This window comes from Cibotium barometz, chromosome 54 (genome assembly GCF_041138505.1).
Source record: "Cibotium barometz isolate CiBa-2024 chromosome 54, ASM4113850v1, whole genome shotgun sequence".
NCBI lineage: Eukaryota > Viridiplantae > Streptophyta > Polypodiopsida > Cyatheales > Cibotiaceae > Cibotium > Cibotium barometz.
In genome coordinates this window covers 22,783,041-22,855,129 of record NC_141099.1, presented here as the reverse complement: position 1 = coordinate 22,855,129, position 72,089 = coordinate 22,783,041, and the positions used below count along the sequence as shown (strand labels likewise).

Sequence of the window (72,089 nt, the reverse complement as noted above, 5' to 3'; positions counted from 1 at the left end):
TCATGTGCCACATCACCCAAGCAGTCCACATCAGCAAAAGCCTTAGTGCCAAAGCTCGCTAAAAACAACTCGCCACCAAATGCTTGCCCAAAAAAAACCTCCTTATTTTGGTGTCCATTTTCAGTGTTGTAAAATCCTATATTAGGGTAAAATCGCGCCACATTTAAAATTTAGACTCATAATTTTTAAGATTCCAAGTGGAAATAGCTCAATTATTAAAATTGATGATTTTTACACTATAAAAATGACCATCTATTAAATGGACATATATTATTATTGAAGATGGGCATGTTACATCCTTCCCCCTTAAATAAATCGAGATGTCCTCATTTTGTCATGAATTTGGGGTAATCTCTTAAGAGTGTAGCTTCATCTTCCCAAGTTGCATCCTCTTCAGGGTAGTCTTTCCATTGCACTAGATGTTCTCTAAGAGTTCGATTATGGAGTTGCCTGATCCTACTAGGCTGCAACTCAAGGACACCTTCAGTTGGGATTACAACTTGTTCATCATCAAGAATATGATCGAGACTAGGTACATAAGGCTTCAACAAACTTACATGAAATACATTGTGGACCTTAACATGGGCTGGGAGCTGTAGCATATAGGCACTTCTTCCCAAACATTTGATAACTGTATAGGGTCCACAATATCTTGGGCTAAGCTTCTTATATTTCCCAAGTGATAGAGAGCTATGCCCTCCTTGTGTTGGTGTAATGTTTTTACCAATCTTGATCAGCTTTAATATCTTTGTAGATAGCCTTGGTCTACTCTTCCATCTCCTAGAGCATTTTTTTGGAGGCTTCAACTCTTAAGGTTGGATCAGAGAAATTTAGAGAAGATAAGCATTCTTGCCCATAGAGTGCCTTAAATGGTGACATCCCTATGCTCTGATAAGATGTATCATAGGCAAATTCTACTAGAGAAAGGTATTGAATCCATCTTCTTGGCTCCCACCCGCAGTATGCTCTGAGAATGTCTTCAATTACTTGGTTGACTCTCTCAATCTAGCCATTGGTCTCTAGATGGTAAGCTGTACTAAAGTAAAGTTAAGTACCCAAGGCCTAAAATAAGGACTATCCTTTTCAGTAAACCAAGAATCTTGAAGACCTCCTTAATGAATAATCAAGCAACATTAGAATCTTTGAAGGTTTTCTTTGCTGGTATAAGATGAGCTACATTGGTGAGCAAGTCCACCACTAAAAAAATGGAATCATATTCTCCTTGTACAGTGGAGATACTTGTGAAAAAAATCATACTAATGCATTCCCACTTCATTTGAGGGATATCCAAGGGTTGAAGCTTTTCAGGCATCTTGACTATTTCAGCTTTGATCCTTTGACATAAGAGACATTGCTTCATGTTGAGATATCGAGCTCAACTAGTGCTACAACACGGCAGACATTGATAACCCACCTGAGTGATAGCTTCTGCACTTATGCCACTGGCACGGTTAGTGAGATTATGGTTGATATTCTGCCAGTGGATGACAGGCTATGTGATAGCCACTTTGGAGTACTAGAGTTATGGCATAGTTATAGCTCATATAGTCGGGTTCACACTATAGACAAACCACTTTGTATATTGTTGTAGGAGAGTACTTTCCCTTTATGTATGTACTCTTATTTTTTAGTTATATGGTTGTAGAGAATAGAAGAAGATAGAAGAAAATTCAGCCATCCATCTCTCTCTTGTGTCTTGCACTCTCCTCTGTGTGTGTGTGTTTTGCTTGCAAAATAAGGAACTAAAGCTCTCTCTCTCCCCCACATTCTCTTTATGGTGTCAGAGCTCCGGTTCTTGTGAGAGCTAAAAGGAGGCAAGTAAGAGGCAAGAACAAGCAAGCAAGGAAGCGATACACGGTAAGAGCATCACCATCTCTTTCCCTTCTTGGTTTAGGTACAACACCCCTCGGTAGCTCCAAGAGCTACACATCTTCGATTGAGGATCTATCTTTGCAGGCTTAGAAATGCCTATGTGGTACGTAGTGCTTTGTATTGTGGTTTTGTGGCCAAAATCACGTTTTAGGTGCGTATCGGTCTCTGTTCACTACAAGGTATTTTTTGATAGCAAGTTCTGGTTGAGAACTATCTTTAGTTGAAATCTAGTTATTACAGTGCAGTAGTGCATTTTGGGAGTGCAGATAATTTTTGCACATGTATTGTTGACATTGGGTCTATGTACATGTACTCTGATTAGATCTGGTGACCTACATGTTGTGCTAAAGTACCGTTGCTATAGTCACAAAAGATACTAATGTGTTACAGGTTACATACATAAATTGTCTATTGTAGATTTTTTATTGTTGCAAGAAAACATGTATGGTGACAAAATCAATCAGATTGTCAGTGAGAAGCTAGACAAGAACAAATTCCATGCCTAGAAGTTCAGAATGACCAATTTCCTTATGGGTAAAGGATTTTGGAACTATGTTGAAGAAGGAGACAATGAGAAGCCTCCTAAGTTGTCTCAAGAGAATGCCACTCGAGTAGACATAAAGGCATTCAAGGATTGGAACCAGGGTGCAAGGAAAGTCATGTAATGGCTTTCAATTTTAGTGTCACAAACACGATGATAGGACACATATAGGATGCCAACACTCCAGTAGTTGCGTGGCAGAACTTGGTACAAATGTTCTAGACTAACACAAAGGCAAGAAAATTGTAGCTAAAGCAAGAGCTACATACTGTGGAGGAAAAGAAAAGCATGTCTATCAATGAGTATTCTTTAAAGATCAAGGGCATTATTGAATCCCTTGGGTCCATCAATGTATCGGTGGAAGATGATGATTTGGTGTGAGTATCTATCTAAATGGGCTTGGCAAAGAGTACAAGCTATTCAAGACCTCCATTGCAGTTAGGGAAACTATTCCCAACTTTCGAGACTTGGTGTCTATGCTGATAATAGAGGAAAAGTCACTAGGTGAGAAGTCTTCTTCACAAAGCAAGAACACATCGAAACAGGCCTTTTACTCTACTTCAGGTAGAGGCAAAGGTAGAGGTCATGGTCGAGGCCAAGGTGGTGACCGACACAAGGAAATCAGATTTCTACACAACAACACTCCAATGATTCACAGCACAATCATACACATGTGGAAGAGGCCAGTCTAGAGAGGCAGGTGGAGCCAAAGAGGCCGAGGTGGATGGGAAAGAAATCAAAATGCAAATAGTATAGAGTACTATTTTTTTGACAAACCAGAGCACATGGTGGCAAAGGACTACTATAAAAAGCAGAACGACATTAAAACTGGAAAGCTACAGCAAAGCAACTATGCATCATCTAGTAAACAGGGAGGTGATGACAGAAGTGAGCAGTTGTTTGTTTTGTAGCGTATGCTCAGTTCCATAACAAGAGGTGTCATGATCTCAAGATACGTGGTATGTGGATTCTGGCACCTCTAACCATATGACCAGTCATGTTGAGTGGTTTAGTGACATGCAAAAAATAGAAAAACCAGGTTATGTAGAAACAGGTGATGATACTGCACATGTTGGTAAAGTGCCATTGTCTATGCAAGATGGCAAAATGAAGTACTTGGCAAATGTACTTCATGTTTCAAATATTACAAAAAGAACCTAGTTTCTATTGGGACAAATGGTTGAGTAGGGTCTGCAAGTGAGGTTTAATCCTCAAGGATGTTTTGTGGAAGACTTCAAAAATCAGTGTTGCTTGGTTGCAAATGGTAATAGAAATGGCAGGATGTTTACTTTAGATGTGAATATGCCTAAAGTAAAGGCTCAGTAAAGGCAGCCATGTTTGTGCATTGAAGAGGTGTCATTGCAAATATTGACATATGGCACAAGTGCATTTGTCATGTGAATGTATAGCGATTGAAGTCTATGCAGGTCCAAAATATTATTGCAGGTTTGTCTAAGTTTAAGATTGATGGTATGCAAAAAGTACATAAAGCATGCCATCTTGGTAAGCAGGCCAAACATGCTTTTTCACATGAAAATCATGTTAGTGCAAGGCCATTAGATGTATGGTCATACATTCAGATGTATGGGGACCAACCAAAACTGCAACAATTGTAGGTTGCGGGTATTATGCTACATTCATTGATGACCACACTAGGATATAGTGTGGGTTTACTTCATGAATGAGAAAAGTGAGGTGTTTTCTCACTTTAAGAGATTTAAAGCCTTGGTCAAGAAGGAAAAAGGCATGCAAATAAAATGCCTAAGATGAGATGGCAGGGGAGAATATTTCTCCAATGAGTTCAGCGATGTCCTGAGGAAGCAGTGAATCAAGAGACATTTTACATGCAAGTATACTCCAACAGAATGGTGTTGCAGAAGAAAAAATAGGCACATTGCAGAAGTGGCATGGGCCTTGAGGGAGGCTGAAAAGAACAAGCCACATTATTTTTGAGCAAAAGTAGTAGCAGCTGCTATATACATTATGAAAAGGACACCCATTATAGATGTTCGTGGTATGACGCATGAATAGAAGTTTACAGGCATAAGACAAGATGTGTCTCACTTGAAAGTATTGGGTGTGTTGCATATGTGCATGTTCTTGAGATGAAGTGAGAACAAAGTTGGATCCAAAGGCAGAGAAATGCATCTTTATTGTTGGTTATGCCATGGATCAGAAAGGTTATAGATGTTATAACCCTACCACTCACATCAGATGCGAGGAAACATAGATGTTGTCTTTGACGAGATGAGTAGCTGGTATGCACCAGTAGTGAAGGCAACAGAAGATGTAGATGTAAGAAGTGTTGATATGCTACAACACCACATGTAGAGAAGCAATCACAAGTTCTTAGTGTACCTCGAGAGTCCTCTAGCAGTGGATCCAACACTAGCCCATGGTCAGCAGGCAGGTTGAGGATAGATACAGGTACACATGTATCACGTAGAGGGATAGAAAAGGTAGATCAATCTTATGTGCTTGATCTCTCAGTAGGTCACTCATATGTGGATGGTGACTCTAGTGGCTCTGAGCAAAGCCTTAATGAGGAGCTTGGCATTCCATCTATGGTTACTCCTAGTGCAACGAGAATGAGGGATACTTTGAGGACACCACCTGGCAGTGATCTAGGTGTATGCAAGTCTACGAGGGTTAGGTACCCTGTTGACAGGTTGAGATATGATGGATATACAGCCCATCATTATGCTTACATGGTTAAAGCAATACAAGGATTGGCACTTGGAAATAAGAAATGGGAAGATGCCATGAATGAGGAGATGGCAGCATTGGATACAAATGCAACATGGGAGTTAGTGTCTTTGCCTAAAGAAAAGAAGGCAATTGGATGTAAGTGGATGTATAAAGTCAAGCATAATGCTGATGGTTCACTGAGCAGGTATAAGGAAAGATTGGTGGCCAAAGGCTATGCGCAGACTTATGGCATTGACTATGAAGAGACATTTTCCGATTGCAAGAATGGCAACCGTGAGAGCTATCATTATTATGGTTGCAACAAAGGGTTGGTCTTTATATCAGATGGGTGTAAATAATGCCTTCTTTCATGGTGATTTGCAAGAAGAAGTTTACATGATACAGCCACCGGGTTATGAGAGAGTGATGCATAGCCAGACTATGTGTGCAGGTAATGCAAAGCCTTGTATGGCTTGAAGCAGGCACCTAGAGCATGGTCAAACAAGATCAGGAAGTATCTTATTACCATTGGATTTAAGATATCCAATGTAGATTTTTCACTTTATGTGAAAAAGAGAGATAGAAGGATCATGCTATTAGTCATCTATGTGGATGACTTAATTATCACACTGGTGATGACATTGACATTTAGGATGTCGGGAATCTTTTGAAGCAAAAGTTTGAGATGAAGGATTTGGGTGAGCTGTGATATTTTTGGGCATAGAGGTGGTGAGATAATCTCATGGCATTTTGTTATGGCAGAGGCAATATGGCTTGGATATGTTTTCCAAGTATGGTATGACAAGCTGTAAGCCTATCTCAATGCCATTGGGGAAAAACACAAAGAGGTGTGATATTTTTGGGCATAGAGGTGGTGAGATAATCTCATGGCATTTTGTTATGGCAGAGGCAATATGGCTTGGATATGTTTTCCAAGTATGGAATGACAAGCTGTAAGCCTATCTCAATGCCATTGGGAAAAAACACAAAGCTTTCGGCAGATACAGATGAGCTTTTGGAGGACCCCACTACATATAGGCGCATAGTGGGTAACGTGATCTACATGACCATTACTAGGCCAAACTTGAGTTATGTTGTTGGACTTGTGAGTCAATTTATGGAGGCTCCTAGGAAGCCATACTTGGATGCAGCTAGACGGATTCTCAGGTACATAAAGTCCACAATTGATTTTGGACTTTTCTATGAGGCTGGTATAGAGATACAGCTACATGGGTACATAAATACTGATTGGGTTGGTAGTATTGCAGATTGGAGATCTACCAATGGATATATGTTCTCTTTTGGGAGTGCTGCTATGAGTTGGAGCAATAAGAAGCAGCCAACAGTTGCCTTATCGAGTGTACAGGAGTGCTGCTATGGCAGCTTGTGAGGTAGCTTGGTTTAAGAAGCTGCTTTGTTAGTGATATGGAGGAGCCTGTGGATAGGGCAGTTGTCATTTATCATGACAACATGAGTAGGCCAGTAACCCAGTATACCATGCTAGAACGAAGCACATTGAGGTGCACTATCACTTTGGAGAAGGTTCTAGGAGAAGATGTAGATCTAGTATATGTCAGCACAGAGGATCAGGAGGCTAACACCTTCACGAAGGCATTGGGAGAAGATAAGCTCCGCAGGTTTATGAGCTTACTTGGAGTGCAGTGTGTAGAGTTGAGCTTGAGGGGGATTGTTGAGATATCGAGCTCAACTAGTGATGCGGGCGACGGACATTGATGACCCATCTGGGTGACAGCTTCCGCACTTATGCCACTGGCATAGTTGGTAAGATTATGGTTGATATGCCACCAGTGGATGACAGGTTGTGTCACAGCCACTTTGGAGTACTAGAGTTATGGCATAGTTATAGCGCTAGCTCATATAGTAGGGTTCACACTATAGATCGACCACTTTGTATGTTATTGTAGGAGAGTACTTTCCCTTTATGTATGTACTCTTATTTTTTAAGTATATGGTTATAGAGAAAAGGAGAAGATAGAAGAAAATTCAGCCATCCATCTCTCTCTTGTGTCTTGCTTTCTCGTGTGTGTGTGTGTGTGTGTGTGTGTGTGTGTGTGTGTTTTTCTTGCAAGGAACTAAAGCTCTCTCTCTCCCCCACATTCTCTTCACTTCAGGTATCAAAGGACATAATTTTTCAAGCCTGCCCAATAATAGCTCCTCCTTAGAGCATTCAAGGTCTTTGCATAGCTCGAGTGCCCTGCTCTACAGGGCTATCATGAGCTTTATGGAGGATTAACTTCTTCAAGGAAGGGTCCTTATTACGAATACATAGCCTATGATTGAAGTAAAGGCACCCATCATGGGTGACGTAACCCTTGATGATATTTTTCTCTTTCTCTGAGTTACCCCCTTCTTTGACTAAGTTCACCATCATGAAATGAGACTTCTTTCACCTTGACCAGATTGTACTACCACATTATCCTTCCTAGGGTAGAATTTGATGTCGAAGTCATGTTCTTATAGGATTTAAACCCATCTTCTCTGCCTCATATTGAGGTTAGGCTGGGGATGAAGATCCACTTTAGACTCTTATGGTCGGTTACAAGCTGGAACTTGTGTCCCTAGAGGTAATGTCTCCATAACTTGAGGCAATGAATAACTAATAGGAGTTCCAAATCATGCGTGGCATAGTTGGCCTCATATTGCTTCAACTTGCAAGAAGTATAAGCCACCGTTGTTCCTTCTTGGTCTAAGACACCACCAAATGCTAGACTACGGGCATCAGAACCACTTCAAATTCCTTGGTGAAATTGGAAAGTTTCAGGAATGGTGCTAATGTAATGATGGCTTTGATCAAAGCTCACTTGATGGATTGGCAACCACACTATTTTGCAATCCTTCTTAAGACGATCGGTCAAGGGTGTAGCTACTACCAGGGAGTAATGAAAATCCTGTACCATCCTATGATTCCCAAAAATCCACAAACTTCACGGACTAAATTAGGGGGTAGCCATTCTAGTATATCTTTGACCTTGGTGGGATCTACTGAGATAACATCTTGGAAAATAATGAATCCAAGATACTCAATCTAGTGAGTAAAGAAAGTACATTTACTTTTCTTAGCATAGAGTTTATGTCTACGCAGCAATTGTAGAACTCTATGCACAAGCTCCTCATGCTCTTCTACCAACTTGGAGTATACTAGAATGTCATCAAAAAAGACAAGAACAAATTCATCCAAGTAGGGATAGAATATATCTTGCATTAGGCAGTTGAAAGTAATAGGAGCATTGGTTAACCCAAATGACATCAGAGTAAACTCATAGTAGCCATAATGGGTATTGAAAGCTGCCTTGGATATATATGCTTCCTTGACTCTGATCTGATAGTAGCCTGACCTTAAATCTATCTTAGAGAAAACCTTGGCCCCATGAAGCCTATCAAGAAGCTCGTTGATGCGAGGGATAGGGTACTTGTTCTTGTTAATGACTTGATTCAGCCCTCAATAATCTATGTAGAGACAAAGAGTGCCGTCCATCTTCTTTTGAAAAAGAATGGGTGCTCCCAAGGAGAGCTACTAGGGGGTACAAATCCTTGGGAGGAAAAAGGTAAAATTCTAGTTTTCTCGTTAAAATTTTTTTCCGTCATCAATCTTCTTCAAAGATGTCGAAGATGCATGGGAAGTTCTTTTTGATTGGTTGAGGGTTTCTGGGTATGACATCTTACCCCCTCTATCAAACGGGGCAGCATCATCAGATGCCAGTAAGAAAAAAAAAAACGTAACAAGTCGTCCGTCCATTCTGCAGCTTTCTGTTTTTTCCGTCGATGTGCGTTTTTTCCGTCCAACAAAAGTTACGTCACCTCCAACGTCCATCGGATCTACACCTACCGCCTTGTATGGTGGTTAAGCCAAGTGTTGGAAGATTGGCTGATACATCACAAGTGCAAGCTTCAACGGCAGCAGATGTGCACCCAGCAACAAAACGCAGTCGTCGCCATCCGTCTCTCAGCACTCTGCCGTCCGTCAGCGTTTTCTATCGCTGTCAGGTTTGGTGTCGTTTTTGTCACAATCCGTCGACGGATTGGCACGCCTTTGCTACAGCAGTGTGGTAAGCAACACATGGTACAAGCAGAGTAGCACGATGAAGCTAAGCAAAGCACTCGTCGTCAAGCAGCGCACGACACAGTCCATTTTTCAGAGAAAAAAACGCCATTTGCAAGGGTTTAAAAACCTTTGTGTTCTTTTTTATAAAGGTTTTTTTATAGAAAAAAACCTTTCTCCAAAGGTTTTATCCTCATTTCTTTCAAGCTGGAGGCAAGCGGAGGAAGAAATTATTTGGTGCCATTTTTCTTGGGAAGTGCAAGGCATGCACATCAACGCATCAGACATGAAATCCGATCCTAAATTTTTTTTATGAACTCATATGCATGGAAGTCATCTACCGTATTGTAATGGAGTTAGACACTGCCCTTGTGTTGATAAACAAGTGGTAAGACCTCTCCTAAATCAATGTTCACATTGGTGTATGTATTTATGCATCATGATGAAGTGGAAGGTGGAAGCCAGAAGTATATTGAGAAGCACATGCATAAGCTATTGAAACATGGGTGGCAGCCATGTGTTAGTCTATGTGGCAGCTTGACTAGGGAAGCTAGCATGATTAGAAGGAGACATATATGCATGAAGCGTGTCTACCACGAGAAGGGATTGGAGAAGCACGAAAATGCAACCAATGAAGCGAATGTAATGAAGAATGGTACATCTAAATCTCACTTGAAGATTGTCTTTTACAAGAAGATGGTTTCATGAAAGCGAAGGAGCAACAAGGGTGGTGCACGAAGCCACTATGGAAGAGATGATACCAAAGATGTCACTAAGGTTGAGGGGAATTTTGTAAGTTCCTCACATAGCGAGCAACTCTTCTAGTTGAGGAGTGAAGCATGCTTACTAGAATTGGGAGTGAACCACATTGCTCTATAACTCATCACTTTTGTGTAAAAGCCTAATTTATTAAGGCTACCTACCTTGTCATCTATCCTATGGTTAAGAGGGGGTCATTTTGTTCTTGTATGTCCAATACTAACCTTGCTCCACATTTGGCATTGTCCCATGGTGGCATTGAGAGGGGGTGTTGAAATATATGATGTACAAGTGATAAAGGGTGAGAGAAAGAGGTCATGTAGGTGTGAACACAACCTAAATAAAGTGGGAATGTGGGTGGAAAAGGGATCTAGAGTTGGCCCGACCCTAGCCCTTGGTGAACCCTATTTAAAGGATAGGAGGCTTCACTTTTTGTAACACAAGTAATACAACACTTGAAGGTGAAGGTTAAGCCAACTTTGGAGTGGCTGAAATAGAAGGTAATATAGAAGCTTTCTATACATCTTGTGTTCTTCCTCTCTCTCATATATGTTTATCTATCTTGCCATCAACTATTACTTCCGTTGTACATAATCCCCATAATTTTGACAACATAATAGTTAAATCCAACCATATAAGATATGAGAAACCACATTATCTTTTTAAGAAGAAACAATTCTACAAGAGATTTGATATTTTTAAAACAAGGAAAAAAAACATCCTTTATCTTTCTTAATTAATGCTAATATCAAGGATTAATCCAAAAACCTCTTTTTAAATGATTTTTAAGCTAACCTAGCTATTTCTTCCATGAGGGAAGAGTTGGGGCCGTGTTTGGAGCATTCTCTCTTGCATCGTTATCGTGCACACTTCTCAAGGTAGCATTTTGGTGTCTTTGAGGGGGAGTCATACTACCCACCCTCTCGTAGCTCACATGATCACGAACTCAACGCTCCAGACGGATTGCAATTTGGAGCCCGTTTGCTTACTTTATGAGCAAAAGACTCTTCCGTGAAACCACCTCTTAGAGCAAAAGTGTGCTTGCTTAAGTCTCTTTATATGCGGGGTAAATAGTAGAGTGTCCTTAAGCTGAGAGCAAGGGCTAGCTGGAAATTGAAGCAAAGGGCTGGGGGGAGGAGAAGGGTTCTCCCCTTAATTCTATTCACACAAGGAGGGAGAGCAGTGTAGGACACCCCCTCCACAAGACTAGAGGGCTGGCTGTGAGAGCTTGGCTGGAGAGGGCTGCTCGTCGAGAGAGATTGGTTGGAGAGGGCTACTAAACAGATCTTGGACGCGGAGAGCCCTCGAGGAGAACCTACATGCAGAGAGGAAGCTACCGGGCATGGGGGGATTGGGGGGTTTATATAAGGGCTGGTATGGATACGGGTAGAGAGAGAGCAAAGAGGGGTGCAAAGGACGGTGTATGGTGAAAGTACGCTGCACGGGCCAAAGGTGAGGTACATATATACCTTCCAAGGTAGTGGTCGCATGGCTATCCACATGGCAGCCAGTGGAGAAAATATGCTAGGGCGACCGGCCTTTGGTCCGTATATGCGACCATTTATATGGGCACCCTAGTATGTGTATGGTCCAAGGAGGCATCTTTTTGGGACAGGAATCCCTTTTTGGTGTGTCAGCCTCGATATGCATGCCCGTGGCGACGGGCTGTTGAAATTTTTTTCAATGAAATTGTCCGAATTGTTTCCTTGGTTGCAAGGGTGCAGTCTGCTTGTTAATAGAACACCCAAACCTGCATTTATTAGGTTAGAAGTTTACTGTACTCTAACTTACGTAGAGGCTTATTCTGATGTTTGTTTTGAGTGTTGTAAAATCCTATAATAGGGTAAAATGGCAGCAACTTTCAAATTTGGACTCATAATTTTAAGATTCTAAGTGGAAATAGCTCAGTTGTTAAAATTGATGATTTTTACACTATAAAAAGGATCATAATTTTATCTATTAAATGGACATATATTATTATTGAAGATGGGCATGTTACAGGCAGCCACACCCACCACAAGGGTGACCAGAGGAAAAGGAGGAAAGATGGGTATCAATGTGCTAAGCATGGCATTAACAACAATGGCAAATTCTGACATCAGGAAAAACTCTCAAAGAAAATGGATGCCATGAAAAAGGCACACGTCGAGGAACTACAGTCCAAAGACAAGATGGTTCAGGACTTCGAAAGCTGAGCCAAAAGAGAGAAGAAGGCTAGGGAGGATGTACAACACAAGCTACAGGAGGAGTTAGGCCAGAAGAGCCTTAGCGTGTGGAAAGAGACGGATCTCAAATGCATGCAACAATTGATAAACTCTACACAATGTGTGGGCACCATGAGGCCTTCCCACTGGGAAGATATAGCCAAATTCATGAATAAGTTGGAAGCGCCTAAAGTGGCAGGACAAGGCCAAAGCCCTTCCCCAGTGTAGAACTCAAGGCCACATCTAGAGCCATGCGGGGAAGTAGCAGGATACTATGACTCGCAGATCCAAGTGAGGAGATGACTCATTCAAAGAGCGATGCTAGTGCCCCTTGACAATGGAGTCAATTGGCAGACAAAGCAAAGGGGACTTCAAGATCATATCAGTTCGAAACCTATGGGTGGAGGTGGAGCCAAGGCTGCAGAAGAGATCCAAGAGAGCCGGAGGAGACTGTAAGATTCCTCCCCAGCCTCTCAGGATGTCAAGTATCTTCCCCTGTAGTCAAATCCCTCTTCAGAAATATAAAAAATCTTGTTTCTACCTGTTTTGGCCTAGAGAGAGAAAATGTTCTAGAGAGAGGTTATTCAGATTTTGGATATTTTTGGATGGAAAAATATCTCTTCTTATTTAAATAAGTTCCCCCAAAACAGAAGTTCAAAAAGATTTTAGAAGGTGCATTCGAAATAAATTATAATCTGTTCAAAAGGCCTTATCCTTGGGGTCTAGATTTTCTAAAAATTTTAAATTAAGGTTTTGAGGGGCCAATCAGATTCATCCAAATGTGTGGAGGAGATAAATGGAAGAAATAAATGAAATCCCCCCAAAAATGAGTAAATACTCACATAAGATGAAGAGTTGACTAAGAACAAGGATATTAGTTAAAAAAGAAGAGATATTTAGTGGAATGATGAATTTTTGACACCTCAAGATGGGGATTCCCCCTCATGAAGGAGGCGCCTACTTCACATGTGTGGTGGAGTTTAAAATTATCAAAAATTGAGATATTTCATCTCTCCTCTCTCCAAATTCAAGTCTAGTTCCAAAAAGTAAGCTAAACTGACCTAAAAATGGTCAAAAATTGACCAAACTGATCTGAAAAATTCTATAATCAGTTTGCTTGGTTAGAGGCTCACTTTTTCCTATGAATAGAAGCCTCCCCCTTTGTTGAAGCTTAATAGTGTTTTTTTGCACTATTAGTACCCTGCTTCTCCCAAGAGCCAAAAACTGTGAATTTATTCATAGTTCATTAGTTTTTGACCTTCCCTCTTCTAAAGATTGGTGGCCACTCTTGTTTCAAACAAGAGTAGATCCCTCAAACCATCAAGCCAAAGGAAAGCTCTCAAATTCTCTTTGTAAGTTGAAGATTCTTCTCTTTTCTATTTCATTTTATGGTTTTTATGAATTTTTGTCTTCTCTAAAATGAATATGATGTTATGCCTCATTGTTGTGAAAAAAGGCATTCCCCCCTCTTCTTTAGTAAATCCAACCATTCTTTATCCTAGATGAATGATTAATGGATAAAATCAAGTTTTTCATAATGTTTCTCTTAAATAAGTAGAAAATGTTTACATTAGAATGATTTAAATACTCTTGGTGAATTTCTAATTAATTTTAGAGAGTTAAAAATTGAAAAATGGTCAACCATACAAAGGAGGTTATGGCGAAATTTTCTAAAATTGTGTAAAAATAAGTTTTACTTTTTTTTAATTCAAAAAGAGTAATTCCCATCGTATATGTATTCTTAAAGTGATATTTTTCATCCTAGGTATAGAAAAATGCATACTAAAAATATTTTATTAAAAAAGTGTTACTTTCTTTAGAATTAAATTCTATGCATATAATAGAAGGAAGCATATTGAAATTGTTATTTTGATTATAAAAGTGTTATTTTCATCATAAATGATTTTTATGCATAAATGGATGTATAAAATAAATTCTTTTATATTAAAAGAGTGATTTTCATCTCATAAATGATTTGTATGATATGGGATGTGAATGGATGAGATGTGAATCGGGATGTGAATGAATGAGATGTGATATAAATTGGGATAGATGTGAATGGATGATATGTGATGTGATGTGATGTGAATCGGGATAGATGTAGATGAATGAGATGTGATGTGAATGGATGAGATGTGATGTGAATGCGAGTGGATGAGATGTGATGAGTATAAATGTGGAAAGATGTGATGAGATGGAAAATGATATGATTGGATGAGAATGGATGTGATGAGATGGAAAATGATGTGAATGGATGAGATGTGATGTGAATGCGAGTGGATGAGATGTGATCAGTATAAATGTGGAAAGATGTGATGAGATGGAAAATGATGTGATTGGATGAGAATGGATGTGATGAGATGGAAAATGATGTGAATGGATGAGATGTGATGTGAATGCGAGTGGATGAGATGTGATCAGTATAAATGTGGAAAGATGTGATGAGATGGAAAATGATGTGATTGGATGAGAATGGATGTGATGAGATGGAAAATGATGCGATTGGATGGAAAATGATGTGATTGGATGGAAATGGATGAGATTGGATGAGAATGGAAATGATGAGATTGGATGAGAATGGATGTGATGAGATGGAAAATGATGTGATTGGATGGAAATGGATGAGATTGGATGAGAATGGATGTGATGAGATGGAAAATGATGTGATGAGATTGGATGAGATTGGATGAGAATGGATGTGATGAGATGGAAATGGATGTGATTGGATGAGAATGGATGTGATGAGATGGAAAATGATGTGATGAGATGGAAAATGATGTGATTGGATGAGAATGGATGGACGATGGGAATACATATGATTGGACTTGGATTAAGAAATGTGGATTGATGTGGAACAATGTGGAGAGACAAGAGTTCGTTATAGAAACTGTATTTATGACCTGTTTTTAAATGACTGTTTTATGTCAAGAATGTTGGGGAAGCATTTTGACCGTCTTGTGAATGAGGTCGTGGAGACCTAATTGATAAAGTTGCAACAGTGAGTCAACGGAGGACGTCTCGTGTAGCAAGGTCGGCCAAGGTCTTGACCAGCCTTGGTTCGATTTAAATGGTGAGCTTCCATCGGTACGGTGGATGAGGGACCAAGGAAGCAGTCTATGAGTGAAGTGCTAGGTGACTTGTGAAGGATCCTAGAGGGTGCTGACCATACGGTGCTCGGGCTTTGGGTCGTCGAAGATTCCCACACGTGCGACGAGGAAGATATTGGAACAAGGAGTAAGAGTTGTTTTCTGAATTCGAGCGTGGATCTAGTTGATTGACCTTGCTGGTCCTCAACAGATGAGTCCATGGCTCTTTTTTATGGATTTGTTGGTTGATCTTGCTGATCTTCAATGGAGATTCCATCTGGATTTTTATAAGTGAATATATTGCCGGGTACTATGAGCTAGGAACCATCGAAAATGCCCCTGAGTGGACAAGTGGTGATGAGTGTTCGGAATTCTAATTGTAATGGGAATTCCTCTTTTAACATTAAAAATTTATCTATACAAAAAGATGAATTTAACTAAAATCTTTCTTTATTTTTTTTTACATAAATTATACATAATCTTAGCCTTCTAATTATTTTCTCTAAATTAATGGAATACATGGATTCCCAAGGTCATGGGGATTACTCTTTTAATACACAGGAGGAGAGACAACCAAGAAACATATTGGAATAGACACAGTGCTTCAATTGTGGGAGAGAGAGGTCACATAGCACCTCAATGTCTTCAGCCTAGAAGGGAGCCACGTGGAATATACCCTGTGATTCGGAGACATGAAGGGGTTACACTTGTTGACCACAGAAGTAGGGGAAATGGGAATCAATTACTAGTACAAGGTTAGGCTTAGGGTCCCTTGGGCAATGTGAACATTTTAGGCTTTTCCAAAGGAGACAGATGAGGTTGATGTGATGGTGGCTAATAAAAGGACAAGGTTGCAAAGGTCAGAATTTGAAGTAGCAGATAGGGAAGATAGAGTCAAAAGGAGATTAGAGAAAGGGAGAGCTCCCATGGATTAGGGTGAATCTAGTAAATGGATATGAGGATTTGGACCAGAGTTTGTTGGAGAGAGATGCAAATGGATATGTGTGGGTGATAGTTGGCTGAGGCTAGGGACAAGGGTAGAGATGGTAATTTGATATAGGATAGATTGATGCTCAGGATGAGAGATTCAATGTTCCCAAAAGAGGAGTTGATGGAGATGGTTGATAAGGGTTTGACTATGGAAGAAAAGAGGTAGTATGAGGTTCTCTTTGATAATTATCCAAGATTATTTGCAAAGGAATATACCCAGATGAGAGGGACTTCCAGTGTTGTACATGAGATCAAATTGAAAGAGGGGGTGAAGCCTATGGGACAGAAGCTTACGAGGATTGGGACGATCCAAAGGCAAGTGCTAGAGATAGAGGTGACCAAACTTCTATAGGCTGGATTCATTTACAGAGTTACTGAATCTGATTGGGTGTCCCCTATGGTTATAGTACCTAAAAAGGGGAACAAATGGAGAGTATGTGTAGATTATAAATCCCTAAATGTTGCCACTATAATACATCTTTATCCTCTACCTTTTCAAGATGAGATCTTAGATCGAGTTGTAGGGAGTGAGAGATACTCTGTATGTGATGGTTGCAATGGTTAAAATCAGGATAGCTCTAGAGGATCAAAAGAAGATGAATTTCATTACTCCTTGGGGAGTATTCTGTTACAAAAAATGATACTTTTTGGACTCTTGAATGCATATGCAAGCTTTCAGAGTTGGATGGATAATATACTTGGTCCTTATTTGGGTACTTTTGTCATGGTTTTTATGGATGACATATGTGTTTACAGTGACAGGTTGCTTCATGACAAGAGGTTGGATCTTGTATTTCAAAAGCTTCATGAGGATGGGGCTCAATTTAATATAGGTAAGTGTAAGTTTGCAAGATCAGGGGTAGTGCTGCTTGGGCATGAGGTTAGTTAACATGGGATAGCCCTTGACCCTTCTAAAGTGGAAAATCTGCTGCAAATGGAAAGTCCCAAGATAACCAAGGAGTTCATTAGCTTCATTTAAAAGGTTAGGTATCTGTCTAGATCATTTTGTATGCTAGCTAAGTATCTCTATCCCTTGTAGAAGATAAGCCAACAAGACCCATTTGGCATGTATCCAAGGATTAGAATAGAAGACTTGATGAGCTGGCTGAGAAGGTTCGAGCTATGCATGGGGTGAAGTTTTAAGAGCCTTTATATCAAGGAAGAGAATCTTTTCATGAGGAGGAACATGTTCTACTTATTGGTTTTGCCAGAAGAGTTCTGAGTGCTTCAAATAGATAGGCAGTGAGACTAGAAGGGCCATGAAGTATGTGCTAATAGGAGAGAAGTTGTATGACAAGGGATCTGATGGGGTTCTAAGGAGAGTATTATATCATGATGAGATACAACAATGTTTAACAACATGTCATGAGGAAGGTTGTGGAGGACATTATGGGGTAGATATCACTAGAAGGAAGATCTTGGGAGCCCAATTAATGTGGCCAAGTATGAATAGGGATGTCACCCACACTGGTGTAGAAGTTGTATAAAATGTCAAGCCGTTCAAAAGAGGATGTTGGTACCAGAGCCCATGCAAAATGTTATGAGTTATGGGGCATGTTGTGTTCTTCACGTTTAGCTAGCACACAACCAATAGAAGGCAAAGGCATCTATGTGGACATGGAATATGATTTCCCAATTAGGGGATCTCAAAATGGGAGCGCTTGTTTTGCGAATGGGAGCGCTTGTTTTGCGAATGCCTTTTTTAGGGTATTATATGCTTGTTGGCACTCCTCTATCCATTTAAAAATCACTTAGACTCCATAAAGGGCACGAGCTATGTTGGCATACATAAAGATGAAATGCCGGTAATAATCGACATGCCCCATGAATCATTGGACTCCTTTGAAGTTGGTAGAGGGTGGCAGCTAAGTTGAACCTTGGTGTCATCTGTGGAGATAATATGTTTTGAGACAATGTGTGGAGATAATATGTTTTGAGACAATGTGTCCCAGGATCACTCCATGCCAGACCTAAAATTGACATTTCAGAGGGTCAAGAGAGATCCTGTAAAGCTGACATCTCTCTAGCACTTTCCTTAGACACCACAACAGACGTACGTTTGTGAAGGTACAAATGTACACTCACATACACTAGGGCAAGTATCTTAACTGTGCCAAAATGGCGTATCTTTTGATAGCTGCCTTCAAATATTCCCCTTATAGTTCAACTGTACTTTATTTATACTCTTTTTAATGCACTTTATGCTCTCTTTAACTGTACTTCTGATAGCTGCCTTCAAATATTCCCCTTACAGTTCAACTGTACTTTATTTATACTCTTTTTAATGCACTTTATGCGCTCTTTAATGCACATTACTCACATTAATGAGGTAGATATGGAAAGATTATGTCTCATAGTAGGGAGTGAATGGGCATTCCTTTAAGAGCGTATGGCCATACCTCCGAAAGTGAACGACTGTTCACTTCTCATAGAAGCAAGATGAGACTAATCTGTGCCCATTTTTTCTCTGATTTTTTACTGGTTTCAATCCCTCAATGATGATCTTTTGTGTTTTTCTTTTTGTGAATGGCTTAGGCTAGTCCCAAGCTATCCAATGATGCATAGAATGCCTAATAAAACATAATATCCTAAGATTAATTATGGAATTAAGCTAATATGATTTTTAACTAGTTGAAGAAAAAATAAGAATTAATGGACTCAAGAGCAAGATTAGGACACTTACTTGTAGCTCCTGCTTTTGGTGTAGCCTCCCAAGCTCCTCATGCTCTGATTCCTCCATTTAACTCCGTTGTATTATGAAGAAAAATAAAATCAAACAAATCAAACAAATCAAACATGCATATCATAACCTACTGCTAGATTTGCATTCTTTCTGGGAAAAGCAAGACTCTAGCTAAGGAATAGAATGTGGAGGACACTAAGCTAAATGCTATCCCTGATAGCACCTAAGTGATGTATGACCTTCCAACTTTATCCCCTTGACCTTTCATTGGCTAGACACTGCCTTTTCCTTGTCCAATGCCTCTTTAACTACCCCTAGAAGGGGGCGCCTACTTCTATGTCCCTTGGTCTTCCATTATGCAAGCACCATCTACTTCCCTTTTTACTTTAACTTCAATGTCTATTAACCATTGCTTAGGTATTTCCTATTTGAAATCTCGTGAACCTTATTTTTATATGCAACCTTTTACATATAAATAATCTTTCCTAGTGTTACCTTTCAGTGTTTCTTATCAGTCTCATAACATCAACACCCAATGTTTAGAACATTATAGTGGTATGACCACTTTGAGAGGGACCAAACCTTGAGGTTCATGGCTTGCTCCTTCTCCTTTACTAGACCTTTGCAAAAAAGGGTGGTTTAATGCTATTTTCATGAAGTTTATAAGTTATTTACAAAGCCAGTTAGTGAATTATGGAGCTCAAAGATTGGCGGCTCCTATTTCCAAGTGTTATGTTATTCCTCTACTTACATCTGTGTTTAGTTATCTTATTTTATTCCAAATCTTCTTTGCTAGAGGTGGATATGAAGGAGTTTTTCCTTTTAACATGGGAGCACTCTCTTGAGTGTTGGTCATTTGCTCGGGGGGTTCACCTAAAAATATGTAAGTATACCATGTGAGTTCAAATGAAGGGGTTTTTTAATTTAAAATTTTATGGTAAATTTATGGAAATACATTTACAAAAGGGGTTTTCTTAATCGATTTTGAAAAAAAAAACATAGGTCCATTAAAAAAAGGGGTCGTTTTCATGAAAAATTCACAGGTAAGGGGTTTTTTAAATACCCCTTGACGCACGTGATACATAGGGTTTCTTAGTAGTTCACCCCCCGAGGTCATTTTTTGTTGGAACAAAGACTGGGTGGGTTTGAGAGGAAGTGTAGTTTGATGCAGTATCTGTATTATCATTTCCAATAGTCTAGTTTGGGTTTATCAAGGGTTTCACTTTAGTGAAATGGTCTCTAGTGCTTCTTGGAGCATGTATGAAATTAATTTTATACATGTCTACTTTGCTCAAGCTACAAAGAAATAATGTTATATTACTTGTAACATAAAAAATAAGTTTTTTAAAAGTTTTAAGTTTTCTAGTTTTTTGAACTTTATTTTGTGTGCTCTAGGTTAACTTCTCTAGACTCACATGTCAAGGCTAACATATGCAGGTTCATGTCTATAGGCTCACATCTCTAGACTCACTATGTAAGTTCATCCATGTAGGCTCACCTTGTATGAACTAGACTCATATATTTAAATTTTATGAAATAGGCCACCTAGGGCACAAACTTTAATGTAATGGGCCTATGACAAGGTTTATGTGTATAATTATTAGGTAATTATACTTTAATGCCTTAATAATTACAAAGGACAAGAATTTCCTTTGGAAACTATATCTAGTCTAAATTATATGACAAGAAAATCCTTAAAGGACTTGAGTAGGTATGTCCTTAGAAGTCTTTAAGACAGTAATAATGGGTTGGTACAAATTACCTATACCTACCTCTAGACTCATGTTTACTAAGTTTTGTGTCTTTAGGCTCATGTTTGTAGTTTCACATCTTTTTCGTGGGACTATATGCTTACCTCCCCCAACCTGAGAGCTAGTTTAGCTTGGTTTTTAGAGTTTTTGAGATTTTTTAGTCTTCATGAGGGGTGACTAAAGATCCTAATCCTGCTAACAGCAATTATGTAAGTATTTAAGTGTTTTTTTTTAAATTTTCATGCTTTTAAGCTACCAATTCAAAAAATCCATGAAAGAATATGAAATGCATGTATAAAAATTACCTATCTCACTATAAGCCACACTTAATGGAGCTTAATACTTATGTATTTGGAGTAGATTCCACTTTTAATCATAATTGCTAAGCTATTCCTTGGCTCAATACAATGAGATTAAAGACTTATGGGCTTCGCTTTGATGGAAGAAAAGTTGCAAACACTCACTCACTCAATGTTTATAGATTAAAGAGAACACACGGTAGAGAGAGTGTAGAGGGCTAGTTTACTTGGAGAAATAGCTCAAGGTACAATAAAGTATGAAAATGAACAACCCTAAACTGAGGATGAGGTTACTTATATACTAGCTAACCCTAAAGTATTTGTTCACACTTGGATGGCTATGGGGAAAACCCCATGGCCTAGAAGTATAAAAATGAACAACAACCCTAAATAGAGGATGAGGTTACTTATATACTAGCTAACCCCCCCTCACAGCGTAATATTACCAAATATCTAGTAAACCCCCCTATAGAGTATAAATGTGATGTTTATAGAGATTCTAGATCAGTCTTTGAAAGGAAAGAGGCCCAACGCTTTGTAAAAGGCCTCAAACTTTTCACATAATAAGGCTTTAGTGAAAAGATCTGTCGCATTATCATGTGTACTACAATAGATTAGGATTGATATCTCTAGTAGCATGGAGCCTCTCTTTGACATAGTGATAATGCACTTTAATGTGCTTGGTCTTGGCATGAAAGACATGATTCTTTGTAACCAACATTGCAATAGATCAGGATTGATATCTCCAGTAGTAGCATGGAGCCTCTCTTTGACATAGTGATAATGCACTTTAATGTGCTTGGTCTTGGCATGAAAGACATGATTCTTTGTAACCACCACCATTGCACTCTCTAACTATCTAAAGGGACACAAAGATCCTCCATCAATCTTCTCAACCATACATATTCAACTGTTATAGTGAATTATGCTCTGTATTCATCTTCACAGGACGATGCTGCCACACTTGGTTGTTTCTTACTTAGCAAAGATATGCATGAATTGCCAAGTAAGAAACAATTTCCAGATGTGGACTATTGTATGTCATAATTACTTGTCTAATTTGAATCATTGAGGGCTTGTAATTGTAAAGCACCCCCCTTGGCATAAAACAATCCAAGATCTCTAATGCCTTACAAGTATTGAAAGATACATTTAATTGCCTACCAATGCTTACTTCCTAGGTATGAACTTTGAAAGTTATGACACACCATACTGGATGTTTGGCTATGTGAGTTGCACAAATAGATTAGGCATCCAACAAATTGATCACAAGTGGTTATATCAAATGGTTCATCGGCATCTTGTAGACTAAGTTTTACCACCGAGTGCCATTGGTGTATAAATTGGTTTGTAACTTTCCATGTTAGACCTCTTGAGCAGTGCCTTGATTTACTTTTACTACTTTAAAATGACTATACCATCATCTTGCTGTATATAAACTACATACCCAAATAGTAGAGCAAAATACCAAGATATGAAATCTAAATATTTAAGGCAAGATGAGCCTTGAAGGCTGAAATCCTCATTGGTGTCTATCGCACTAGCATGTCATCTACATAGAAAAATGACAACCAGCATGTTATCTACATAGAGAAATGACAACCAGCAAATCCTGCTTGTCCTTTTTTACATATGAAGTGCTTTTCGTACAAATATTTTAAAATCCCTATCCATTCAAATCGTAGGCATGAATCTTCTAGTACCAAGCTCTGGGAGCATGTTTCAAACCATATAAAGCTTTATTAATACTACACACTTTTGTTCTTGACCAAGTTGGTAAAATCCAGTTGGTTGACTAACATAAACTTCTTCCCCCAAGCCACCATTTAAGAACGCTATTTGTATATCCAATTGGTGCACTTTCCATCCATGATGGGATGCCAAAGTAATAACAAATCAGATATTGGTCATATAGGAAGTGGAGAAAAACCCGAGGGATTCACTCACAATAAAAGGGGATGTCACTTACGTGCATGAACCTCAAGAAAACCCTCTATACATGATGCTCATAAGGTGATAACAGCCCCCTATTTAAGCTTATAAGGATACCTTTAAAAATGACTATGTCACCCCCCTTCCTTATATCTATGTTTTTTCTCTAGCATTTACACACCCCCTCTCCTTGAATTAACATGAGCAAACATAAGTACTTTATGACATATCCTTAATGTTTTTGCTCTAGCATTTACACACCCCCTCTCCTTGAATTAACATGAGCAAACAGAAGTACTTATGACATATCCTTAATGTTTCTATACCCCTCCCCATCCCCCGCCCTCTCGAGGCCCCCTCCCCTTAACTTAAATTTAAGATTTAGTATTCACCTAAATACATGGCCTTAACCCTACCTTATAAGCTTAATCCTCATTTCAGAAAACCCTCCTCTTGTACACTCACGTGATATCATAAGTTTTCTAAGAGTGAATCCCCCGGGGAGAAAAAGTTTCATCATAATTAATCCCTTTCTACTGGGCATAACAATTTTCCACCAACAAGTCCATTTTCCTTTCTCTTGACTTACAAAAACCCACTTAGTACCAATAACTTTCTTACCAAGTGGTAGATCCACTAAATCCCAAGTACCATTATTTGAATGTAATGAATTTCATCTTGCATGGCTTTCACCTAATTTGGATCTTCTTGAGCCTCTTCATAAGACCCACGTTCATCTACATCATGTAGAGAACTAAAAAATAAAAACTCAGTAATATCTCATGAAGAAGTGGTTTGAGAACCGGATCTAGTTCTAGTCTATAAAGGAGTAGACAATTTGCTATCCTATAGGGTACTTCTAACCAATCTAGGCATAACCGTAAATTCATTTATTGCTGATCTTTCAGCATTAACTGTATCTTCCACACCTGATCTAAGGTTGGTGCATGAAATCTTTGAGCATTCCCTCCTTGTACAACAACCAAACATCAATAGGCAAAATCTATTGAGAGGGGGAGATAAGTAGAAACTAGCACAAGTAATAAACCATCAAACATGTTAGGTGAATTAGCATAGGCATGCTTGTTGAATTCCATCATTGGATAGACAGAATCCTTTACAAAAATGACATCCCTATTAACAATAATCTTCTTAGTGAGAGGATTGTAGAGATGATAACCTTTCCTTTCAGCACTATAACTAATAAAAATGCATTTTAATGCCTTTTCATTGAGCTTAGTTCTACTTTGTGCTGGAATATGTGTTAAATTATAGGTTTTCGATTAAACCAAGCCTCATCAAGAGTGATAGTCTTCAAAGCTTTCGATTAAACCAAGCCTCATCAAGAGTGATAGTCTTCAAAGCTTTAGTGGGGAACTTGTTTAGCACATAGGTAGCACATAGAATTGCTTCCATCCAAAACTTGTATGAAAGCTACTAAACGTTAGTGGGGCACTTGTTCAAAACATAGGTAGCACATAGAATTGATTCCATCCAAAACTTGTGTGGAAGCTACTAACCATGCATTTTACCATGTCTATGAGAGTCATGTTGTGTCTCTTAGTAATAGCATTTTGCTATGGTGGAGTTATACGTTGATGCTTTCTTAATGCCCTTTTTTGTGCCAAAAAATCTTTGAATACATTGGACATATATTACCCCCTTGTCTGAACAGAGAGTTTGAACTTTTAAGCCAGTTTCATTCTTAACCATAGCAAGAAAACATTAAAAATAAGAAAATACCTTGGATTTTTCTTTCATGGGGTAAGACCAATTGAATTTGTTGTGATCAATGAATGTAACAAAATATAAGTTTCCTCCCAAAGAAGTAGTTTGCATTGGACCATACACATCATTGTGTATGAGCTGATCATACACATTGTTGTGTATGATGAGCTCTATCTATTGCATTATTTGGGAAAGGTTGGTGAGAAAGTTTGCTGATGATGCATCCTTCACAAATATTTCTTAGTGGTGGATCAAGATGAGGAAGATCCTATTACATCCCATGCTATTATAAAAGCATTAAACCACCCCAATAGAAGTGTGGCTAAACCTAGCATGCCACAACTGGGCATCTTTCATTGGATTAGAAGTGTATGCTACTTGTCATACATGTCCAATTTGTATAAGTTTACCACCTTGGAAAAGGTTAGCAAGAAAGTTTACCAAGGATGAATCCTTCACAAATATATCTTGGTGGGGTGGATCAAGATTAGGAAGATCCTCTAACATCCCATGTTTGTGAAGGATGAATCCTTCACAAATATATCTTGGTGGGGTGGATCAAGATGAGGAAGATCCTCTAACATCCCATGTTTTTGTAAAAGTATCAAACCACCAATAGAAGTATGGCCAAACCTAGTACGCCACAAATGAGCATCTTTCATTACATTAGAAATTTATGCTAGATAAGTAACATCACACTTGTCATACATGTCTAGTTTGTACAAACCCCTTGTGGTCAAAGATCCAATAAGCACAATCTATTTGTCATGCTCTCTATCATCACGGCGGGCAATGCATTTATCATCTGCAAATTCAACATTAAGACTCCTCCTTGCTAGAATGGGCACATAAAGTAGACTTTTGTGAATTCTTTGGACATTTTCAAAGACAAATATCCTCACCCACTAATAGTAGTGAGAATAATTTCACCAAACCTTTGACAGAGTAAGAGGCATTATTAGCACATATAATAGTGTGGTGGCCACTTTGCGCATTCTTAAAAATTTTGACCAAACTTCTTTGATAAGGTATGTTCTTAGAAGCACCACTATCAAGAAACCAATTTTTAGGCAAATAGTTACACTAAGGCATGCATTGTGTTCCAGATTATAACTGTAAATAGCCATAAGTGAGAAGTCTTGTGGACTACGGCATTAGCAAAGACATCTTTGTTTGAGCTTTGATTGTTGCTAAAGGCAGAATTGCTAGAACCCTTATTGGATTCCTTCTTCTTCTTTTCTTTATTTTTTGCAATACATCTTTGTTTGAGCTTTGATTGTTGCTAAAGGCAGAATTGCTAGAACCCTTATTGGATTCCTTCTTTTCTTTATTTTTTGCAATACGCAACTAACCTTATTTAGATGTTCGGGATCACACTTAGCCTTAGTTTTATTAGAATTGGTCCCCCGCGCTAAAATTTATTGCCCTTATCCTTGGTTTGCTAAAGCTTGATCACTATGCGAGAACTCTCAAAAACATACTTTCTAAATTGTTCCTCTTGCAACAGTAATAAGCTTACAAGCTCTTGATAGGTAAGTGGGGCCGCATTACCTCTCAAAGAAAGACGGAGGGAAGAATTGAAACCTAGATAAGATTCAAGCAAAGAATCAAGGGTGATGGTAATCATATCTTTTTTTGGAATGATTTCATCAATATTGAGAAGTTATTATCTCAAGTCCTATAGTTTTGTTAAATGTTCATTCATGGACCTCTTTTCTTGTATATTTTCATTGTCAAGTTACCTTTTGAGATAGGAAATTATTGAGGTAAGATATGTGATACTTCATTGTATTTATGTGTGCACCTTTGGGCTCGGGGGTGGTTGGGTGGATGAGTATATGCCTGGTTCATGCATGTTTATGCATGGTTATTAGCTAGAGAGATCTTTAGGGTTTTAACACATCTCCTGTACTCCAAGCAAAAATAGTCCAAAGAGTAGTAACTGCTCAAGAAGCAGTTAAGCAAACACTTCAGTGTTTCTATTATCGTGGACCACACAAAGTGGCACACTGCATAGTTTCCATGCCCACAGTCACTGACACTTTGCAACCCATATTTGAACGATGTGGCATTGATCACATATTCCAAGATTGCCCAAAGCGTGTTGCTTCTATGCAACCTATCTCACAAAATACAACTCTTAACATCTTGAGTGTGCAAAAGCAATTGTCCATGATACCCTTGAATGTGCTTACATACTTACAAGCCAAGGCATGAGAAATAATAAAAAAGAATGCAAAAGAAAACACTTTGAAATGGGTAGAGGAGCATGCTTTAAAATACAAACTGAAAGATGAAGCAAAACCTTCTAAACCCAAGAAAAACAAGGGAAAAAAAACTATCAAAACCAAAGTTGAAATAAAGAATAGGGGAAAGGAGATTGTGGAGGATCTGATCCCAAAAGATCCAAAACCTACACATGATGCAAAAACATCCACCTCAAAGGCTACCACTTAAACCACAAAACCTACATTTGCGCGACACATGATACAAAAGCCCGAAAGCAAGTTCGTTCTCATCACATGGAAAACATAAAGAAAACCTAACAATCCAAGGAAAGTCAGAGGATGACATAAGTTCTAGTACGTTGCTTAGTGAGGATGAAACAAGTTTGGATTCTTCACTCAGTGCACCTCTCATACCAATCAAAAAACTAGAACCCGCCCAACCACCCTAAACTAGAACCCGCCCAACCACCCTAAACTGAAAATCACGATCACATCACATATGCGCAATGCACAAAGCAAGCTTAGGAGAGCATGCTTAGCATTGCTGAGTGTCATACTACAAAATCACTGGTTGTGATTGAACCTCATAATGCCAAAACTAAAAAAGCAACCAAAATATAAAAACTGGAGGAGTATTGCTTCCCCTTCCGAGAGGAAGACGTACTCCCTATAGGAATGAACCCCTTCCAAGAGGAAGACATACTCTCTATAGAGATGAACCCATTAAAAGCCAAGAAGAGTCATCTCAGGAGAAGATTGCACAAATGATGCGGTTGAAAAAGCATGTGAGGAATTCGATGAATCCCTTACGAAATTAAAGCAATCTCTCAAATACTCATTTGGAGGAGTGCTCTTATCTCATGGTGAAGCCAGCATAGCATCAACACTTGCACCTTTAAAGGCTAAACATGAGTTATACCAAGACATCAAGAGCTACATAGAACATGACTGTATGGATTCGCAAGTTTCTAAACAGGCCTCACTTAAAGTTGTCAGAGGACCAAGTGTGCCATTGTACACATTGGGCACTCTAGAAAAAGCTAAGAGCCAAGAAGAGGATGAAAGTGAATGGGAATATGAAACCAAAATGACATCTAAAGCTGAAACAAGAGCTGAAACATCCATGATTCCACTTGAAGATTCTATCATGGCATGGTTAGATTTCCCTATGGGCAATGATGTTAAGTGCAAATGCATATTGATTAGCACTCGAGCTAGTCATAACATCATGACAATATACACTTGGGTGTCATTGGGGAAACCTACAATCATCCCTAAAGATAATGGTCTTGCAAGAGGAGCCAATGGACAAGACATTGACGTTCCAGGTTGCTTTAGCTATGCTACTCAAATAATCGGTAGAAATGTGGAATTTCAATTCCATGTTACCCCAGATTCCCTTGAGTATGATGTCATCCTTGGTGGAACTTGGGCAGTCACCTTGAACACTCCTGCACAGTAGGTATTGTGAAATTGCTATTATAGGAGGAAGAGACCTTGGAGAAGCTAGAACTTCCAACATATCCTACTCAGAATATTCGAAGAATTATGGTTGGATTGAAACTTTCCAATAAAATCACCACAATCCAAGCACAACTTTATCCAAAACGAGAGACAAATCTCATGACTCTCAAATTATGGGATTTGTTAAGGCAACCAACACTCACGGTTCATCCTGATAGAATTCCATCCTCGAAAGCCTCTCTACATGAAGACCTCTCATCTGCGTCACTGACCAACTCGAACAATGCATCTATACGCTCTTGAAGCGGGAATCGCATAAATATTCTGTCGGACCATTACGGGCATCCCTCCAAGTTGTAGATTTGGACACCATTGATTCATATCTTGAATGTATGACCTTTTGGTGTATCTACCTTGACTCTTTGATTGTAAAATGATGGCGGTAGCTCTTGCTAACCCTAGGAATGGGTTAATATTCCCCCCTTCCTAATGCCAATCACATCCTCGTGTGATCGCGTGTTGAAGACCTTTATGTGGGGAGAATTGGCAAGCTTTGTTGATGGCTTTTGATGGTGAGTGACCTTCAATGGTCTTTGTTCCTCCGGAAGGAATAGGAAAGACTAGTTGGTAAATGAAAAGGTTAGAGATTAGCGGGAATGTCTAACGGGGTGGAGGGGTGAGGTTTTTGTGAGCGATTACATTTTTATATTTTTGTGAGCATGTTTTGTTTTTTTTTGTTTTTTTGTTTTTGCTCACTTTATTTTTGGAAATCATAAGCAGAGTTACATGTGATTTATGCTAGTTGGGAAACTAAGAGAAGTTAATGATGTGGGGGAGAAGAGAAGGAAGGATCCAGAGGAACTGGGTTGTACCATTAACCAGGCTTTCACCCACCATGGCCCCCTCATCTAGAGATGTACCTGGAAAGTTATCGATGATGGATTTGGTACAAATGTTCTCCATTGCATGAGTATTATGGCTCACCCTAACCCTCCTTGAAACACATCCAAAAAGAGATTACTTGGTGAACCGCAACTGTCATGAGGATCTTTCCAATGGCCGAGCTCGTAACCCTTGAGGTCTCCAAGCTCTACAACTCCTTGAGAAGCAATTCCACCGTGCCTCCCGCGTTGTCACACCACCGTGTTGCACTACGGGTCCTCATCCCTCCTCTCACCTTACTTCACTCACACACACTCCTCTAGCATGCATTAGGGAGAGAGATTAGCAAGAGCAAGACTCAATTGCACAATGGGAGAGTATGTTGTATTATGAGAGATATTCACTTATATACATGGCCATAAGTGTTCACACTCACTTAAACTATGGCCGACCGGGAAATTTAGGCTCATAAGAGGCCTAATGCTATTACAATAACTACTCTCATAATATATCCATGATGAAGTATATTACTTAGGACTTCATCCTTGCTTGCTACCACACGCACTTGAAGTGGGAATCGCCATAAATACTATGTCATACCATTACGGGCGCCCGTCCAAGTTGTAGCTTTGGATATTATTGCTTCATATCTTGAATGTATGACCCTTTGGTGTATCTAACATGACTCCTTGATGTAAGATAGTGGTGGTAGATCTTGTTAACCCTAGAATTGGGTTAACAATGAGTATGGATTTGTACTCATGGAGCAGTTGCTATATTAATTTAGCCAGAAGAATAGTAAGCTATAAGTTTAATAAAAATGTATTGGCAGTTTCTTGTGATATTCTACCATTTTGTAGGTAGGCCATACTATGACTTCCTTTTGTTTTTATCTTCTTCCCCTCCCTCCCTTTTTTTTCCTTGTTTTTTTCTGCTACCACCTTGTGAGCAACAGGTTCTTGTGTCTACTCCCTATTTTAGAGAATAGGTTCTGCACTTATGCTTCTCATTCGAAGGGGTGAAAAGAGCATTGCGAGTTTTTCTTTGATGCGTTCATAAGTTTCCATTATAGACGTGGGAATTGATTCTGGAATTTGTGGCTCAATTGTTGTCGAGAAGGCAGATACAGCTTCTGGTTGGTTGCCATTGGGGTTGACTGAACAAGCAAGCTCTTGTGTATGTGTTATATGCACAAGAGAGGTTGGCTTGCTTGGTTTTGCATGGGCCTCCGTTCTTGTTGAACTTTAGGTGAAGCTGTTGGGGTTGAAGGTGTTGGTGAAGCGTTCCTCCCTTTGTTCGATCTTGGCAACCATATGATGGGATTTCCATCATAATACCCTTGTTGTTAAAGCATGTTCACAGAGGCATCCATCTTTGATGAACATTAGGAGTTAATGGTTGATGCCCTTGAGGTTTCTTTCTTTGAGGCATTTCTTGATGTGCTTGGGAATCCAAGGTTTGGTATTACCTTGGTAGTACCCTTGTTCTTGCAATAATCTTTTTGGTACCCACACTTGTTGAGTTGTTGGAGTTCTTTGAGGGACTCACAATTTCTTTTGTGGTGGACGATGTTGTGGAATACTTTTATTCATCTTTGGATTTTGAGTTTTGCGTTGAAGAATAGGCTTGGATTGTCGAGACACCCAAATTAGATTGGCGCCTTCGTAGTAGCCCTGAGCTACAAGTAGCTGCTTTTCCACCCACATTTTGATACCATTAAGATATCTTGATCTTGGTCGTCTTGGTGGAGTTTTCTTTGTGGATGAAGTGGAAGGTTTTGGGCCCTCCTTGATGTTGGTAGGTGCTGAGTTTGCATGTTTGAGACTCATGGGTATTATTGACGATGAGGTTGGAGTCCCTTGTGGAGTGGTGTTGGTTGGCTAATGATATTGAGGCTTTTGAGCATGCAGCATTCTCCTATGGTGAGGGTGGTGGATGAAGAGGCGTGGGCTCCGAGGCTTTTCCTTTGAGGTCCTTTTTAGAGATAGGTGGTTGCGCTTGGGGGATTTCTTCAGGAAGAATAGCCGTTGATTGCAAGGTTGTGGCATTTGATGAATGAAGTCCCAAGTGATGTACTTCATGGATATATTATGAAAGTAGTCATTGTAATAGCATTAGGCCTCTTATGAGCCTAAAGTGCCCGGCTCGCCACAGTTTAAGTGAGTGCGAACACTTATGGTGGCCATGTACATAAGTGAATATATCTCATAATACAAAGAACTCTCCCATTGGCAATAGAGTCTTGCTCTTGCTAATCTACTCGGGGGGTCCACTATATGGAAGCTCCTCCTATGACGTGCGTTCAAGCGGTATTTAAAAATCCCCTTATCTGTGAATTTTGAGCTAATAAAACTACCCCTTTTTCTTTATAAACTTACGGTTTTTTTTCCAAAGTACAATTAAAATATCCCACTTGTAATTGTATTTCTGTAAATTTACCCAATATTTTGGATTAAAAAAACCCCACCTAATGATCGCACGTGGTAGACTTACATATTTTGAGGTGCACCCCCCGAGCTAATCTATCTCTCTAATGCATGCTAGTGAGTGTGTGTGAGTGAAGTGAGGTGAGAGGAGGGACGAGTACATGTAGTGCAACGCGGCGGTGTGACAATGCTCGCGGGAGATGCGGTGGAATTGCTTCTCAAGGAGTTGTAGAGCTTGGAGACCTCAAAGATTACGATCTTGGCCATTGGAAAGATTCTCACGAGACAGTTGCGGTTCACCAGGTAACCTCTTGTTTGATGTGTTACATATACATACATACATACATACATACATACATATATATGTATGTATGTATGTATGTATGTATGTATGATACAATACATACATACATACATACATACATACATACATATATATATATATATATATGTATGTATGTATGTATGTACATACATACATACATACATACATACATACATACATACATACATACATATGTGTGTGTGTGTGTGTGTGTGTGTGTGTGTGTTCACACATGTATACTTGTGTGTGCATGTGTATGTGCATACATGTGCATGTGCATGTTTGTGTACATGCGTGTGTGTGTGTGTGGATGTGAGTGATGATGACAAAGCTATTAAGAGTTAAGAGTTATACTTTATAGCTTGCCTATCCTTTCACTTAAAGACAAGACAATATTATTAAATAGTCAGGCGAGTTTCCACCATGACTACTTGAATTTTAAAATTTGGTAGTAGAATTGTAGAGAAATAAATCAAAAGAGGATAAAATTGGTAGTAGAATTGCAGAGAAATAAATCAGAAGAGGACAAAACATCCCATAATTTGTGTGATTGCAATCTCAACAAGTTTTAATAAATATGGAACATGTTCTTTAGTCATAAGTGTTGTAGTGATTTCACTGATGTGCACCTCTTCATTGTGAAGATGACAAAACACTTTTTTTGCTTTGCAAATCTTTTTTATCTTGTAGTGTTTGTCTTGCAAGGGATCTTTAAAAGAGATACTTTATTTTTCATTTTCCTTTTTAAGTGTACAAATTATTAAATCTTTTATTAGTAAAGAAGCTTTGTAAGTATGGCTTATGGTGGATTGAGTCCACCTTCCTTTAACTCTATCGCCCTAAGGTGACCACCTCCCTATACTCCACACCTCCACGTCCTTCATGTCCCTCCTTTCCCCTCCCCTAAAAGCCATCATGAGTCTCCATTGTCCTTACACCTATGAGACTCGACCTATAAGTGGACCCTCATATCATTTGTGTACAAAAGGGGATTTTTTGTTTTGTTTTATTAATTACATTTTTTTTTTTGTGGATACACACACACACACACACACACATATATACATAAACATATACACATGTGTGTGTGTGTGTGTGTGTGTTATACATATACATATACATACATACATACATACATGCATGCATGCATATATACATACATACAATATATACATATACATACATGCATGCATATATACATACATACATACATACATTCATACATACATACATGTGCACACACATACATACACACATATATAAAAGAGGGTATTTTTTAAGGGCTTATACACATAGATGGTGTCTTGTCATCTCATAAATGGATTGTGAATCCATCGGGTAACTCTTCCAGCTTATCTAAATGTCCTTGTCGTCAAAATGAAGAATTGATAAATGAAGCTTTTAGGAAACCCTTCTATTAAAAATTGACAAATGAAGCTCTTAGGAAATCTCAAGTGGCTTTAATTGATACTTTTATCAACTTACATGCTACAAATCACCTCATGGTTTTTCTGAGGCTATTGTCATTAACACAATCAAGCATGACGAGGGTGGCATTACCCTTCAATATATATTTATCATAAAAGGAATCATGCAAGTTGCAGGCTTAGGCCAAGCCTAATGGCTACCTCGAATGCAAACCTTGCATACCTATAACCATGCATCTTGGGTGAGTTGATGAATGTAATGTACAAGGTACACAATATCCCTCATGCAAAGCCTTGGTGGAAGCTTAAAAAGAAATATACATTGCTCATGTTGCTAAACAAACATCCTAAATAAAGGATGTATTAATAGTGTCAAATGTATGTGTGTGGAGCAATCATTGTGCCTAGCTCTATAGTACATACTTCAAACCATGTAAGAATTAGTGGGCATATTTAGAGTTTTATTAGAATCGCCCAACTTGGAGGTGGAACCAATCCAAACTTTATTAACTTTGATCATGAATTAGTGTGAATGTAAAAGGATTTTTGAGTAAAAATTATGGGCCATAGTACTAGCCTCTTTACCCCAGTGGCTTTTATTTAGATAGTTAGATAGTAAGTGCTAGGATACACTTGAGAACATGTAGGTTAAATAAGATGAGTAATGACTTTGTATATGGATGATGGCATCAGAGGCATGAGTGCAATACGAAAACCAAGATTTAGTGCAGTGCTCAAAAAATGTGTTCTCCCAATCAATTGATTAAAAGTGATATGCTCAAAAGCAACCGAAATTTATTGTTTAAAATTAGACAAATTTCAAGGATATAACTAAAACTAGTCGGCTGACCCGTGCTCAAAAGAAACCAATTTTTTTTTGTTTAAAATTAGACAAATTTTGAGGATATAACTAAAACTAGTTAGCTGACCCGTGCTCCGTACGTCTCCAACCTCCAAATTCAAATTCTACCCCAACCTCCTTGAACCTCCTGCTCCTCTTCCCGAACCTCCAAAATTCGTGCCAGGTGGCAACTGTGTGAAACTCTTCCTTAAGATAATAATATAGAGAAAGAGATGCATTATTTAAGTCCCTTAAATAGAGATAGAGATGCATTATTTAAGTCCCTTAAAAATAAAGGCATTGTCAAATTGCGATAAGGTTTTTTTAATTTCAACCGAAAAATTTGGGTTTTGAAGGTTTTAGATTTGTTGACGAAATATTGTTATTTTTCACTAGAGGACGTTTTTTGACACTTTGGGATGAAACTATGTTCCACAACGACTTTTGAGAAGGGCATGACGTGGCTCACAAGAAAACATGTTTCTCAACAAATTATAAGCCTTATCACATTGTAACATTGGTAAGCTTGAAAATTTGCAATTATTATTTTTAATTGAGAAAAGAAAATTTATGGATAAAATAGAGAATCTTGTAGGTCCGTGTATATACTACATAAAATCTGGATATTGTTGGGCCTTAATAAACCTAAAATGCCTTAAATTTTGCAGATAACTATTATTATTTAATTGAGAAAATAAAATTTATGGGTAAGAAAGGGAATCTTGTAGGTCCACTGTATATTATATATTTTTTGCAAGTTTTATTTGTCCAATTGACGTTGGAGAAAAAAAACTAAGGAGAAATACGTGGAGTGATGTGGTTGGTCAAGGGCGCAAGGCAAAAACTATAATGATTAAAAAATAGCAAATGCACTTTATCGGGAGAAGAGTCACCGGGAAAGTGCGTCGGGAGGGGTCCAGCGGGGGCCCACGGGGGGGACACCGGAGCCAATGGGGGAAGAGATAATGTAGATAGGATGGGAGGGGGGCGAATGGGAGAGGGACACGTGGAAAATGGAAATACGGAGGCGGGCGATAAGGTATGCGGGCGGGCGGGCGGACGGGCGGGCCAATCAGGGGCTATTATTGTAGTCAGTGTGTACGCTATTTGTGTGCATGGGGTTGGCGAGTTGTTCTACAGTGCGCTTTTCTCTCTGTACGCTCCGTCGCTCTCTACACACACGCAGGCTCTCTCTCTCTCTCTCTCTCTCTCTCTCTCTCTCTCCCCCCCGTCTCACACAGAGCACCGTAGCCGTGAGCTGCATGTATTTATAGGTCCGCCCCGCCATCGCCCTCACCCCGGGCCATCCCCTCGTCACGGGCAACTCCCGCCCTCCCTCTCTCTCTAGACCAGACCCTCGAGCTGGATTGGGCTTTCCCTACGTGTATTTTTGGGGTCGTGATCGTGTCGTAGCAGGTTGATAGCAGCTCCATCTTGCGAACTTATTGAGCTCGACTTTTCCTAGGAGCACATTTGTGCAAAAATTCTTCGCTCTGAAACTACCTGCTGCCGATTGCGACCATATCAATCATTAAGGCTCTGTTGACAATTTTGTTTCTCCATAGTACTGTGCTCTCCTCCTTGTGCTCTAATTTGGGCTGATTTGAAGCCGGGTTATGGTTAATTTTGTGTGCATGCGTGCGTCTCTCTCTCTCGATCTCGATCTCGATCTCTCTCGATCTTTCTTACCTTTAGTCTTTCTGCAGCTAATACGCCCAAATCATCTATATTTCGTACTAATTTTCACCTAATTCTCCTCATTCCAAGGTTTTTCGCTCTCCTGCTATGAAATCTGCAAGTCTTTGTACTAAGCTTTGCAGTTACTTATATGTCCTTCCCCTCATAATGAAAGCTTGCTTAGCGCCCAAATCTCACTTTTTTGTTTTGTACTTGGGTGTGCAGAGCTTTCCATACCAGCCAGCTCAAATTCAAATGGAAAGATGCGGCCATGAGAACACAGCAACACAGTTTTCAGCTATTAGCAAGCTAAACACGGGCATGGCACAGTTCCTGCCTCCTTAATAGAAGATTTGCAGTCCATTTGATTGTCATCAGTAGAAGTCTAGCCAAGAATCCAATACAAGAAGCAGACAGAGATCAACTCAATAATTTGCCGACAAATCGAACGCATCATCTACGAACATGGTGTCAAGTGAAGCAAAGGCCGGCATGGTCATAGCTGGCAGGGGGGCAAGGGCATGTGACATGTGTGGCAAAGAGAGGGCAAGGTGGTATTGTGCTGCAGATGAAGCCTATCTATGTGAGAGATGTGATGGATCTGTGCACTCTGCAAATTCTGTGGCTAAAAGGCATGAGAGAGCTAAGCTTGGGCCCAATGGGGCACCCATGAAGATTAAACCATCTCATAACCATCATCATCGCAAGAACAAATCAATCAACCTGTCCTCTCTCCAGCATACCGCTTCTCTTCATCTCCCCAAAGAAGATGCCCACAAGTGGTGGCGTAGCTCAAAGAAGCGGTCTCGGAAACCTCGCAAATCCTTGATCCCAACAGGTCAATCTTTCATTACTGTCAATCCTACCCTTAACCCAGAGGTGATTTATACTGCTATCATCAAGGAGGAGAAAGAAGATGCCATTTTGTTGTATGACCTCTTGACAGTTGATGATCAGTTTGGTGAGCTTCCTGCAACTTCCACTTTCAGCATGAAGCCAGAGCACTTCAGCCCTTCTTCGACATCAACGTCAAGAGATTTACTTGATTTGAAGTCAGAAGAGAGTGAATTAGTTCATGAAGTGCCCACATATGAGCCCCTTTTGCAAGAGCTTATTGCAGCAAGCCATGGAGATCTCATGGAGGAGATACTACCCTGCTCTCCATCTTTTTGCAATACCAATCGCACTAGCAGAGAAAATGATACCTCTAAGCTCGAATCAAACCTCCTACAAACATGTGATTATACTGAAGCTACTGTAATAAATGATGGAAGTGCCCCTTGCAAGATTGAAACAAACCCTCTTCAATCCTATGACTTCATGGAGGGCAGTATGGTGGAAGATGGGAACATTTCAGTCACTGAAGACTCCGACATGGATACGTTTGATGTGATGGATCTATGCTCCAATGCCAATTTGGATGATGACATGAAAGGTGATGAGCTCAGAGAGGGGTTTCCAGACATGGAAATGTGGCAAGCTGCCTATGGGTCAGATCAAGGGGCTTGCAACAATATGTATGGGAGAAACCCATTCAAAGGGAATGGAGAAAGGGAGTTTGAGATGACTTGTGTGAAGGTGGAGGGTCTACTAGACGGAGAGGCCAAACCACACCATCAACGGCAACAACAACCAACGTTCGAGAAACTTTTGTCATTAAGACTTGACTATGAGGAGGTCCTTAATGCATGGTCTGATAGAGGATCCTTGTGGATGGATGGGCAAAGGCCACAAATTGTCCCTGATGTTTGCTTTTTGGACCATGTAAGTGCAACTAATTGTCCCTGTTGTCTCTGCTGCTGCTGCTCTCTGCTGTTTGCTTTTGTCTATGTAGTTGCAAACAAGGGGTTAGGGTTGTTAATCTACAACAGCCTTTCTAATTATAGCAAAAGAGGATCCCAGGCTTCTTATTACTATAATATAGGACATACACACATTTTGGAGTCTTGAACACTGAACGGGGGCGACTATCCATTCATCAATCCCCATCCCTGCCCTGTGGTTAGCTTGGACGGAAGGTACAGTTTGTAAGGCATCTTAGATCCATAAGGGAAACATAAGGCTGCTTAGACCTCAGAACAAGGAAGGCTAGGGTCCCTAAAAGGGACCCATAAGGCCCCTTAGACCCTACATACAACCCATAATAAGGAACCCAGTAGGAGCCCCTAAGGCCCCTTAGATCCCAGAACAACAAAGGTTATGGACACCTTAGAGACCCACTGTACTGTAGGATTATGTGGATAGTTGTGGCAATCAAAAGATTTACTAAACCTTAAGGATACCAAAGGACTCTGTATCAGTAATACCAAAGGACTCTCTAGCAGTAAGGCTATAAGATCTACTCACCATTTAGAGTCATGAGAAAACATGTGTTTGGTTGGTGGGCATTTCATGTATGCTGTAGGGCTTCTTTGGATTGATTGTATTAATGCTAGGTTGAATTGCAGAGATGGCTTCCAGTTAGAAAAATTGAGTTTGAAAGAGAGCAGGATGTGTGATTGTGTTGTGGTGTGCTATGGCTGGGTACAGGGGGATGTGCAATGTGGGATGATGATGGTGGGGGAGTCAACTAGCTGCAACAGCAGTAGCTGCCAAGCTGGGCAGGTGCCCATGCTGGTGCAGGTGGACAGTGGGCGGGAGGCGCGCGTGCTGCGATACAGGGAGAAGCGCCGCACCAGGCTCTTCTCCAAGAAAATACGCTACGAAGTCCGCAAACTCAATGCAGAAAGACGCCCTCGCATGAAGGTTAGCACCTCTGCACTAATTGTGTATTCCTTCTACATAGTAAATGTGCATTTAATTCAAGCTTGTGATTGCTTCATTGCTATCATCATTCCTTCTACATCATAATTGTGCCACTTAATTCAAACTTTGCTTCATTGCTATCACTGTCTTGTGATTGCTTCATTGCTATCACTATAGTGTTGACTGCTGCCACCCCTTTATATATATATATATGTGTACACACATACATACATACATATAGATATACATGTATGTACCCACACACACACACACAGTTGTGTGTGTGTATATATACTCTTATGTGTGTGTGTGTGTGGGGATGGAGTGCGTGTGTGAGAGCATATCTTGGTACAGAGTTCTACACCCACTGTTGGGGGCACAGATGACGTTAGTGGGGATGTCGTAGTATCTAGTCTATACTATGAATAATGGAGTTGATAGCTATATAGTCTTGTGGGTTGAACCATGAGTATATAACATGCACGTTCCTAAAAGGTGAATTTGGGCATGTTCCTGGATTCATCTAGGTATATATATACATATATATGTATGTACATATATGTACATACATATATATATATATATGTATATACATATATACATACATGTACATATATGTATATATATATGTACATGTATGCGCGCACACACACACACACATATATATATATACATTTGTATACACATGTATATATATATATATATATAACATCATGTCTATCAATCGGTAAAACCTTAATCTATCATTAAAATCCTATTTACTAGGGTGTGTGTGATTTGGTTTTAGCTGAAGATTAGTCTCTAATTAGTCTTGTTAAGGTTAGGATGAAGCAAAAATCTCACTCGACTCAATCCTGGTTAACTGCAGGGCCGTTTTGTAAAAAGATCAGAGATCGTTGTTATGTAAATCCGGTGCTAATCCTTCCAAAAACTGTGCATAATACCCACATCCGATGCAAGGCAGAGTCCATACATGTGCAATAACTTAGAATATGATTTTTTATTTAAAAAAAATAAGAAATTATGGGACAGGTTATGAGCTGCTTGTATTTAAAAAAAAATGGAGGACATATTATTTGAAAAAGCCGAGGAGGGGTGAACTGCGCCTTTAATGGCGATGCCCATGTTTTTTTTTTAATTTGCAAAAATCTAGCTTTTTGTAGGCTTGAGAAATCCCTCTTTTTTTGACGGGTTTTATTTATCCTTTTTTGGGAAGGATAAAGGCTACCCGTTTTCAACTTTGGGGGGGGGTTTATTTTTGGCCTTGTACACCATCCCTTGTATCTTGTGATATCCTTGAAGTTTAATTTTAAGTTTTAATCAAGCATTATCATACTTGCCTTTTGTAATTCTAGCATTATCACCTTGCTTTCTTTTCAAACCACTCACCTCGGCCCTTTCAGACACGACACGGATGGACAATTTTAGTTCTAAAGGAACTTACAATGTATGCAACACTGTGTTTTGTCCTATGCTATATGTGGAGGTAGCTAACCCAGTGCTTTATTTTCTTTCTCTTGTCTATAAAAAATGTATGTTATCATATTAAAAAAATCAATATGCCTAAAATGGTAGAATTGGGGCCTCTCCAAGTGCAAATTCAAATTTTGTGACATAAGAAAAGAATTTGTCTATTAAAGATAATAATGTCCATATACATTGAAATTTGTTAGTGTAATCTCTCTCTCTCTCTCTCTCTCTCTCTCTCTCTCTCTCTCTCTCTCTAGTGCAAACGGATATCTTGTGTTCATGAAATTAGATTATTGAGCTTTATTACTAGGAGGAGTTGTATTGTCTTGTGGACATAAGGCTTGAATCTACTTGGTCATGTCCCTCTATAGAAACCTACATGTGTGTGTGCAAGCACGTACCCAACATACCTTTATTGTTTAATTCTTACATTCTTTATTCCATTTGCTCACCCCCCTTGTAGGTATACTTCTAGATTTGAACTAAAAACCCTCCTCTATTAATTTACATAATAACTATTAGATTAATTCCTTCTTGCCAATCGTGCGACATGTAAGTCTCGCTTAAATAACTATTATTCTAGATCCTCTTGCAAATATACAATATAAAGTGATCCCCTCCCCCTTCCCCTAAGAATATTATGTACCTCGTGTGAATTAAAAAAATAGACAAAATTCCACCAAGTTATCGCTCAACATCTACCCATATTTGTAAATGAGAGTAATGTTCTATAGCAATAAAGAAGTTAATGAATGAAGGCATGAGGGGTCAAGGTTTTCAAACCATATAATATTAGAAATGACAAAGAGAAAGCTTGGAAAGGAAATATGTGGTGGGAGTCAAGAGAAGAACTTTCACTTCTATTTCCCTTAAATTTGTGGCATGCAAATGGAAATATACTTGTTCTTTCACGATTCAAATATTAATGAAGGAATGAGGAGTCAATACAAAAGTGAATGAATGAAGGCATGAGGGGTCAAAATTTTCATGCCATGTAACACTAGAAATGACAAAGAGAAACCTTGGGAAGAAAATACACAGCGGGATTCAAGAGAAATACTTACACTTTTTTTTCCTAGAAAGTAATGGCATGCAAATGGAAATGTCCACTTCAGAAAGAGCACAATGACATTTTCCAAAATTGAAAATCATGCTATAGAATCAACAAATCAAGGCTTCCATTGAAAGTCAGTGCATAGCATAGATGACCACCAAACATACTTTCCTTATATGTATACAACATGAATGTCTCCCAAAGGTATTTTTCTTGCATGCATACTACTATTATATATATATATATAAAACCCTACGTGCACTTAGATGCACTTAAGCGCAATGTTACACGTGTATAAAAGTAAAAGTTAAATCTCTGAGGAAAACTATGTGAAAATGTTCCACCACGTTATTGCACAACATCTACTCTATAAGTTTGAACAATATTATCATTCTTTAGAAATGAAAAGTTTAATAAGGCATGAGGGGTAAAGGTTTTCACACTCAAAATGATAGAGAGAAAAATTTGAAGGGAAAAACGTGTAAATCAAGGAAAGTATTTTTTATTCTATTCTTCTAGAAACTAGTGGCATATGCAAATGGAAATATCCCCTTCATAAAGAAGTGTACATTGATAAATTCCAATAGTGAAGATTGTGACATATGGTTAACAATCAAGGCTTGCATTGGGAGTCTGTGTATTTAACCAAATGTAAGGTATTGATGAAGGGTTTAAGTCATGCGACTATACTTCAAAAAAACTTGGCTCAAAATGGTGTGAATAGACTGACTTCACAAGTTACAAATAATGGATTTTCATCTACAAGATACCTTATCAACATTGGAAATACGATCCATAATAGTCTTAACATGGAGAAAGGATGTTATCTGAATGTGTGCATATTAATTGTAAGTAGTGGGGGTGGCTTACACAAAAACATTAGAGAGAGAATGTTGATCCAAGTGTGTGTGAATATAAACCCAATCAAATGGGTCACTTATATAGCACCTTGTGAGAGTACACTCTATATGAGTAGACACAAATCCCTTCCCAAGTGAGGCATACCATCTTGTCAATTTAAGAGAATATAATGGCAATATATACAAGGGAACACTCACAACAAGAAGTAGGATCTTTCATAGCCATAATTGTGAAGATGACCTTGGTGTGCAATAATTGGCAGCAAAGAAGCAACAAAATCCCTAACCAAATTCCATGAGGAGTATGACCAAGCCATGGCCAAGTGGACAGCTAGATAAACAGCTTAGCCAACAAAAAAGAAACCTCATCACCAAGGCACCCAAAGAAATTAATAAGCTAGAAAACTAGAGAAACGGCCTACAAGAGCTAACACAAATAAATCAATAAGCTGGATAGCTAGAGAAATGGTCACCAAGGCACCCAAAGAAGTTAATAAGCTAGACAGCTAGAGAAACGACCAACAAGAGCTAACACAAAGGAAACCTCATCACCAAGGCACCCAAACGGCCTATAAGAGCCAACACAAAGGAAACCTCATCACCAAGGCACCCAAAGAATTTAATAAGCTAGAAACCATTACCTTGGTGGATGATCAGATCCCCTTGAACGGGTGCGGCCCAGAACAAGTCGGATATACATCTCTCATGGGCGACTAACCTTGACATCTACTGGGACCAATATTTAGTCCCTCATGGTAGATACCCTTACCCTTAGCTATCCCATTTTCCTTTACCTACTTAATTAATATCTTTTTATCCAACCCAATCTTAACCCCCACCTTCTACACCAATCGCAACCTTCACCTTTTTTATCTAGCCCAATCTCAACTCCCAAGTGGACATCTAGAGAAATGACCTACAAGAGCCAACACAAAGGAAAACAAATCACCAAGGTACCCAAAGAAATTATAAAATTGGAAACCATTGTTGCTGACACCTTATTGACTAATATTTGGTCTCTCATTGGTAGATACCCTCACCCTTAGTTATCCCCTTTCAAATTTACCTACTTTAATTTGATATTTATTTATACAATCCAATCTCAACCCTCACCTTCTACACCACTCTTGCCTAGAGAAACACCTTGCAAAAACTAACCTTTATCACCCTCTTCTTCTATGACTAATACATTTAATTCTACACTATCCTTGCCCACATCACCTTGCAGGTACCAACCCTTTCCAACGGTCTTCTTCTATAACTAATACATTTCCTTCTTGGACAACACCACCCTTCTATACTCCATTGGATCTCACCTCGTTGTGTTCAACCTTGCCACGGGGTGCCACTTGTTTCTTAACTCTACATTTTTCATTGAGGAAGACCACTTCTTCAAGCTCATGGCACCCCTAGCCTCAACTACCCTATTAACAAATAACTACCTCACTTCACCATGGTAGCCCACGAAGAACCTTGACCCTCACCAAAACAAGGAGTGAATTCCCTACTACCAACTTTGTCACGTGTAACTAATGTAATCCATAGGGTATATCAAACAAAATACAAATACCACATCCAAGCCCTTGCAATTGGAGACACCACCATTCAAACAATTCATTCGAACCATTCATGTGGCCTAACTTTAAAATCTCTTCATCAATGAGGCACATGGGGCCTATGCCTTTTTTATAAGACATTAACCTCTATAGATGAGGAGGATGACCTTGAAGAAACTCCTTAGAAGGTAAATAGGGTGGGGGATAGTCTTCAAAATGCAAATAATGTGGGGGACAGCCTAGTCCAGCCTTCAAGAGAGAAAATCTGCAAGAGAATGAGGCACAAATTTGGTAGTTTGGGTGTGACAAAGCAGATCCCAAACTCAGACCCGCTGATAATAAGCGATCCCAAAGCCGTCATTTCACCAACCCGCTGCTCTGCTTTATCTAAACCAACCCACCCCAAAACTCTCCTGTCAATCCCCATGCATCATTATTATCCATGGGATTCTCAGCTTCATCTACACATTTCAACCCCCTAGCTTGATGTGGCACCACCACCAAACATTAGGAATGACCCCCAGGGGAGATGTATGTCAAATTATATGCATTGGTAGCCACTCTCATGAATTTTTACAAAGATATAAAAGGCTAATTGGAGCCCTAGCTTAAGAACTTCAAATGCCAACCTTTGGCTAGGGCTCCATTTCCTTATTGCTCTAAAAATCCATCAATGCACTCAAAAGGCTAGGATGCATGGGCACGTCGTGTTTTATGACCCTGATCCATCGTTGTTGCTAAGAATTTTTATCACTTAATTGTTACTGATCTACAATCAAATGTTGGAAGGTTATGGCATGGTCGTGTACATAATACCACATGCATAGTGCCAGGGATAATGAGGTCATACATAAATAATAGAAGACTAGGTCCATTATTATCCCTCCTCCACCAATTTTCATGGCTTGGAAGGGAATAGAGTGGTGGAGGTTAATAAGTGTGTAGTGGTGTGAGCACGACTGGGATGGGTGACCTCCTGGGAAGTGGCCCCCAATTTCCAACATGGTATCAGAGCTAGGGCATGTTGAGATGTTGTTAGCAGAGCTCGTCAACTTGATGATTCCTCTTGGTAGAGCTAAACAAAGGCCGAATGCGTGTATGACTAAGAAGGCAATGTCGTGCTGGTATGCCCAGAGTAGGCAAGACATATGTTGGAATAGCCGGGTGACATCTCTGTGATAGAAAGCAGACCTCTCTAAGCCAAGTGTTGTGAGAGCCTCTGGGTACCCTACATCATGGCCATCGAGGGAGGGTGTTGGAAGGTCATGACTTGGCCGTCTACATAACCACATATATAGTGCCAGGGATAATGAGATCATACATAAATAATAGAAGACTAGGGCCATTATCATACCTCCTCCTCCAATTTTTTGCTTTTCCCCCTCACCAATCAAATAGATGGATGACCTTCAAGCGGTAAAAAGGCATAACTTCACCTCTTTTATAAATAAAATTTCAACCCCCCCACATTGCCCTCATACACTATATATTGATACATAATAAGTTTTGCTACGATTAGAAACAATTGAAATTTGGTCATTTAGTCCAAGTCATAAGATGATATATATATATATATATATATATATATTTGGTGAGCTCATGTACTAGTATTTGTTATCATAGCCTAAAATGAAGAACAATTTGAAGGAAAGTGAAGTAGAAAATGGTTAATTAATTGCACCATAAGTTAAAATAACTATTTAAAAAGAAATATTTGTTTGATATATTGAAGGCATAAAAAGTGAAAATGAGCAAGTTCTTAAGTAACTAAGCACATAATCTTTTACTAAACTTGTTAAGACATAAATAAATTTGGTTAAAAAAGTGTACAAAAATTTGTTACTCATTCAAATCAAAATTATTAGAGCAAGATTGTGAGACCCCCTCCATGAGAAACCGTAACCTAAGCCAAAACAATTCCATATAGTGTGGGTGACTTGGGTGCATGGTGCATATAGACTCTTTCTTCTCACTCTCACTCTTGCACCTTACTCACACAAGCATATAGATATAGTGGATTTCTCATGGGAAGTATATCTTGCAAGAGGTGTAAAGGCAAGACTAAGACTCTGTATTATCACTACACCAAGGGCTACACTGAGCTTCTCTACTCCCATGCCCCTTAGTGGTGTAAAGCCAGGACTAAGACTCTGTATTATCACTACACCAAGGGCTACATTGAGCTTCTCTACTACTCCCATGCCCCTTAGTGTGTGTAACACACTTACTTCCTCTAGCTCATAGACTACTCAACACAGTACATAGTACACACTCAAAATACACTCCCTACCCTATGTGTAACACAAGTCTAAGAATGTATATCCCCCTTTTCTGTCCCCTAGGGTGCAACATTTGGTACAACAAGGAGAGGAGAGAGGAAAGACGAAGCATTTCCCTCCCCATTAATTGACTTCTAACTATTACAAGGACCAAAAAGTGGTTAGGAGGAGGTGTTGCAGTTGGGCTCACCTCTTGTGTTAGGCTTCATATTGTGATTCGTCTTTGGCACATGGGCGGCCACTTGATTTGATTTAGCCCATACTTGGACCACATGTCTTGCTTGGTGAGTTGGGAGCATTGGTGCAACTTGGCATGTAATGGGCACCTTGGGGTACACCTAGGGTATACTTTGGTTACGTGGGCCCACTTTGCTAACATATTAAGTTTACCTCCAAGCTTGACCAATACTTCTGACACTCCTTGAAAACCATGTTGGTACTTCCACAGATCAATGGAACACTTTGGCATTTCATGCTAGTATACCCATACCCCCTACAGATATTAGAGGCCCTCATTTCATTGCGGCCCCAATGAAAAAATAAAGAAGAACTATTGGGACACAACTTCACAGTGCCAAACTTCTTGTCATTGTGCATGGAAAAGCCATGGCAAACTGCAAGGTGCCAAGTACAACAATTGAAGAACATACACCCTGCCTGCACTCTCTAGTAGCCAAAAAAAAAGAAGAAGAAGTCTACTACTTAGCATTTCCCATTACATATATGAATAATCTAAATACGTGACAAGAGAGCTATATATGAATAATCTAAATACGTGACAAGAGAGCTATATGTCAACAACAGAAATATGTGAGCAAAATGAAAACTGAAAAACTAAAAGTGCCACGAATCGGGCCTGCAATTGTCCATGCTTTAAGACTTTAGAAACATTATTTAATGAGATCTGAATTCTTAATTAAGACAAACCAACAAATCATTCGTCGTTTGTTGACTCAACCATTGATTGATCAACATATCAAATGGGCTTCATTTATCCAAAGTTTCCAACCCATGATTCAATATCAACCAGGCAAAGAAAATGTTGTTGTCCCAGTATTCACAACAGTTCTGTTATTCAAAGTCAACCATTTAGTCCTATGAGAGAATCCTATGATACAGACCCAATTTTTTTAAAAATTTGGACTAAACTTAGAGACAATAATTGGAACCCTATTGGTGATTACTCATGCCATGATGGTTATCTTTTCTTCCAAAAAGATTGTGTATTACACAACTTTTCAAACAATTCATACTGGAGGAATGCATCAACCACCATACGTGGGTCATCGAGGTGTTTTAGCTACCTTACAACTAGTATCTAGGGAATTCTTTTGGCCTCATCTCAAACAAGAAATAGCAAAATTTGTGCCTGAATGTTCTGTTTGTCAAAAGATTAAAAGCTACAAAGGTAAAACCCAAGGACTCCTTACCTCCCTACCAATTCCTAATGATACTTGGGAACAAATATCCATGTACTTCATCACAGGTTTGCCTACTACATCGAGTCATAAACGATATGATTTGGACAATAATTGACCATTTTTGAGAAAGCAAGCATACTTCTTACCTTGTAAGAAAACTTTGACTTCTCAACAAGCTGCAAATATGTTTATCAAACAAATCTTTGTACATCACGGCTTACCCAAAGTCATTGTTTTTGACAGAAATTCAAGATTTTATAGTAATTTTTGGATCACATTATTCTCGAGCTTAGGCACTAAAGTAAATTTCTCAACAGCTTTCCATCCGGAAACAAATGGACAAACTGAGGTTACTATCTAATAACACTATATTAGATCTATTCAGAGCCTATGTTGCCCAACAACCTAACTCATGGGATAAGTACATTCATCTTCTCCAATTTGCTTACAATAATACTCCTCATTCAGCTACTGGTCGAGTACCTTTCAAAATTGTATATGGAAAACCTTTGCCTATTCCGGGCAAGTAGACTTTCTCACAAAATCAAAGCTGCTGACCAATTCACTATTGATTTTACGACCGTTCTGAATGACGTAGAACATTCCATTGCTCATGCTTAAGAAAGTATGTTAAGTAAGCAAATCGTAAATGTAAAGCTATATCCTTTGAACTTGGAGACTATGTACTTTTGAAAATTGAAAAATGCCGACTTAAAAGTGTTGAAAAATCCCCGACTGTCAAGCTTGCACTAAGATTTTATGGACCTTTTAAAGTGATCCACAAAATTAATGATGTTGCATATAGACTTGAATTACCTTGTCATTGGAACATTCACAATTCATTTTATGTTAGCTTATTAAAACCTTTCAAAGAACAACTTTCCACTCATCCAGTATATGAAGAACCACCTCTTATTGAAGGAGACCAAGAAATCTTACTGTCAGATACTATCATTGACCACCAAATTACACCAACTCGTAATGGAAACCAATATAGCAAATATTTAATAACTTTCAAAAATAATCCTCATGAAGATGCAAGATGGGTGCCTGAGAAATATTTTCATGCTTTTCTTGAAATCCTTCGTTCTTTTCAACAAACCGGCAATTGAGGGCAATTTCAAACTCAAGCAAGAGGGGATATGTTATGGGAATATATTTTAAGCCCTCTCTTAAAAATATTATTCTACCCTCTTAGCTAATTCGGGGACGCTTGGATTATCTTTGCATCATGCCAAATTATGTTAATATCATGGGTGATAGCATTATAAATATTAATACGTTTGGTGGATAATGACATATGCTTAGGGTCTCCAATGTTTGTTTCAGTTGGTTCATATGTAGAGGTGATTCCTGGGTTACTTACGCCTGGCAAACATGTGTGTGATGATGGTTTGTATGCTTATGGAATATTTATTTCACCAATTTATTATTGGTTATTTTATAGGTGAAGAGGATTCTAAGGATTGATGAGAATTTACACCAATTTATTACTTGGCACACCATTTTTGTAAACAAGCTTTGTAAATACATGTGCTAGCTTGTGCACATTTTGATTTATTTTGTAAAAGCCATAGTTTATTAAGCATAGACTTGATCTTTAATATTTGGTAAAGCGTGATATGCTTTAAACCCAAGCCTCAATTTATGGGCACTCTATTTTTGAAGATAAGAGAGTGTCGTGCAAGAAAAGCACCCTTTTTGTATTTTTGGAGGCTGTGGCCTAAATTGGAATAAAGTATCTCGTAAATACTCATGTGGGGGAAAATAGGCCATACACACATGAGAGTGGATGATTGCACCCAATCTTGGAGCTGAATCTTTGTGAGCTAAGTATTTTCATTCGTTTTTGAATATTTTAATCATGGTCATGTGATGTTGATGAATTGTTGAATTTAAATCAATTTCTTGCAATTTGTTTGATTTCTATCTCCCTAGAAATTTAGATACCATGACAACAACCACAATAGCATAGATAAAACACAAAAACTTGACTGTACATATTATCTCTGAAAAAGTAGTATCTAAGCTGAATGAAAATTAAAAAATGGAAAGTGTCAGGCACTTGGCACCACGACACAATATCATAGCTAAAATTTAAAAAAATGTACATACTTTCTTTAAAAAATTAGTATTTAAAGCTATTGGGCTAGATACATTCACTATACAAATGACATCAACTAGCTGAGGTATGCTCTGTAGAGAGCATTAGCATCATATGGTGGGCAAAGGGAGAGAAGATGGAATGTGATGAACTTGGTGTGGAATGGTATCCCCTATGGAGAGGTGTGATTGTGAGGAAGGAAGTGCAAATGGAGAGGTAGTAGTGGGTAGCAATGGTATGGGAGATGCAAGACTAGCAAGGCTACTCTGTAGATGTGTGGAAATCAGAGTGGAGGTAGTGATTGTAGGAGGGGGTCCCTGCTAGGGAGGATGGCATGGTGGTAAGGATTACGTCGGTGGGCCTTCTCTGAAATATAGCTAGCATGATGGAGGTTATAATATGTCTCCCAGTGGCCATTTTCTTTTAGTACCCTGGCAAAGAACATTACAGAGACAAAGGTAATAGTGGCTACCTATGTGGATGGGGTGTCCTATTGAGAAGTGATGGTGTTTCCTATGCTTAATAAGTTTCCAATAGCTTGGACAAGATGTGATAGGAATGGGATGATTGGGCCTCTTGGAGGAGTAGGGTGATGGTGGATATGCAGTGAACTTTGAGGATGAGATGGGCCTCTTGGAGGAGTAGGGTGATGGTGGATATGCAGTGAACTTTGAGGATGAGATGGGTGCACAATCAAAGATTGTGAAGGTGGATATGCATTAGGCACATCTCGCACATTGTACCATGGGTTATATCAGCTTGATATGTTTGTCAAGAGAGAGCATGATGCTCATGTGGTTACCATTCTTACACCTGCCATGCAAGAGGCGTAATTTGTGTATAGTGATGTGTGTGGTCCTTTGAGGACATCATATTGGAAAGCATGTATACTTTGTAAACTTTATTGGATGACTAGTCTAGATTTGGTTGGGTTTATCCGACATGAACCTACAATTTGTAGGTCTTTCACAAATCATCCAAATGGTATCATCAGGTAATATGAGGCTTCAAAAAAATAGGAGCAATGTTGAAGAGCAAAGATTCAGGCATCCCTTATGTAAGATGAGAATTTTGTTGTGGATGAGGAAACCAAACTTAGGATGTGCAAAGAGGTTGCATGCTATTTCAACCTACAGACTAGAGGAATGAACTCAGCCACCACAAGAACAAAGATACTTCAACAACTTTTGCTACATCCATCTTTCAAGAATGTGCAAACCTCCACAGAAGAGCAATATGTTGTGTTGAATATCCACAAAAACACATTGATGCAAGTGAAACAACCAAGATGATTAGATGAGTTGTTGTTAAAAAGATCTATTGGGATGATGTTGATGAATTCAATTAGAACATATGAGTATGAGGATATGAATATTGCAAAGGTCTCAAGGGTTCTATGGATCCATAGGAGGAACTTCTATTCAGCTAAATCTCACCTCTCAAATGATGAGGATGGAGTAATGCCATTGTCAACTTGTCGAAGATGTCCTCACACAAGCACCCTTACACAAGAGGTAAAGGACCTTGTCTCTCGGTTTTGGACTACTGAGACACGTGTGTCTCCTAACAAGAAATACATATGTTCTCAAAGGATGGGGAGAAATACTTTTTTGTGGCATCTGGTTCATCTCCTTGACGAGCCACACATTTGTGTTCATGCTCTACTAACTGGTTTAGCTGTTATTCAACTCATTCTTAACATTCCCTATCTTACTTTTCAATGTTAATCATAGGTCACTATCTACTTCTGTTGAAAAAGGGCTTCCTAGCACTATAAATGGTTAATATCTTCTTTAAATGTTTGTAACACATAGCAACTGATGTGCACTACTCTTACACATATTTCTAGCACTCTTAGATAGCCTTGAATGTGCTTTGTACTCTTTTTCAATGTCTACATGTATCTACCATTGTATACTACATTCTAGCATTGAACAATGAAATTATAATAGTTCTATTGAGTGATATATAGGTTAGTGTAATACTTTCTAGCTTTGCAAAGACCTTTTTACTTATGTGCCTATGCTTTTTAGCAATGTACATGGATTTCTAGTAATATTTCCACCACTCTATATAACTCTTACAGTGGAAGTGCCTACTTTTTAGTACAATGGAAGTGCTTGCTCCCTGGTGCTATGCTTATCATCACTATAGCAATGATCCAGAGCTTTAAAGAATGCCACAATGTTTAAAGTAGTATTACATTGAGCCAGTGCTTTAAAGTACTCTACACTTCTTCTTAGCAACATAACAGTTTGTAGGAGCCACTAAAGCACTCCAACATAACAGTTTGTAGGAGCCGCTAAAGCACTCCACACTGCTTTTTAGTAGTACAACATTTTGTATGAGCTTTAAAGCATTGGAAAATTGAGTATAAGTTTATTCAATGCATGCTTTTTAGTTCAGTGGAAGTGCTTGCTCCCTTGTGCTATGCTTATCTCTCAGTAGTATAGTAGATAGATCTAGAGCTTTAAAAAAGCACTCCATAGTGCTTGGTCCTTTGTGCTTTGCTTATCTTAGTAGTATAGTAGTTAGATCTAGTCTAAAAACTTTAAAAAAGCACTCCACAGTGCTTATATTTTTAGGCATATACTGAGCCGATGCTTTAAAGCACTCTACATTGCTTTTCAGTAGTACAACAAATTGTATGAGCTTTAAAGCATTGGAAAACTGAGTATAAGCCTAGTCAATGCATGCTTTTTAGTTCAATGAAAGTTCTTTCTCCCTTGTGCTATACTATATTGTCCTTACAATAGTATAGTAGTGATCTAGGCCTTTAAAGCACTCTACAATGCTTATGGTTTTAGGCATGCATTGAGCCAGTGCAACACTCTACACTACTTTTTAATAGTACAACAGTTTGTATGAGCTTTAAAGAATTGTATACTGCTTAATAGCTGTATAACATATCTACACATCTCTTTCTCTTAATCAAACTCTCTCTCTCTCTCTCTCTCTCTCTCTCTCTCTCTCTCTCTCTCTCTCTCTCTCTCTCTCTCTCTCTCTCTCTCTATCTATCTATCTATGCACAGTGCTTATCACAGTAGTATTGCATTGAGCTAGTGCTTTGAAGCACTCCACAATGATTTTTAGCAATATAAAAATTTGTATAAGTTGCTTTACAAGCATGTCTAGATGATTTTTCTCAAAGATTCATTAAACGCGCCTTCAGCAATTTTGTCTTCATGGAGCAACATGCAATTGTGTCCATGTTTAATGTGTGGCTATGAGATGGGCATATAAGGCTGCAAAGCTTCTCATCGTATAGCCAAGAGTATTACAATAATGTGGGGGTATGTATTGCATCCCAAACCTGTTGGAGATACCTTCCACTAATACAAATGCATATTTGGAAATTGTAATGCTTGTGGAACTAGAGCCTAAAATGGAGTTTTGTCCACGTGAGCTGGTTGAGGAAAATTTGTAGATCATTGTGAAGATTTTTGAAGAAGTGGAGGTGTCAATGACAAAGCCAGCAAGTTAGGCCACCTTGAAGAAGTGAGCAACACTTCATATAATGGAAATAAGGCCCATAGAAAGAAGAAGAGAAAGGATTTGTTAAGCAAGCAACTCCCAATCAAGAAATTTTCCCAAACCTACCAGGCACACATTGAAAAGTTCATAAAGCATACATTTATTTATAGATGGTAAGTTGAACAATTTAAGGTGTGTGTGCTTAGGTTTCCCCCTAATATTGTGGTGTCTATGGTTGATTTCACTGAGAATTATTCATTCAAAGAGAAAAATGAAATTCAGTCCATGCATTGGTACTTAAATTATTTTAGTGCATATAACATATTTTCAATTGGCAAGCGGGGCAAAGAAGACCATGCATTTTATTTTTTGCCTCCTAAGAAAACTGCGACTTGCAATTTCTCCTTTGATGTAGGAGTACTTTTCACCAAATAAGTGGCGCATTTTCAAGGCTTTGCAAACCTTAGAAATGTTGTGAATCTTGTATATTTTAGCACCTTTCCTTAAGATCACCAACATTTTTGAACCTTTGTTTAGATAACTGATTCCGTAGGTCGGAAGCTGACTCCAATAGATTGATTTAGTTAGCTGATTCAATTATCTGACTCCAATAGCTGATTCAATTAGCTAATTTAAATAATTGATTTAGTCATTTGATTCAAGCAACTGACTCTGACAAACTCCACAGGTCAAAATATGACTCTAGCAGCAACTACTAAATTGAGTTAGCCTGACTCTGATAGGCTAATTTAGTTAGCTAACTCTGACTGATTCAGACCTGCAAAAGAAAAAATTTAAAAATCAAAAACATGTTCTTGTGGAAGATTATTGAGCCTTCCCTTGCTCCAAGCATGGAGCAACTATGGAGTCTTTCCTTACTCTTCAAACACCTTCCCTTAAGGGAAGGTGTTTGAAGAGTAAGGAAAGTTAAGGGAAGGTGTTTGAAGAGTAAGGAAAGACTATTGAGTCTATTGAGCCTTCCCTTGCTCCAAGCATGGAGCAACTGTGGAGTCTTTCCTTACTCTTCAAACACCTTCCCTTAAGGGAAGCTCCATCATGCCAAGGCATGATCTATTCTTGAAAAAGAGCTTGTTGAATAGGGCTTTAGTGAAGATATTTGCAACATTCTCTTTGGTATTGCAATGCCGCAACACTATGTCACCTAAGTGTATTTTCTCCCTACTGCTAAAATGTTCTTTGACTTCAATACAATTGATATGTTATCACAAAGAATAGGAGTAGGACCATCAACTCCATAAAGACCAAGTTCCTACAAACATCTTTTCATCCATATAGCTTCACAAGATGTGGTGGGGTTAAAGCTTTGTATTCAACCTCTGTGGATGACAAACTGATTGTGCCAAGAGGCTAGAGAAAGGAGTACTAACTTGATAGAATTCATCTTGGCTACTGGTGCCAAGGTCTCTTCATAACCAACCCTCTATTTCTGAGCAAAAACTTTAGCCACAAGTATTGCTTTGTACCTGTCTATCTTCCCTTTCTTATTGTGCTTCAGCTTGTAGATCCATTTGTAGCTTATGGTTCTCTTGTTGGGTGTGGAAGCTCACACAAATGTAATTTTTATGCAGTGAAGTCATCTCTTTATCCATTGCGTCTATCCATTCTTTCTTATCACAGGTTTCCTCATAGAAGAAGGTTTTATCATGCTACATCAGTGATGTTAAGAGATAATAATTTGTTTGTTCAAAGTTTGAATTGCTACCTCTATGATATGTTAACCTTTGGGGCTACTTTCTATCTCTGGTGGTAAACCTCTTGAGGAATGATTGGTGGGCATCATATTCTTCCTCCATTTCTTTAATGGAGTCTTCCCAAAAAGCTATCTCTCCTTTTAGAGTAGTTGATGAAGAAGGGGTGTCTGTATCTGATTAGATAAGTTGAGGTCCAACTGGCAGTCTCATCAAAGGTCACATCCCTTGACACAAATGTTTCCTTTTTTATTGGATCATAGACTTTGTAAGCCTTGTTCTCATCACTACTATATCCAACAAACGCACACTTTCTTGGTTTATCATCAAGATTCTTCCTATTTGCATCTGGAATATGAGAAAAAACTAAACAGCCAAATATTGTGAGATAATGTACCTATAAGGCTTAAGTTTATGAAAAGCTTCATATGGGGTGATGTAGTGGAGGGCTTCAGTTGGGGATCTGTTCATCAGGTAGCATGTTGTGCTTATAGCTTCAACCCAGTAGGTGGTGGAGAGGTTCTTCTCACTTAGCATGCACCTACCTAGCTACTTCAAAGTGGGACTTTGTTTTTCCTCTTAGTAACTCCATTTTGCTGAGGTGTATAGTGGCAGATAGTTGCCTTCTTAGTCCATGCTCAAGAAGATATTTGTTGAAGTCTTTGGAGAGGTATTCTCCTCCATCGTCTAACTTGAGGACCTTGATTCCTCTACCTGTCATGTTTTGAACCATAACATGAAACTCTTTGAAAATGCCAAATACTTCCGCTTTAGACTTCATGAAGAAAACCCAAGTGTATCTAGAGTAATTATCTATGAAGAAAACATAGTATGTGCCACCACCAAGTGAGGGAGTGGAATGATTCATAGACATTTGTGTGAATGAGGTCAAGGACTCCTCTTGCTCTTGTGCTTCTAGAAAATGGTGCTCTAGACTTCTTGCCAATACAACATGCGTCAAATACTTTATCAACTTTTTGTAGAGATGGTATGCCCAAAACCATGCCTTTTGATTTTAGAGAAACACATGCTATTAAAATTCAGGTGATCATACCTTTTATGACATAATTCTGATGGAGGTAAGGAGGCTGACCTATCAGCTTGCATTGCTGACAATTTTGCTACTGATCCACTCAACTAAAGAGTTTGCCATGCTTCTAACCTCTTTTGAGACGACCTTGTAGCTATGTTGAGGATCTTTGATCAGGCATTGCTGATCTTCAAATTACATTGTGAAGCCTTTATCCACCATGGCTCTCCAACTAAGAGTAAGTTCTTGGTGAGTGAAGGCACCAAGAGGACATCTCCAAACTACTTCCTTTCCCCTATGTTTAACTCAAGGGAAACTTCTCCTTTACCTGTGAATAGAATTAGGAGTGCTATCTACAGTGTAAATCAAACCATCATGAGTAGAATCCAATTTAGAAAAGTATTTAGCATCAAAAGTCATGTGGGAGCTTGCCTCACTATCAATCCACCATGGTTCTTGCTTGTTGCACCCATGGTCTACATGGCTGGCCTCTTTGATCTGTTCAATAGAGAGAAAATTGTTGGCATTTGTGAGGCTTTGAGAGCTTCCATCTTTAGCATAGTTTACTAATTTCCCCTTTAGATCAGATTGCTTTTTCCTACAATCTTTCTCAAAATGTCCATATTTTTTATAGTAATAACATTGAATGGAGTTGTGGGAAGTTCTACCTGTTCCTCTACCTCTATAGGAATAGCCACCTCTACCATTAGAAGAATAAGTACCTTCATGAGCACCTTGAGCATTGTTGTTGTTGTTGGGCTGGTAGTTGTTATGTCTTCCTCATCCTTTTTGATTATTTGATCTTCCTCTACCTCTTGTTATGAAGAGGGCTTTGTCATTGTTACTTGCTGAAGTGTTACTGCTACCATGGATGTTCTTCATGGCTGCTTGTCTTTGATTCTCATCCCTAAGAAGTTTTCCATTTTGTCAAGTGAGGGGTTTTCCCTCAAAATGCTGAGGCCTTGAACAAGACCATATCTTGCCTTCAACCCATTGATGATGATTGTAGAGAAAGCCCATTGTCGGACATCTTATCTCCCACATCTATGAGTTGTTGTTGCCGATATAGGTCTTTCACTTGCTTGATGAAGTCTGTAGCATTCTCATTAGGCTTTCTTGTTTTTTTTAAAAGTTAATCTCTTAAGGAAATATGTCTAGAAGTGCTTTTAGACTCATACACCTTCTTTAGATTGTCCTAATCTTCTTTGGGAGAGTCAGCAGTGCCCCTCAAGGATGTCATCCTTCACACTTAGCTTTATCATGTGGATAGTAAACATCGCCTTCTTGTCCCATTTTTCTAGGGCTTCAGCAGTTAGATCAATTGGTCTCTCCATAGAAACCATAACCAATTCAGGAAGCTGATTCCAGCACTGATTTAAGTAACTAACTCTGGTAGCTGGTTCAAACAGCTAGCTCCAATAGTTGTTTCAAATAGTTGGCTCCGATAGTTGTTTCAAAGATTTGTCTTTGACGTCTAAAAGATGATGTGGCATTAGTAGGTCAAAAGATGACATGGCTTTAGTAGGTCGAAAGATGACATGGCTTTAGCATGTCATAAGATGTTGCATCAGCAAATCAGAAGATGATATGGCTTCAATAGGTTAGAAGCTGATATAGATTCTACAAATCTAAGTCTGTAGGTAGAAGTGGCTGCTGAATCTAAAACCCAAGTGTAGAATGCAGAATACGGAAGACTGACTTTGTAGTTGTGCAATGCCGATAAGGAGCAGTAGTACAACTACAGCTTTGAGATAGCATGTGGCTGAAGCTGATGTAAATGCTAGTGTGCTTGATCTCAGTAGAGTCTAGGTGGCACCTAGGTAGAATCTACATAATGGTAGTATAAACAAGGCTCTAATACCATGTCATAATTGTGGAGAAGAGGAAATGTGGCACAACGACCAGCAATCATATTGAATGAACAAGTTTGAAATTGAATCAACACGTTTATATTAATGAATCAAACTAGTAAGATACAACAAATGATAAATTATGACTCTAATGTGGAAGGGCTAATCCCAAAACCCTATCCTAATGCTAAGGAGCTCAATCAGCTTAGATTTGGCAATTCATACAATGCTATAAGTGTTAGGCTCAGGCTACACACTCAGCATGTGGCTTCTTCTCACTATCTTGTTCACTTTAGTTCTCTATCATTAGTAGATGTATACAAGACAAGCTTTTATAATGATCTAGGTAGGTGAATAGCTCACCGTCTCACAATGGTAGATAAACGAGTTATGATTACAACTTCATCTCTTAATCTTGCCGCTAATGAAATCAAGTAGGTACAACTAGTAATTTTGCTATTATGCTGATGTAATCAAGTAGGTGCAACTAGTAATTTTGCAGCTTCTTGGTAGCTAAATCATGATAGTTAGATCAGTTCTGTAGAACCGTCCCCTGAGAAAATTGTGACCTGCAATTTCTCCTTTGATGTAGCAATACTTTTCACCAAACAAGTGACACATTTTCCAAGGCCTTGCAAACCTTAGAAATGGTGTGAATCTTGCATCTTTTAATAGTTTCATCACAACTCGTACACTATTGTGCTATAACTATTAGGTTGTGGGATGAGCCAGCTTGCTCTTCTTCTTCATACAACTATGCACACCTAGATTAGCCAAATAGAGTCAAGTAAGATTACAACTTCTCAATGGGTTTGGGCTTTACCTAGATTCCCGTGCGATAGAGTGGTGTCCATATAGGATGATCAAAAGGTTGTCCTTTGCTCGTTGTGCCTACATGGAAAAGGTTGAGACCAAGGGAATTCTAACAAGTGGTATATCCACCTAAAGAGAATTTCTACTTATGCTAAAAGCTTGATAGTTGTAATGTTAATTCGGTGCTTTTAAGCACTTGGTACTACTGAAAGTACTTGCCAAAGTTCTTAAAATTCCAATTTAAGAACTTAAACTGCTTTAGGTTCTTTAAAGCACCTAGTTGCATGTTTTCTAATGAGAAAGGTACTTAACTAAAATGCTTTACAATATCCAAAAAGCATCTTTCATTTGGTTTTAAGCTAAGAAGACTACTATTTGGTGCTTGAAAGCACCCAAAGACTCTTAGTGGGTGCTTGAAAGCACACAAAGATTGTTAATTGGTGCTTGAAAGCACCCAAAGACTATTAATGGGTGCTTGAAAGTACCCAAAGACTGCTAATGGGTGTTTTATAGTACCCAATACTACTAATGGGGCTTGAAAGCACCTAGAGACTACTAATGGATGCTTTAAAGCACCTAAAAGTACTAATTCATTGAGGGGTTTACTTTAAAGCACCCAAAAAAGTGCTAATAGGTGATTTAGGGCACCCAAAGACTCCTACTGAGTGCTTTAAAGCACCCAAGGACTCCTATTGGGTGCTTTAGAGTAGTGTGCCTAATGGGTGCTTGAACCCAAAGACTACTAATGGGTGTTCGAAACTACTGATGGGGCCTTGAAAGCACCCAAAGATTTCTTAAAAGCACAAGTTCAGTAAGTCAAAGCTGCTACTACTGGGCGCTTCATAGTAGCAACTTATTTGTTGGCTTTGTGTAAGTCCACTAAGTGAATTTTAATATATGATAATAAAAACAAATAGTTATGAAGTGATAATTTTTCTATAGGTAGCCTATCACTATTGTGTATGCTTTGTCTACACCGTCTTGCTCATCACAGGCCACTATGAATGCATGTCTAATGGTTAGTCAATAGGGCTACAACAACACATAGTAAATGATATGGTTGTCTACATGGGAGCATGCAAACACCAACTATATTGGTCTCAAAGCTACGATCACATGCACAACACTCTTTGCCTATAATAATAGGCATTGTCTCCACAAAAAAGGAGAATGTAGGGGGTAATGGCGAGTTGGACAAATAGGAGTCAAATTAATGATGAAGAGCTCCCTTGATGAATTCAAGATGTTGAGCCTATATGTCAACATACTTTTGCAAGGAATCCTCAAGACCCTATAAAACATAGGAAAATAGTTTATGCATCTGATAATTCTCCAACCTAGCCATGGAAAAAACAAGAGATTTTAGTAAGAAAGGTGTAAGAAATCAATGGCGGGGTAGAGCCAGGTCCATCACCTTGTTAGCTCTAAGAAGTGACTATGTACTCTAATGGATCTTGATTTCCATTTCAATGTAGGAAATCACCTCTCCATTAACCTTTTCAGCTACCTTCTCTTCATGTAGGCAAACTTCTAAAGTGTGTACTTTGTCACCTCACTACCTCCATGACACCTTCATTCTGATACATTTCTTTTCTTTCAGCTTCTAGATCTTCATTCACCTTCATAAGCTAATTTTTTTTCTCATCAAGACTCTTTTGAATTGCACTCACCATGGCTCTTGCCTTCTTTACATCTCACCAGATTTGTTATATGTCAGCCTCATTGGACCATGTCAGCCTCATTGGACCATGTCCCGATATTGATTGCACACCTGTATCCAAGTTATCTTTGACTTTGACTGCCACCAATGGCAACATACTATGTATGCTACGGATCCACGCAACACCATTTTGTCTTCTCCACCTATATCAATCTTAGCCTTTAGCATGCCCTTGATGGCAATGAAAGTCACCAACCACCATAGATTCAACAAACTCAACCCAATTAACCTTCTTCCGCTCCATGCTTCTCGAGCTTTGTTTTGTTGGAGTCGGCCTCTTTGATGGAGTAAGCTTCATGGTTGTGTGATTCTCAAGCACAAAATCATGCGCAAATGCCACTGATGTTTTGTTATTTGTAGGCAAATATCTTGTAGAACTCCTCTTTCAAGGTTCTCAAATGGATCTTTTTCTTGTCCTTTCAAACCTCATTGAAAACCACCACCCACATCCAATCAAGGATATCTTTATTGTCGAGGGCACATGGATTTTCACCCTTGAGGATCAGCCCATACTCCTTGTGGAATTCTTCCTTTCTACAAACAAAACCACTTTTGTTAAGGAAGCTCCACCTTAGGGTTCTCCAGCCTGCTATTAAAAATCCCAATTGCAATTTGTGAGAGCAAAATACACAAACATTACACATAATGTCAATGCTCAAGAGAGAATCCATGCATGAATCTGACATTACTTTCTATAAAACCAATATGTTATCTGTATTATGAGGGGGTACTCTCTCTCTCTCTCTCTCTCTGTTATTATAGCTATTATAGAGCTCTCTTGTTCTCTCTCTCTCTCTATCTCTCTCTCTCTCTCTCTCTCTCTAATGGATGTAATAATAGAGATAGAGAGAGAGAGTACTACATGCTCCAATGGGAGCATGTAGTACTCTCTCTCTCTATCTCTATTATTACATCCATTAGAGAGAGAGAGAGAGAGAGAGAGAGAGAGAGAGAGAGACTATATGCATTAGGAGATCATTTACATGAAATAGAAAATGTGAGTAGAAAACCTAATCTCTCTCTCTTACTCATGGCTATAATTACACACACAGAAAGAAAAAGAGAGAGAGTACATGCAACTCCGGGTCAAGTAAGTAAGATTACAACTTCTCAATGTGTTTGGGCTTTACCTAAATTCCCATATGATATAATGGTGTCCATATAGGATGACCAACAAGTTGTCCTTTGCTTGTTATGCCTACATGGAAAAAGTTGAGACGAAGGGAATTCTAACAAGTGGTATGTCCACCTAAAGAGAATTTCTACTTCTGCTAAAAGCTTGATAGTTGTAATGTTAATTCGGTGCTTTTAAGCACTTGGTACTACTGAAAGCACTTGCAAAGTTCTTAAAAGCACCAATTTAAACCCTAAACTGCTTTAGGTTCTTTAAAGCACTTAGTTGCATGTTTTCTGGTGAGAAAAGTACTTACTAAAATGCTTTATAGTATCCAAAAAGCATCTTTCATTTGGTTTTAAGCAAAGAAGACTTGAAAGCACACAAAGACTATTAGTGGGTGCTTGAAAGCACACAAAGATTGTTAATTAGTGCTTGAAAGCACCACAAGGGTGCTCAAAAGCACCCCAAAGACTGTTAATGGGTGCTTGAAAGCACCCCAAAGACTGCTAATAGGTGTTTTATAGTACCCAATATTGCTAATGGGGCTTAAAAGCATAGCACTTGCCAAAGTTCATAGAAGCACCAATTTAAACCCTAAACCCTAAAACTGCTTTAGGTTCTTTAAAGCACCTAGTTGCATGTTTTCTAATGAGAAAGGTACTTAACTAAAATGCTTTACAGTATCCAAAAAGCATCTTTCATTTGGTTTTAATCTAAGAATACTATGATTTGGTGCTTGAAACCACGCAAAGACTGTTAGTGGGTGCTTGAAAGCACACAAATATTGTTAATTGGTGCTTGAAAGCACCCAAAGACTGTTAATGGGTGCTTGAAAGCACCCCAAAGACTGCTAATGGGTGTTTTATAGTACCGAAAATACTGCAAATGGGGCTTGAAAGCACCCAGAGACTACTAATGGATGCTTTAAAGCACCTAAAAGTACTAATTCATTGAGAGGTGTGCTTTAAAGCACCCAAAGAGTGCTAATAGGTGCTTTAAAGCACCCAAAGACTCCTACTGAGTGTTTTAAAGCACCTAAGGACTCCTATTAGGTGCTTTACAGCACTGCCTAATGGGTGCTTGAACCCAAAGACTGCTAATTGGTGTTCAAAACTACTAACGGGGCCTTGAAAGCAACCATACACTACCTTTAGATGCTTTAAAGCACCCAAAGATTGCTTGAAAGCACAAGTTCAGTAAGTATGCATTAGGAGATCATTTGCATGAAATAGAAAATGTGAGTAGAAAACCTAATCTCTCTCTCACTTATGGCTATAATAACACACATAGAAAGAAAAAGAGAGAGAGAGTACATACATCTGGTCTCTCTCTCTCTCTCTCTCTCTCTCTCTCTCTCTCACACACACACACACACATTTTCTATTTCATGTAAATGATCTCCTAATGCATATAGTCTCTCTCTCTCTCTCTCTCTCTCTCTCTCTCTCTCTCTCTCTCTCTCTCTCTCTCTCTCACACACACACACACACACACACACACACACACACACACACATACACACACACATTTTCTATTTCATGTAAATGATCTCCTAATGCATATAGTCTCTCTCTCTCTCTCTCTCTCTCTCTCTCTCTTGTATTGTAGCCACGAGAGAGTCTCTCTGTGTCTTGTATTGTAGCCATGAGAGAGAGAGAGAGAGGCCTACCTGATTACCCTTAGTGCTTCCCCATTTGACCACTTCTCTAGGTCTACTATACTTTAATCTAGTGCAATAAGGCTTCAATAGTTATACACCAGGCCTTTAGAGCTTCTGGTATACACAATAACACAAACGTGATAGGTACGGAGTAGGTATTGACGTGTATATGAGAGAGAGAGAGAGAGAGAGAGAGAGAGAGAGAGAGAGAGAGAGTAGAACACCTGTCAAAACACGTGTGTGGGTGGAAGTAGGAGTGGAGGGGAGGAAAGGAGTGAGGGGGCCCATGCTTGAATTTTTATCAAAATTCAAATTTAAATTTTACAATTTCAAAGGCTTAAAAGCACTCAGATTTTAGTGCTTTTTCAAGGGTGATTTTTAGCCTAAAAGGTGTTCCACCTTACCATGCTTTCATCCCAAGAGATCATTCTTAAAATTTGTTGAACTGTTGATTGAGTCACTAGTTAACATTGTACCACATTTGTTAAACCCAAAAGAATTAATCAAAACCAACAAGAAGCGAAGTATCGATTTCCTTGAGGAGGCACTATCTACTAAAACCAATCCATCAAACCATGATGAGGATAAATCAAAAGAAGAATCTACAAATGATACTGAAAGTCAGTATTCAACTAAGAACGAGATTGAAAGTTATAAAGAGTCTATGATGAAGGATGTTGCTACACCTCATTTCAAATCTACACTAGGAGATGCAACCTCATCTTATAACAATGTAACTTCCATCTTTACACCCCTCCAATATAATCGTGACTTGTACCTAGATCTAAAAGCATACATAGAAGGGTATTCTAATGTCAGAACCTCCAAGGTCTTCACAAGCTTCTAAACAAGTCTTAGTAAACATAGTAAGGGGACCTATAATGCCATTTTATACATTGAGCACCACATTGGGTAATCCTGAAAATGTTGAGAGCTAATATGAGGAAATCCATGCTTTAGACTAACTCTTTAGGAATAAATTGGGGAATAAAATGCTTCCATCTCAAAGGGAATGGGAAACTAAAATGAAGGTGAAACTAAGACATCCACGATTCCATTTAAGGAGCCTACCAAAGTTTTGTTACATCTCCCTATGGAAAAGAATGTTAAATGAAAAAGAGCAGTTGATTAGTCCTAAAGCCAGTCTCACAACATCGTATCCCAAGAAAACTAGGGTAGTATCCTTGGGAGGATAGCCCATAATCACCCCTAGACACATTGATTTGATAGATGCTAATGGGGAATACATGGAAATATGGGCTTATTTCACTATTTTCCTCGACGGGATTAATGTAGAATGGGAGTTACATGTTACTCTTGAAGACCTTAAAGAAGTCATCTTAGGTAGCTTTTGGATAAAACATAGAATGGGAGTTCCACGTCTCCCATTCTAGGTTGCTCTTGATGACCTTGAAGAAATTATCTTGGGTGGCTTTTGGATAAACATAGAATGGGAGTTCCAAAGTATTAACATAGGATGGGAGTTCTAGGTTACTCCTAAAATGACCTTGAAGAAATCATCTAGGGTGGCTTTTGGATAAGTAGTCCTGAGTATTCTATTGTAAACTACCACCTTAGAACACCCCCAGTGACTACATTTACACTACCATGGTGGTGATGAGAAGGTTTCCTACACTATGGATCAATTACACAAGAGGTGGATAGAGAGGCAAAGCTTTCATCACTTTGATGGAGGTGCCAAGAAGGCTGCCTACACTATGGATCAAAATGACACAAGAGGTGGATAGAGAGGGGAATCTCATGCAATCAAACCTATCTAAGCAAACATCTATCAAGAAAAAGTAGGATCTAATAGAACACAAGCAAGAAAGAGTATAGAAGAAGGAGAGATCACCACTATTCTGAGCACTATTCTAATGCAAAGGGAGTGAATATGTATTGCTTGATGTAAAAATTGACTTATATACAAATGATTAGCTTTTACATTAGGCCAATTAAAACTACTCTAATGCAAAAAGGGAATGAATACATATTGCTTAATGTCAAAATTGACTTATATACAAATGATTAGCTTTTACATTAGGCCAAATAAAACTACTCTAATGCAAAAAGGGAATGAATACATATTGCTTAATGTCAAAATTAACTTATATACAAATGATTAGCTTTCACACTAGGCTAAACAAAACTTAAAAATAGTCCATTGGAACTAGTTCTACTCTTAAGAAAATATGTAAATGAAGTTTTTCACTTCTCCATCTAGCATTAAGCTCAGGGTAAGACCGATTTATAAAGTCCAGCATCGTTTGACAAAAGATGGGCTTTCACTTACCCTGAGGAAGATGAAAAATTACCTTATGACAGGTCAGGTGGGTTAACCTGCAAAGTGGTTAAGATACTGCACTTCTTAATAGAGTGATGATTGACCATGTCCTTGTGTCACTAAGGTTGGGTGGTGAAGTATCTTTGTGGTGGTGAGTGGTATAGGTGAATTAATGTAAAGAAATTTATAGAGCCCTTTTCCTTCCATGCATAAGAACTTATACCAAGACCACCTTCTTTAACTCAGCATAAACCTTGGGTCAATGTACGGACTTCTTTGGATGTGGCCATGTACTCTCTCCAACTTTGGTGGTTGTTTATGAGACAAAGCTTGCACCATCATACTCTCGAATGACCTATGGCTATATAGTCTCTTGGATCAAAAAAGTACCAAACTCTCTTGGTCTTGTGTGGGACACAGGTGTGTCAATCTAGGTAAAAAAGTTTGAGAGGCCATTGATCTTTCACAAGTTTGAGTGGTCATCTCGATCTGGGCAAATAGGTTTGAGTCGTTTGTCGATCTTCCACCTAATGGGAAAACATGTTTTACATATGGTTTGACATATGATCATTCACAAGTAAGATTTTGGCCATATCAAAGGGTGTGTCATGGAAGTTTCCTTGGAAGGTGAGGTCCTACACATTGAGTCAATAAGTGAGTAGCTACTCATGGACATCTGATCTAGGCATTGATGGAGATTTGGAATCTCTTAGTATTGAGGGAAGATTCAGACTCAAGTCCAAATCTCTAAGCCTCAAGGGGAGATTTGAGCTTAGGTTTGAATATCTAGGCCTTGAGGGGAGATTTGGAATTAAGTTCAACTATCAAGGCATTATCATGCACACCCATGCGTGCTCATCACCATGACATGATGTCCAAAGTGTGTTTAACCTTTGGTTGTGCCATGGACTTTGCAGCACAGTCACACTAGGAAAGGGAGTGCATTCTTTTTGTTTTTGATGATAGAATGTGCTTTTGGACCATCAAACACACTCTACAAAAATGGTAGTATAATAATCATGATTAAAACATCCATTTTCATCAATTAATTGACAAATTGAAAATTTTCATCAATGAGAGCAAAGAGATATGTCAAGGATTCCATCATTTCCCCCACTACTGCATTATAGTGCAGCATGTGGCAGATAAAATCTGTAATCATTTATGATTTTCTAATCACTCACAATTTCTTGACTAAGCAACTGTGAGTCTGAGCAATCACGTGAATAGTTCAATCATGTAGCTTTTACAAGCATTGGCTTGAATAATCGGTGACTTCTTTAATCGTTAACATCTTCAGTCATTTACATTAATTGTTCATTTTGCAGTTTAATTATCTACAGGTTTTTCTAATCGTTTGATTGCACTAGTTCACTAATTGCTACATTGAGCAATCATTACACAAAGAAATCGCTATGATTTTCCAATTGTTGCTTCTTCAATCAGCTAGTCCAATTGTCTAATCTTACAATTAATACATCTTATCCGATCGTTCAATCATCCAATCATCAGTAGTCTTCCAACCGTCCGGTTGGTATTTTCCAATTGTCTAATTGGTATTCTCCAATCATTCAATCCATGATTTCCAATCAACCAATCACACCCCGTCCAATCATCCACATCTCTAATCATCTGATCTTATAATTCAATATCAATTATTTCTCTTATTTGATCATTTGATCCAATTGTCTGATTTCACACTCTCTAATCAGCAGTTCATCTCCAATCGCTTGATTGGAGACTCCAATCGATGATCTAACTGACATTTTTCACATTCTCCAATTGGATGGGTCAAACTGCTCCTTGTAGAGTGTTATGAGATAAAAAATATCCTAGTTACAAAAGGCCTGTAGGGGTATGCTAGTGGTGACGACCCCCACCCTGACGCAATTACTACTCCTCAAAAGGATTAGGGCCAATAGATCCAACAACAAGTTCTTCAAATTACTACTAACCAAAGAATATGGGATTCACATGATGCTCAAGCCTTGGCATTGATTGGCTTGTCAGTTAAAATTGTATATTGTTCTACATATTTGCTCTTGTAAAACATCCATGCTTGCTTGGAACACACTAGAAGTTATGTAGCAAGCTGAAAATGATTCAATAATTTCCTATCTCAAAAGGCAACTTGACAATGAAAATATACAAGAAAAGAGGTCCATGAATGAACATTTAACAAAACTATAGGACTTGAGAGAATAACTTCTCAATATTGATGAAATCGTTCCTAAAAAAGATATGATTACCATCACCCTTGATTCTTTGCTTGAATCTTATCTAGGTTTCAATTCTTCCCTCCGTCTTTCTTTGAGAGGTAATGCAACCCCACTTACCTATCAAGAGCTTGTAAGCTTACTGTTGCAAAAGAGGAACAATTTAGAAAGTATGTTTTTGAGAGTTCTTGCATAGTGATCAAGCTTTAGCAACCAAGGATAAGGGCAATAAATTTTAGCGCAAGAGACCAATTCTAATAAAACTAAGGCTAAGGGTGATCTCGAACATCTAAATAAGGTTAGTTGCGTATTACAAAAAATAAAGAAAAGAAGAAGAAGGAATCCAATAAGGGTTCTAGAAATTCTGCCTTTAGCAACAATCAAAGCTCAAACAAAGATGTCTTTGCTAATGTCGTTGTCCACAAGACTTCTCACTTATGGCTATTTACAGTTATAATTTGGAACACAATGCATGCCTTAGTGTAACTATTTTCCTAACAATTGGTTTCTTGATAGTGGTGCTTCTAAGAACATAACTTATCAAAGAAGTTTGGTCAAAAATTTTAAGAATGCGCAAAGTGGCCACCACACTGTTATATGTGCTAATAATGCCTCTTACCCTGTCAAAGGTTTGGTAAAATTATTCTCACTACTATTAGTGGGTGAGGATATTTGTCTTGAAAATGTCCAAGAATTCACAAAAGTCCACTTTATGTGCCCATTCTAGCAAGGAGGAGTCTTAATGTTAAATTTGCAGATGATAAATGCATTGCCTGTGATAAAGAGCATGATAAATAGATTGTGCTTATTGGATCTTTGACCAAAAGTGGTTTGTACAAACTAGACATGTATGACAAGTGTGATGTTACTTATCTAGCATAAATTTCTAATGTAATGAAAGATGCTCATTTGTGGCATACTAGGTTTGGCCACACTTCTATTGGTGGTTTGATACTTTTACAAAAACATGGGATGTTAGAGGATCTTCCTCATCTTGATCCACCCCACCAAGATATATTTGTGAAGGATTCATCCTTGGTAAACTTTCTTGCTAACCTTTCCCAAGGTGGTTTATACAAATTGGACATGTATGACAAGTGTGATGTTGCTTGTTTACTGGCATACACTTCTAATCCAATGAAAGATGCCCAGTTGTGGCATGCTAGGTTTAGCCACAGGATCTAACGTGTATGTATTTTAGAAGTGCCTCTTCCTCCCTCAATGCACAACACCACTGATGACATAGTTGCTTGTGCTCTTCCTGAACATTCCTAACTACATATTGTACATGGATCATCAGCAAACTTTCTCACCAACCTTTCCCAAATAATGCAATAGATAGAGCTGATCATACACAATGATGTGTATGATGAGCTCATACACAATGATGTGTTTGGTCCAATGCAAACTACTTCTTTGGGAGGAAACTTATATTTTGTTACATTCATTGATCACAACAAATTCAATTGGTCTTACCCCATGAAATAAAAATCCAAGGTATTTTCTTATTTTTAATGTTTTCTTGCTATGGTTGAGAATGAAACTGGCTCAAAAGTTCAAACTCTCTGTTTCAGACAAGGGGGTAATATATGTCCAATGTATTCAAAGATTTTTTGGCACAAAAGGGCATTAAGAAAGCATCAACGTATAACTCCTTATACACCATAGCAAAATGGTGTTACTAAGAGACACAACATGACTCTCATAGTAGATATGGTTAGATGCATGGTTAGTAGCTTCCACACAAGTTTTGGATGGAATCAATTCTATGTTCTACCTATGTTTTGAACAAGTTCCCCACTAACGTTTAGTAGCTTCCATACAAGTTTTGGATGGAAGCAATTCTATGTGCTACCTATGTGCTAAACAAGTTCCCCACTAAAGCTTTGAAGACTATCACTCTTGATGAGGCTTGGTTCAATCGAAAACCGACAATTTAACACATATTCCAGCACAAAGTAGAACTAAGCTCGATGAAAAGGCATTAAAATGCATTTTTATTGGTTATAGTGCTGAAAGCAAAGATTATCATCTCTACAATCCTCTCACTAAGAAGATTATTGTTAATAGGGATGTCATTTTTGTAAAGGATTCAGTCTATCCAATGATGGAATTCAACAAGCATGCCTATGCTAATTCACCTAACATGTTTAATGGGTTATTACTTGTGATAGTTTCTACTTATCTCCCCCTCTCAATAGATTTTGCCTATTGATGTTTGGTTGTTGTACAAGGAGGGAATGCTCAAAGATTTCATGCACCAACTTTAGATCAGGTGGAAGATACAGTTAATGCTAAAAGATCAACAATAAATGAATTTACGGTTATGCCTAGATTGGTTAGAAGTACCTTATAGGATAGCAAATTGTCTACTCCTTTACATACTAGAACCAAATCCGGTGCTCAAACCACTTCTTCATGAGATATTATTGAGTTTTTATTTCTTAGTTCTCTACATGATGTAGATGAACATGGGTCTTATGAAGAGGCTCAAGAAGATCCAAATTAGGTGAAAGCCATGCAAGATGAAATTCATTACATTCAAAAAATGGTACTTGGGATTTAGTGGATCTACTACTTGTTGGTAAGAAAGTTATTGGTACTAAGTGGGTTTTTGTAAGTCAAGAGAAAGGAAAATGGACTTGTTGGAAAATGGACTTGCCCAGTAAAAAGGGATTGATTATGCCCAGACTTGTTGGTAAAAGGTTATGCCCAAACTTGTTGTGGCAAAAGGTTATGCCCAGTAGAAAGGTATTAATTATGATGAAACTTTTTCTCCCCGGGGGATTCACTCTTAGAAAACTTATGATATCACGTGAGTGTACAAGAGGGGGTTTTTTGAAATGAGGCATAAGCTTATAAGGTAGGATTAAGGCCATGTATTCAGGTGAATACATGGCCTTAAGGCATAAGCTTATAAGGTAGGATTAAGGCCATGTATTCAGGTGAATACTCTTAGAAAACTTATGATATCACGTGAGTGTACAAGAGGGGGTTTTTTGAAATGAGGCATAAGCTTATAAGGTAGGATTAAGGCCATGTATTCAGGTGAATACTAAATCTTAAATTTAAGTTAAGGGGAGGGGGCCTCGAGGTCGAGGGATGGGGAGGGGTATAGAAACATTAAGGATATGTCATAAGTACTTATGTTTGCTCATGTTAATTCAAGGAGAGGGGGGTGTGTAAATGCTAGAGAAAAAACATAGATATAAGGAAGGGGGGTGACATAGTCATTTATAAAGGTATCCTTATAAGCTTAAATAGGGGGCTGTTATCATCTTATGAGCATCATGTATAGAGGGTTTTCTTGAGGTTCATGCACATAAGTGACATCCCCCTTTATTGTGAGTGAATCCCTCGGGTTTTTCTCCCACTTTCCTGTATGACCAATATCTGATTTGTTATTACTTTGGCATCCCATCATGGATGGAAAGTGCACCAATTGGATATACAAATAGCGTTCTTAAATGGTGGCTTGGGGGAAGAAGTTTATTATAGTCAACCAGCTGGATTTTACCAACTTGGAGTGTGTAGTACTAATAAAGCTTTATATGGTTTGAAACATGCTTCCAGAGCTTGGTACTAGAAGATTCATGCCTACTATTTGAATGGATAGGGATTTTAAAATATCTGTATGAAAAGCACTTCATATGTAAAAAAGTACAAGCAGGATTTGCTGGTTGTCATTTCTCTATGTAGATGACATGCTAGTGCGATAGGCACCAATGAGGATTTCAGCCTTCAAGGCTCATCTTGCCTTAAATTTTTAGATTTCATATCTTGGTATTTTGCTCTACTATTTGGGTATGTAGTTTATATACAGCAAGATGATGGTATAGTCATTAAGTAGTCAAAGTAAATCAAGGCACTACTCAAGAGGTCCAACATGGAATGTTACAAACCAATTTATACACCAATGGCACTCGGTGGTAAAACTTAGTCTACAAGATGCTGATGAACCATTTGATATAACCACTTGTGATCAATTTGTTGGATGCCTAATCTATTTGTGCAACTCACATAGCCAAACATCCAGTATGGTGTGTCACAACTTTCAAAGTTCATACCCAGGCAGTAAGGATTGGTAGGCAGTTAAACGTACCTTTCAATACTTGTAAGACATTAGGGATCTTGGATTGTTTTATGCCAAGGGGGGTGATTTACAATTACAAGCCCTCAATGATTCAAATTAGACAGGTAATTATGACATACAATAGTCCACATCTGGAAATTGTTTCTTACGTGGCAATTCATGCATATCTTTGCTAAGTAAGAAACAACCAAGTGTGGCAGCATTGTCTTGTGAAGATGAATACAGAGCATCATTCACTATAACAAGTGAATATGTATGGTTGAGAATATTGATGGAGGATCTTTGTGTCCCTTCTGATAGTTAGAGTGCAATGGTGGTGGTTACAAAGAATCATGTCTTTCATGCCAAGACCAAGCACATTAAAGTGCATTATCACTATGTCAAAGAGAGACTCCATGCTACTGCTGGAGATATCAATCCTGATCTATTGCAATGTTGGTTACAAAGAATCATGTCTTTCATGCCAATACCAAGCACATTAAAGTGCATTATCACTATGTCAAAGAGAGGCTCCATGCTACTAGAGATATCAATCCTGATCTATTATAGTACACATGATAATGCGGTAGATCTTTTCACTAAAGCCTTATTATGTGAAAAGTTTGAGGCCTTTTACAAAGTGTTGGGCCTCTTTCCTTTCAAAGACTGATCTAGAATCTCTATAAACATCACATTTATACTCTTCAGGGGGGTTTTACTAGATATTTGGTAATATTACACTGTGAGGGGGGGTTAGCTAGTATATAAGTAACCTCATCCTCTATTTAGGGT

General features: G+C 38.7%; 1 protein-coding gene across 5 annotated transcripts; it reads left to right on the top strand.

Annotated features, from left to right (window-relative positions):
* The first annotated feature begins 35,260 nt into the window (after nt 1-35,260).
* LOC147607955 (zinc finger protein CONSTANS-LIKE 6-like) lies at nt 35,261-39,943 on the top strand. 5 transcript variants are annotated; one of them, XM_086789685.1, is made up of 4 exons: nt 35,261-35,750; nt 36,089-37,627; nt 38,393-38,608; nt 39,477-39,943. In XM_086789685.1, the coding sequence occupies exons 2-4, from the start codon at nt 36,329-36,331 to the stop codon at nt 39,513-39,515; spliced, it is 1,554 nt and encodes a 517-aa protein (XP_086645811.1). In that variant the 5' UTR covers nt 35,261-35,750; nt 36,089-36,328; the 3' UTR covers nt 39,516-39,943. The 5 variants fall into 5 exon arrangements, with proteins under 5 accessions (XP_086645811.1, XP_086645815.1, XP_086645810.1 ...); XM_086789689.1 differs by having other exon boundaries at nt 35,323-35,341; XM_086789684.1 differs by having other exon boundaries at nt 35,323-35,953.
* The last annotated feature ends 32,146 nt before the right edge of the window (nt 39,944-72,089 follow it).

Coding starts and splice junctions, on each gene's coding strand:
- LOC147607955 (XM_086789685.1), top strand. CDS start 36,329: ATGGTGTCAAGTGAAGCAAAGGCCGGCATGGTCATAGCTGGCAGGGGG. Junction 37,628..38,392: donor ATGTTTGCTTTTTGGACCAT/GTAAGTGCAACT, acceptor GGCTGGGTACAG/GGGGATGTGCAATGTGGGAT. Junction 38,609..39,476: donor AAAGACGCCCTCGCATGAAG/GTTAGCACCTCT, acceptor GGTTAACTGCAG/GGCCGTTTTGTAAAAAGATC.